The sequence below is a fragment of the Eschrichtius robustus genome, chromosome 3 (assembly GCF_028021215.1).
Source record: "Eschrichtius robustus isolate mEscRob2 chromosome 3, mEscRob2.pri, whole genome shotgun sequence".
NCBI lineage: Eukaryota > Metazoa > Chordata > Mammalia > Artiodactyla > Eschrichtiidae > Eschrichtius > Eschrichtius robustus.
The window spans coordinates 101,978,402-102,049,987 of record NC_090826.1 but is presented as its reverse complement, the minus strand read 5'-3'; the positions used below and the strand labels follow the sequence as shown (position 1 = coordinate 102,049,987).

The following is a 71,586-nucleotide window of genomic DNA, read 5'->3' as shown; positions in this document are numbered from 1 at the left end:
CAACAGACCCCAGCTGTTATTAAAGAACAGCATTTAAGTCCCATTACAACAAAGATTTTTCAATAGCAAATGACCCCAAACAATGGCCCATTTCTTGGAATAATTTTACTGAATTCAATTTCTGCCAGGTACTGTGAGTACTCAGATCTGCCAATGGCGCAGAGATGAAAAACACTGAATACCTGATCTCAGAGGGCTCAATATTTGAAATGACAAGATTCTAACACGGCAAAAGAAGTGTGGTTGCCCCTTGAACTTTATTCTGATGGGACCTAATATAGAATTCCACGTGGGAAAGATGGTTTTATCCTGTAGAGATTTTAGGAGGTTTTTTTTTTGCTTTTTTTTTCATTTCTGTAGCTTTTTGGTCCAGGCCCTGATGGCCCCCAGGTTCTATCACGGGGATAAGAGTCCTTCAGCAACTGTCGTTCCTCTGTGACAACGTAGGCTCATTTCCAAGAGGGCTAAGGAGGCCTCCTCATCACCTTAATCACACCAATCAGGTGTGACAGTATGATGTTGGCATTGACACTGCATGACTTAACGAGGATTTAGCTTCACCAAAGCACACATCAGATGCAGAGTTTAAACCAGCTCTTTGCTCCATCCTAAGACCTTGGTAGCAAAGTAGCTCTTTATTTCATCTCAATCCAGAGGGACGACTTCACGCATCAGAGCCTTTCTTCTCGGGCCTCTTGTGCAAGTATTTTTCCCCTTACCACAAAACGCTTTCCTTTTTGAAAAAAAGGAACTTGCTGCTCCAACCCGCTTGGTATCTGGCTCTAGGTCCAGAACTTGAGGGTTAATGGTGAGGTTGAAATGTGTTTCTGGATTCTGTGGTTTCCAAGTGGCTACTCTTTCCAAACCAGGGGGGGGCCCTCTGAAAAACTGTCAAGTTGGCGAAATCTGCGTCTCCCCCCTCTCTCATCCCAGCTTCATCTGAGAAGAAGGAAATGTACCTGTGGAATCAAATAATGGTCGCTTCACCGAGTACTCACTCTGTGCCAAGGAACATCCCAAAGTGCCTTCCCTCCATTGTCTTGTTTAAACCTCCCAGTGTTCCCATGTGCCCTCCTTCTCTTCCTCCTCTGATGAATCTGATGCTGAGAGAGGTTAAGAAACTCACCCAAGGTCACAGAGGTAGTAAGTGGCTGAGGCAGGCTGGACTCCGTCCTAGGATAAAGGAACTTTGAAGGCCACAGGCCCAACCCTTATGCCAATACAGTCTTCTATTAAGTCAATCACATTCTTTATTTTACATAACACAAAGGCAAACTATCCAAAAAAGACAAAGAAGAAAATTTCTTAGAAAAATATCTAACTCAGCTTAAATATCTTACCTTGGTTAGATATTTTTTCTCAGAAAAATATCGAACCAAGATCTTCCCAGTCCTCCCCTGACGTCCTATAAGCCCAGGACTGACTTCCTCCCTGGGGCTGAGACCTGAAGTCCTTGCTGGAGACACTGCATTGCAGGCATACACCTGCTCTGTGGGGTCACAGAAGCCTGTCTGTCAGGAAAATGCCTTCCCCTCATGTACTTCCTTCTTAATTAAAATAACATTTTGAAAGTAAAATTATCAGTGTGTAGAATAAACAGTACAACAATAGCTGTGATTGATCTGTCAGAGATTGTATAATGTGATGCTAATAGGAAGAAATAAACTCCTGCTGAAGATCAAAGTCAGCTCTGCACATGGGGAACTTTTAAAATTAGAATGCCGATAAATGAATCTCCACCCTGGAAAAAACAAAAACAAAAACAAAAAAAAACTTCTGCAGGTTTGCAGAATGATGGAGGAAAGACAGCTTGAGGACATTCCACCACCCAGAGGAGCAAGGAGCCTGGAGAAGAAGAGTTCCGGTCTGCATCCTAGCCCCTCGCTGTCCTGTAGCATCTGGCAGCCCCTTCTTCTCTAACCCTGCGGTGGTCACTCAAACCTCCCTTGGTCTCCCGCATGTACTGCTATGATCCATCCAGCTCAGCCCATGACAGGGCACGTGGAGGGTGCATGCGTGGGACACGTCTGCACGGGGCATGTGTGCATGCAGGCGCGGTGGAGGGGGCGATGCACCCAAGTCTGTGTTGAGCACCTGCTAAACAGAGCCCCTCTTATGCCTTATAGGCGGGCCTCATTTTAATTTACATGTGTGGGTCTTGATAAGTGAAGGAACTGGAATTGTGAACCCAGATCTTTTGGGTTCTAAAGCCTAGGCTTTTTTTGCTTCTCTTGGGGAAAGGTATAAGCTAAGAAAGAAACTGTGGTTACGCGTGTTTCACTTACATCCACAGAAAGGCAAATGAAGAATTGAGAAGCATGTGTGTAAACATGCAGTTAAGTAACAATGAAGAATGGGGCGTCTACTGTGTGCAGGCACTGTGGTAGGTGCTGGGGATGGCACGGCCCCTGCCACCGCCAAGAGAAGCTTGTTGAGGGAGAGAGAAGGGAGACCAACAGGCAGGCAGGCCTTTGTAATCCAGTGCAGACGCTGCAGAGGCACAATCAGAGGGGGTGATGGGGCCACAGGGGAGGACCCTACCCCACACTTGGGGAGTCAGGCTGCCTCCAAAGTCACATCTGCGCTGAGGCCTCAGAGACAAGGCAGGGTCAGCCTAGTGGAGGGGACACAGAGCAGGGAAAATGTCCCAGGAAGAGGAAAGACCATGTGCAAAGGCCCAAATACCAGAGAAACCATGATCCATGGATGTCAATACATCTGTCCATGAACAAATGAGAAATTATTTCAGTGCCCCACGCCCCCCAGATCCTGTGTTCCTTCAAATGTCCCCTTCACCCAATTTACAAGTTAGCTCTGCCATGTCTTGAGCCAGCTCTGTTGCCCACTGAAATGCAGATACCCCTGAGAGAACCAATGGATTTCAGTCCCTTTCAACTCAGGGCCAGTGACTATCCCAGGTCATTTCCTGAGAGCAGAATGGAAACCTAAGGGTGATCACTGGTCCCTCAGATGGAGGCAAGTTTTGCCAGGCTCACAGTCTGGCAGAAGTGAAGTCCTGCTGGCACAAAGACCCTTGTCAAAAAGGTGCTACCTGGACTTCCCTGGTGGCACAGTGGTTAAGAATCAGCCTGCCAATGCATAGACATGGGTTCGAGCCCTGGTCCAGGAAGATCCCACATGCTGCGGAGCAACTAAGCCCGTGCGCCACAACTACTGAGCCTGCGCGTCTGGAGCTTGTGCTCCACAACAAGAGAGGCCACGATAGTGAAAGGCCCGCGCACAGCAATGAAGAGTGGCCCCCGCTTGCCGCAACTAGAGAAAGCCCTCACACAGAAACGAAGACCCAACACAGCCAAAAATAAATAAATAAATAAATAAATAATAAAGATAAAGGAATTCCTTTAAAAAAAATAAAATAAAATAAATAAAGGTGCTACCTGCAAGGGTGATGCGTGTCCCCCATCTGCTGCATCTCGGCATCTCAGCAGGCACACCATCAGTACCGGAAACGGATCCCAGGAATTCCCTGCTGCTCCCAAACTGCTGCTTACTTAACAGGAATGCAGCCCGGGACTGAGTGGGGCTAAGGGAGCATGGCCAGGGTCATGGTGGGATTAAACTGTTAAGTGAGCCAGCACACCTGAATGGTCTACAGTCTTCTTAGCTTCTACCATGCTGACAAAACATGATTTTAAATACCTAAGTCTTAGTTCTTTAAGAATTTTTCCAAATACTAGTCAGTAAGGTGCAATGCTGAGGGCATGGGTCTTGGAGCCCACAGACTAGGTTAGTTACTTGCTAGCTGTGTGACCTCTGTCTGGTTATTCAAACTCTGAGTTTCAATGGATTCATTCAATAATATGCATTTGTTGAGGACCTACTATACTCCAGGTGTTATGATGGGTACTAGGAATTGACAGTTCCTAGGATTTTATAGTTTAGTGGGGATGGTAGACTCTTGCCTATTGTATGAATGTAACAAGGATGTGTGTATATACTCTCTTTTGCATTCCCAGTATTCAACCTCCCCCTATTCTTCCAGAGGCATGTGGTTTTCATAGGAAACTTTTGGGATTGTTGCAGCTGGGATGCAAAGAGAAAGAAAGAGTCAATGTTCAGCTTTCCACATCCAGAATAGGATTTTTGAGTTCATAGCAAGAAAATGGTTTTGAAAGCCAAGCATTCTCAGAGTCAAAAAAGCAGGGTGCGGGGTGGTCTCTGAATTCCTTAAGCTCCCATTAAAATATCAAGAGCCAGACTTGGAGCTCTTGATCACAGAGTTTCACTATAGGCCTAAGTAGGGGAGAGTCCAGAGCGTAACCTAAGAGGAGGTCTGGCTGAGGAAAGGAGGAGGAAAAAGCACTTCCCTTCAGCCCAGCAGAGGAGGATGGGCAGGAGAAAGACAGGCCAGGCCAGGGGATCATTGGCCAGGGTCCTCATTTTCCCTCACTCTTGGGCCTGCTCCTAAAGGTGGCGGTGAGAAACGGGTAGGAAAGAACCAGAGAATATTGGAGCAAGTGGCCTATTTCCCTGGGCTCAGGCCTCTGAGAGATGCCCCAGAGTTGGTTTGGTGCCAATATGGTAGAGGAATGAGAGTATGGCATTGAGGGAGAGAGTCCTCAGTAGACACTTTGGAATAATGCCTCTGGCTCCGTTCAGCCTGCATGCAATGGGCAGAGACTGCTAGCCCTGATATCTTTTCTGACTTCCAGACTTTCATGTTGCACAGATGCCCCTCAATGTTCCACAGGTCCCCCCAGATCCTAAACTGAAGATCTCTGCTTCCCAGCCACCCACAGGCTCCATCATTGACACCATCTCCATAGTTGGCACAAACATTTACCTGGTCAGGCAAATAAGGAAGCCAGGGGACATCCAGGACACCCCTTTCTCTCCCTCATCCCCTCATCCAACCATTCCCACGTCCTGACAAACTTACCCCTGCATTTATTTTGAACGTGTCTCCTCTCCATGCTTAGCTCCCAGTGCCCCGCTCAGGCGTCATCGTTGTTGTTCACTTGGATATGAACTTTATGTTTCAATCCAAGTAGAGCAGACTGGGAGGAGAGAAATGGAAGACTTTGGAGCATCAGGCTAAGAATGTGTAGCATAAGGTACTGGTGCCATCAGTGCCTCAGATCTCACTATCGAGGTGCATGCTTATGGTCTTTTTCTACAAGTACGTGGGGGCTTTCTCTGGCTGCAAGAGTGTGTTCAAATGAGTAAAGGAGGCAAACTGCTAGTGGTGGGGGACTATTCTCCCCTCCCCCAAAATAGCCTTCAACCAATTTTGAATGGACGTTGGAGGGTAAATACCCCAGCTCCCTCCCTCTTCATGACAGATGACACTGAGGAATGACCATTTTGCCTGGGAATGACTACAGACCCCGGGGGGGCCTCCCTGCACTTAGTCTTACTCTCCATAATCCACAATCTCCTTGACCTGACCTGTGACTCCTCCGGCTTAATCTCCTGCCACTTCGTGCCCCATTAATTCTGAACCGACTGCAGCTTCCTGCACGCACCATGCTGTTTCACACTCGCACACCTTAGTTCAAGTTTTCCCTCTGTCTGAAATGATGTGCTTCCCAACATTCTTTCCTGGCTCTGACTCATGCCTCAAAGCTTAGCTCATTTACATATATTTAAGCATTTGCTCTGTGCAATACAGAATGCCTCAGAAGTACCTAGAAAGGGCCCCCGGTCTTGACTTGGGGGATCAAGGAAAGCACCCCATTAGAAATGTCATCTAAGATTCTGAGAGATGAGTCTCACAGGAAGCGAAATGGGCAAGATGGAGCTTGGGAGGTGATAGTTTTTGAAGAACTGAAAAAGGAATATGGGGTCCAGAGGTGCCAGCACAGCTTATTAAATGAACTGAAAAAAAGTCACTAAGGCTGGAGCTATAGAAAAGTAAAGGAAGTTGCAAGAGGGGAAGATGAAGAGGCACAAGGGGCCAGATGACACAGGGCTTTAAGGAATATGGAATTTATGCTACTGCAATGGACAACAGTGAAGAGTCTCTGAAGCTCCAAGTTAGTCAAATGCTCCATCCCCTGAGCTTCCATATCTTCCCTGGGATGTATCTTATCAGTTTACATTCTGCTTCCCCACTGGATGGCAAGTTTCTATATGGCAGGAAACACTTCTTCTTGATCTTTGTTTCCTTGTACCTAACACAGATCCTGCCCAGGACTGTAATAAATGCATTGAGTTGGACGACTGAGGTGACCTAGAGCCACCCAGCCCAGACTCCTCTATAGGAGCATTACAAAGAGGGCGTGAGGCTCCTGCCTGGGCCTCAGTAGCACAGATCACTAATTGTCAACATGGCACCACGTGACGGGACAGAGCAGCCGTGATGCTCTACAGACAGAATTTGATCTTTAGGGGGCCCTGCCCCAGGGGCATCTCTGCAGTGGCCCCAGTAGGAATGCCTGATGCCAGGGTTGGTGGGGGCTGCGGAATGAGGACCTGGGTGCAGACTCCGGGGCAGCAGCAGTACTGCGGGGGCTCCTGAGTAGCACTGAGGACTCGTCCTAGTGGGAGAGAAGGGGAGAGCCTCAGAGCTGTCTGAACACAGCACCCACGAAGACGAGATCTGGGCTGTCCACGTGGTGGCCATAGGGTCATTGGAGGCCCTTGTGCGGACACAGCTGGACCAGTCTGGGAAGTTGGAGGCTCACAGCTGTTTGCATCAGGAGAGCAGAGGAGAGACTCCGAGCCGCTAGGAGGTTCGCTAGACTCTGCACCTAAGGAGATCAGTGCCTGTTTCATCTGTCTCACCCTTCTTTCCAAGTCAAGCTCAACTAAATCACAATTTTATTTTTACAGGCCTGGTATATATTGTATATTAAATAACTATTTAATGGTGGGTGAAGCAGCTTTCTAGAAATTCAGTTCCATGTGACTAGAGGCTGTTTCGTTCACTTGCTGAATCCCCGGCACCTAGAACAGGACTGGCCCATAGAAGGTGCTCAGAAATTACTTTAATATATTTAATTATATAATTATAAGTAATTATACTTATTATGGCTCAAAGAGGATAGATCTTTCTCCCAAGGTCGCACGACCTTCGAGGAGTTAAATCTTCCCAGTTCCAAGCCGGTAGCTTTCCTGGACTGCGGTGCCCCCGCTGGAGAAGAGCCAAACTGCTCTGAGCCCAGCTAGGTTCTCGGACTGGTTCCAAGGACGAGATCCTCCAGGCTGCTGCAGGTTGAGTTAAGAACAAAGACTTTGGGTGGAGGTGCTGAGGGGTGGAGGGGGAATGGCAACAGGGCCCTTGCTAGTGCCCGTGTATGTGGTCTAAAACAAGAACCCAGGTAGCACTTGGCACATAGCAACACTCAAAATGTCAGTGACTGAGGGGAATGTGTGAGAGGTCAGAGGTGAAGTAGGGGTGGAATCATAAAACGAGGAGGGAACACCTGGAAGAGGATGTATGGGAAAGAATGTAAGTCCAGGACTGAGCCATGGGAGGCATGTGCATTCTGAGGGCAGACGGAGAAATCAGGGAGGTAGATGTTAAGCCAGGACGCAGTCACAGAAGCCTAGAAAGGAAAGTGATGATGCCGGAGGTCATCGGAGAGGAAACCAAGGACTGGCAAAGTCTGCTGAACTTGGCTGAAAGGAGGAAGAGGCATGGGGTCTAACAGCAAGAGCACCACAGGCTTGGGTCAAATCTCTGCTCAGCCATTGACTTATACTGAGCAAGAGACTTACCTCTTAGGTCCTCAGCTTCCTTATTTACAAACATGATACCTACCGATTGGGCCAGAGGAGGCCTTGTCCAGGACCTGAAACTAGGGATGCGCTCAATAAATGCTGCCATTATTATGTTGGTGGCGGTGTTATTATTGCAACTGGTGACCCTGAAGAAGAACATACCAGTTCAGTAGGGGGAAGGGAAGGGAAGGGGAAGAAGATGGGAACCAGATTGCAGGAAGTTAAGGGGAACCAAGGAGACGGTGTGACTTTGCTGAGGAATTTGGTAGTGAATGAAGTCGAGAATCCACTGGTTCGGCAGCAGGAGGGCCAGTGGTTTCTTTAGGAGAGAAAAGGCAAGTGAGTGCTCACAAGCAAAAGGAAAGGGACCTGCAGAGATGGGGCAATTGAAGATATCAGAGAGGGAGAAAGGAGATATCAGAGAGAGGCCCCGTGAGTATGCAGGGTTGGTCCCCCAGAAGAGAAGGGGGACCCCCCCCCCGACTGCAGTGTTCTCTGCACCTGGCCTTCCTTCACTCCTTTACCAGCCTCCCTGCTTAGGCCGGGGATGGGAGGTCTTTCCCTCAGCCGCTTTCAGAAAGTGTGGTGTCAAGAAGACTTGCCTAGAAGTCAAGAGGCCTGAATTCTGGTCCTGACCCTGGCCATTTGTACTTGGCTGTGCCCTTGTCCTTCCTGAACTGCGTCCTCCTGCATAAATGAGTGACCCTCTCTGTGATTTTGTAACCATGTCACCTCACTAAGCATTATAAAACATTTCCTCTTCTGAAGTTTTTCTCCACTCTGATTAGAAGAAAGGGGGACAAAAAAAATCTTTGAACTGAAGCTATCACTTCCTCCAGCAATTGGGACAATATTTCTGCTTCACACGTATTGCGAGCAGATCCGGTGATTCCATCAGTACTGGCAGATCGCTGCTGAGCCTCCTGGTGTTTTAAATAGCATGTGCACTTTGTCCTGGCCTTCTGGAATGAAGCAAGGGAGAGGCAGGAGCTTTGTGCTAGGCTGAGTGTTGCTGTTGATGAGGCACTCAATGGCTGCAGGCTTCTGAATCCTCAGAAATAACAACAATTACTGCGCATGCCAAAATCTGTCCTCCAAGGCAGCAAATGCATCAGCTGCTGGTTATTTTGATACTCTGGATAAAAAGCTTTCGAGAAAATCTAGTACAGAAAACAGTCTTACCCTCTGCTTGTCTGCACCATTCCTTCTGCCCGCTGCCCTCTCAGCTGTTTTCATTCCTATAAATGTAGCTGGTCCAGGCTTTAAAGTCCTTGTCTCAATGACCCAGGAGGAAGACATTTCTGTTTGGGCCCTTTGTGAATGTGGAAGAAGCAAGAGAAGAGACACCTGGCTATGCGTCTCTGTGCCAAGGCCAGTCTGACCTGGAACCTGCTGGAAACCAATCCAGTGTGGATGGGTTGTCTGACAGCCACAAATGGCTCTGACCATTTTTGGATTCAACAAGCATTCACCGAACACCTACTGTGCACCAGGCCTCGTGCTAGGACCAGGAGAGATGGTGATAAACATGGCCAGGATCTAATAATCCAGCTGCCATGAAAACGCAAGCTCTCTGGTCAGGTACCATGGCCATGTTACAGGGCCTGGCACATAGTAGGCGCCCAATAATCAATCTTTGGAGTGTATGTTTGTTATTTACGTGTTATAATTTACTCAAGATCCTAAAAGCTCAGGGACAGAAACAGAGCTATTCAGGGATGGAAAGGAGCACTTATTAAACCAACATGTGCCATCAGAATGTGATCAACAATTTGGGGCGGGGGGGTATCCAGGCTTATATCCTGCTTACATCACTTTTAAATTTCCCTCTTACATACTTCATGAAAAAGAACCACAAGTGCCCCAAATCCTTTTATCCTTCCGGGTGATATCACAAGGACACATATAAAAGCTCTGTATTCAACAACCAAATACTCTGTTATTCTAAAATTTTCAACTTCATCCCTAAATTCTTGGACAGCTATTATGTAAGGCTTAGGGCTGGTGCTTTCAAACAAGTTTATACGTAGCATGATTGATGAATGAATTTGTCCTATGGTCTGGAAATTCCTTTGTTTCACTGACGATGATAAATTTCCTAATTGATCACCCTGACTCTGATGCCTTTCTATATAGAAAGGGCCATTCATGGTGGCTCTGGTCACTTACACTCACCTCCGAAGTGTGTTCCTCTACCAGTTTGTATCTCAACAACTCAAGCAGATGAGGCTTTGCTGGGAAATAACGAGGTCATATCAAAGCTAAAGCTCCCTTCCAAGTTTGGGGCTTTCTTCCCACCTCATCCTTCTCAGAGCATACATAAGGGGGTGAACTTAGGTATGGGAGCAAAGATGAAAACAGAAAGAAGCAGAAACCTCAGCCCAATCTGTGTCTAAGCAGGGCCTCACCTTGCTCAAGTGCCCTCCACTGGGGGACAAGGGCCACCCTTGGACTTAGAGCAGGAACTCCTGTGCTTCACTAAATCCCGGCACCTGAGAGTGACCTTCACCTTAATTGTGCTGGCATGGCTTCACCCATAAAGGGAGACTCTGCCTCTCCCTCTCTCTGTGTCTCTCCCTACATGCCTTCTTCCCTTGTAGACTCAGGCACAGCGTAGGGGTTCAGCAGGCAATTTGCTCAAGGAAGAAGTGAAGAAAAACATCTACAAGCTCAACACCAGAGGGGATGGTGGTATGAATTTTCAAAGACCCACGAATCCCCCAGAACATTATTACAATTAATGAGGCATACTTGGTAGAAATCTGACTTAAGGGGTATTTCTGCCTTGCTAGTATGGGCCATGCGTCAGACAAGTTCCCCCATCAAGGTCTGTATCCATGGAACCCAAGAAATCTTGGAGGGCAATCTAGGCGATCCCACCTCACTGAAAGTATGGATGGTGGAGGAAAAGCAGAATTTAGGTAGGGCTTGGGGTGAAGCAGAAGGCTCTCTGCCTAGGTCACTTTAGAGTCACAGAACTCTTGCAAAATTGATGAAAGCTGCGGACCCTCTACCCAGAAAAGTGCACACGTCACACACAGCCAGACAAATTTGCCTACAATTTCAGGAGGATGGGGGGCCCCAGGATGGAAACTTCCAGAGTCAGGGACTCAAGTTAGTGCTCTGATTCTAGGTGCTGATGCCTAAGTCCTCTGCCCCTCGTCCCTACGCAGGACTTGCCCCTACCCCCAGGGTCTTCCAGCTGGCTCTGGTTCTTGGAGCCACAGTCCTCCCTCGTGTCAGAGAAGCCCCGGCACCGGTATCTCCAGGAGCTCCCCTGGGTGCTCTTTTCTCCCAGGGTGACGGGAGGTGTCCCGGGAGAAAGAGGTCTCTGGGCTTTTCTCTCTTGGCTGCCAGCAGCAGGAGCAGCCGAAGCCTAGGGCACGGAGGGTGACGCCGGGCAGACTCTCCCGCCCCCTGCTCCAGTCGCTGGCTGCAGGCAACGCTGGAGGGAAAGGCGGGGAGGTGCGGGGAGGGCCGGGCGGTTCAGCCCACCCCCAGCTTGTCGGCCCGTTGGCAACCGAGATCAGCACCCACTGCTGGTGCCCCAGAAAATCCCTGGCCAGCCGGGCTTTGCGCGCAGCCCCTCCAACCCCCGTGCGTTTCCTTTTGACCTCTGGAGGTCTGAACCCCTTCTTGGCTGGGTCGAGCCGGCCCTCCCGGGAAAGATCGATCTCTCGTCCCCAGGATCCCCTACTGGCGGGCACCTCCGCCTGGCCAGAGCAGGTGCGGGGCTGGGGCCGGGGAGGGTTGGAGTGGGAGAAAGGATTTGGAGTGGGTGACTCAGGAGTCCGGGAGGAGGGGCTAAGAATTCAAGAAGCCTGTGTTAGAGCAGCTCGGCGCTCCGGCACAGCAGAGAGCGCTGGGAGCCGGAGGGGAGCGCAGCGGTGAGTCAGGCTGCCCCGAGCCCAGCCCGAGAGGGGCGCAGCGCGGGCACGGGCGCGGGCCGGCGTGGCTGGGCGCCTGGGGAGAGTATGCATGGATCCCGCTCTGGCGAGATCTCCGGGCACCCCCCGAGGCTTCCGCGGGCTGAAGTGCGGCCATGAGAGGAGCGTCCCCAGTGGGTGCGGGAGCGCGGGAGCGCGGGAGCCTCGGCGGGCGGGCGAGTCGTGGGGAGCAGCGCTCTCTCAGGTCGTGGAGTTCCCGATCTCCCGATGGCCCGAAGTCCGGGAGGCAACCCTGGCGCCTGCAGTTGCCGCGCCGCGGTACCAGGGACTTGCTAGACGGGGACAGCGCGCAAGTGAGGGAGAGCGAAGGAGCGTGGCGAGAGGGATGCGCGGGCTGCGAGCGCGCTGGGGCCGCAGGAGTGGTGGGCTGCGCCGCGGAGGGCTAGTGCACGGCGCGCGCGGGCTGGGGGGGTGCGCCGAGTCCCGCGCGAGCGCTACGCTGTCCCCAGGTAAGGGGACGAGGGGGGCAGGGGGCTCTGGACCTGCTTCAGGGAATGGAGCAAGGGTCTCTGGGCTCCTCCGCGGGTCGCTGGAGGGCTGGGAGTCTCGAGTGAGGGCCCCAGGGGTTGATAGGGGAAGCCTGCTCGCCAAGGGACCTCCATGGAAGGTCCTGCTACGTGGGTCTCACGCCTCACCTCCAGCTGTCTGCCGCCAGGTGTGGGAGAAGCTGGCATGGAGGGGTGGGGCGGGCAGCGCCTCGGGTCCAAGCGGCAAAGACCCAGGGGAGGGAGAGGACTTGGGGTCAAGGAGCGGCATCTTTGAGCCACCGGAAACAAGCAGCTTCATTCTGATTTCAACTCTCCTTTCTCTTTCGAAAAAATAAGACAAAAACCAAAAAACCTCTGAGATTCTCATGGAAGGTGTATTCTGCTTGAACTTTCTCTTCTCTTGTGACTTGAGAGATTAAAAAAGAGCCTGCTTGCTAGGCTGGTTTTTCCAAGTTGTTCCAGGTTGGAAGTTGTAACAGTTTGTAGGATAATTTATGGGTGTTTCATGCATTAAAGTGTATTACTGCAAAGCCTTTGGGTGCTATGGGTATTAAGGAAAACTCAGTGCACGTTCCCAGCTGGAAACCAAAATAGGGCTCTCCTGGGTATCTCTGCCCCCTCTGTCTTCTGAGGCCAGTGGAAGTCCTGGAGAAAAGGCACTTGATTAATTGTCCTGGAGAAAGGGCACTTGATTAATAGTCTTGGCTCCATCCTCTGGGCGCACCCATTGCCAGCCAGCCCCCTCCTCCCCCAACACATGCACGGCCAGCTGCATTCTTAAATTCAGAAATGGAAGTGGAGGGCCCACCAGTATCTCCTCTCCAGGGCCTTCAAACTCTTGAAGCTGTCAGTTAAGTCTGCTGGAGGGGACTATTTCTCCCTCTCAGAGCATACAGAAAGGCAGCAGCGGTTGGGCCCTGCCAGCTCTTCTTGTGCAGTGTTTACAATTTCCTATCGAATGTCTGAAACTTTCCCCTTCTGAAGAGCTACTTAAGAAAGACTACATTAGATGTGGAAGGGTCTCTTCTGTGGAAGAAGTTGTATGTCAGCCTGGGCAACCCAAATGTCAATCCACTATGGGCCATGTTCCCAGAGGTTCAGAGGCAACTGAGGACTGGGGGTGCGGGGTGAGTGAGAGTGGTCTGGGGGCTGAGACTGGCCCTGCTGGTGTTGACTCACAGAGGAACTCTCCTCATACTTGGGTCGTTGAAGGGGTTTGGGGTTAACATCACATGCTGTCAACTCCTCCCCCATACGCTTTTCCCAGTGTTTTTGCGCAGGTGGGAAAAAGGGCAGTCTTGAAGGGAAAAATGTTAGGAGGCACCACGAATGGGAAACCAAGGTCTCTGGGGCCCAGGGAGACATGTTTTGACACAACTGTAGGAGTACCTCAGAGGATTTTACAGCCAGCTGCTGGTGCCATGCCATCCCTGGACAGCCATCTTACCCCAAAGCAGCCCAGACCCACTAGAGAATTGGAAAATTGGCTCTACTCAGGGCAGCCTGGTGACTCTTTCCATACCCTTAACCTTTGTCAAGGAGTGAGGTTCCCACCTTCTCCTATCACCCACCACACGTCTCCCCTACCCGGAGGGCCAGAGGGAGCAAGGGATGAGGCTTCACACTCTCCTCTTCCATGGAAAAATCTGCGCGGTGGCCAGGAAGGGGGCCCCAGCTGCCGACATCAGCAGGGAGGGTAGGGCATGGCAGGGCAAGGCTGGAGCCCGAGGGAAGTTTCTCATCATTACTGAGATTAAACTGATGAGAAAATCACACACTTTACTTTTAAATGAGTGCTGAACACTACTGCTTCACATTCGTGGAGTGCCTTATTTCAGTGGCAACTGCATTGGAGCCGCAGGAAAACTACTCTCTGCTCTCAGCAGGCAGTGGAAAGCTTGCTGAGGACTCATATATAGTCTCTATATCTCTGAGCAAATAACCCATGTCCTCAGAAGGCTTCTCTTTCTTTGACTGGCACCTCTGATCTTGCAAACCATCAGCTAAACTGACAGCTCCCAGGCTCAGCCAGTCTGGAGAAATCAACTCTGTGATGGACCAGTTTCACAGAACAGCATATGGTGGTCTCTAGTAAGTAAATGGAGATGAAAGACCCTTCCCCAACCCTTTACTAGGGATCTTGCTTCCTGGCAGTGGGGAGACCATTAACATCCTAACTCCAAATAGCAGTGAAATCGGGGTGGCCCTGAGGCAGAAATGCAGCTGGAGAAGCTGAGGCTTTGAGGTCATTGACCTTTTGGTTGGTTGTGCACAAGGATGGAATTGTCACCATTTAAGCTGAGATGACAGACCTTGAGCCACAAAATTTGGCCAAGATGAGAATAATGAAAACATACAATAAAAAAGCGTTGTAGATTTTTTCATTATTCTTCTATGGGTTACTTTCCATGTTTTGGAGGAGTTTCTATAGGTTATTGGCCTCAATAGGAATCACACTGAAATGATCTCTTGATATTTTTCTCCTGTATTTTGGGGAAACTTCCTGTGGTAGTTTCCTGAATTGTAAGACAGGAGGGAAGTAGCTTTGTGACCTTGAGCTAGTCACTAAACTTCCCAGCCTTCACTCTCCCAATCTACAGGACAAGGGTAGTGGGTTACCAGTGTTTCTCAATGGGGCTATTGGCATTTGGGGATGATTCTTGGTTGAGGATGACCTATTTATGTAATGCAGGAAGTTTAGTATCCCTACCTCACCTACTAAAATGACAGAAATGGTGGCAACCCCAAATCCCCTCCCCCCATATATGGCTAAATGCTTATTAAAAGGATAATACTGCTCCCGGTTGAGAACTCCCTTGGCAATTACCAATAAGGGCTTTTCTTTCAGGCCCTATGTTCGGGTCATCTATTATTTCATCATTGAGTTGGGGCTTCAGAGGTCCAGCTCTGGGCTCTATCCTCCAGGAGCCAGCATATCAGGCTCCAGGAAGCCACTGGCAGGGCTGTGGTCCCGCTGGGCATAATCCTTTGCTTTTGTCAGTAGAGTGTGACAACAAACGACCCACATGAAAAGAAAACCAGAAAGAGTGGGGAGAAGGGATGGGTGGTATTAGAGCATGGCGGCAGCTTCCTTTTCTGCCATATGCTATTAAAAACACAGGCAGACTGCCTGCCCCGGGTGTCCACAGCACTGGGAGGAAATCCTTCTCTCCTTTACTAAATGGATCACACTCTGGCACCAGGAGGTCCCTGCTCTGAATGAGAGAACAAGGAAGCAGAACCTTCCCCAGCCCTGACATCACTTCATACAACATGGGCACATGTTGATAGCAAATTAATACAACAGTGCCCAAGCTGTGAGAATAAATGGGAATCAATAATGTGACATTTGATTGAAAAAGTAGGCTAGCAATGCTACGCTGGAGGGACGGTGCTTGTAGCACTGGGTTTATTCTCACTTATCCTTTCCTCTGCCCCAAGGTCTCACTGGAGGACAAAAAATAGGACCATTTGGTTATTCATAGTGCACACGGCTAAAACGAACAATGACTTTGGAGGATATAATTGCTTGCTACTCACCCCCAAGCAGTAGAAGAGAGAAAACTACCAAAGCAGTAGAACTGGCAGAGTTTGAATTTGATTCCTAATGAGGCCCCCAAAAATGGACACTGGAGACTTAAGGAGATTCCCAAATGAGGTTGAGACCGGTCTGATGATGCAATCTGTCAAGTGGGACTAGCAATAGTGCTTTTTGAATTGCCAGGTTTGGCCAGCCTCTTTCACACACGGAGCGTCTTTTTATTAGTGGTAGTATTAGTCAGTCAGACAGTCAGGGTTTCCCTGAAAATTCCCCTCTGGGGTAAGCAGAGGGAGATGTTCTGGCATTGCCCGTGGGGGCCTCTGCAGGTGGAGAGCTCTGCAAGTGGAACGATCTAGCTCCGAAGTCGGTGGGAATGAACGGCCCAAGCTTCCCACAGAAGCTATTCCACATCGAGGGCAGTTACAATCCACTACTACTGGAATCGTCTCCCAATAGCCACAAAGTATTTGTTGTTTGGTACAGATGGGCTGATTTTCCCATTTCCTTTGGCTGTTCCTTCAGTAGCCAGGGTTGGTGGAATATGTCATCTGTCTGCAGGCGGCACGCTGTTCCCGAGTGAGCCCAGGGAGGGCCGTTTGCTGGAAGCCATGAGAGCTCAGCCCAGGTTGGGGGAGGGAGGTCCTGTCTCTGCCCCCCATCACTGTGGATCTGATGTGCGGTTAAAGTGACTTGCATTTCTCACTTGTCCGGTCTGGAGAAGTGCCGTCCCATGTTTGGACCTGACCAGGCCTGGCTTGGAGGTCAGCCACCTCATCCTTGTCAATAACCATACGACGAACTCCCACATTGTATGAGAGACGCCAAGAGAGGCGGGCTCCCTTTGGATTGTGATTTCGAAGGAAGGAGCAGTCATGCTGGGCTCTAACGGCCGGAAGGCAGCTGGACTAAGTGAGCAGGGAGGCAGGAGGTGAGCACCAGGAGACCAGAGATGCAGGAGGGCGTCCCTTGTACCCAGTGTTCCTCTTCTGTGAAACAGAGAGAACAGTAGGACCTGCTCTGTTGGGCTGTTGTGCACATCAAGTGGGATGATACTGATGGGACACCAGCACAGGCCTGGCCCACAGTTGAGCAGGCACTCAACAAACACGAGTTCCCTTCCCCCGTGTTCTCCCTCCGTGGTACTGATCTGAGGGAGTCCTCCTTTTGTGCTTTTCACTTCAGATCGGACAACGTCATCTTTGCATTTTTTATGCCTCTGTATGTGTAAAGCTTTGCTGCACTAGGAGAAGAAATCTTTCTGGAAGCACTGAAGCTTCTCTAGGAATCTACCCACCTATATTTTGACCTTCTGTCATTAACATTCTCATTTTGATAGAATTTTAACCAAACATTTCACCTTCTGAACTACCTTGGCCTCATGATATCTGAGTAAAAGGAAACTCATGGATATTCTCCTGCAATTTTCTTTCAGAGGCAAACTTCTCCTCAGACTTGTATCTCAGAGATGTTATGTAATGCTCTCTAAATAAGGCATTTCTTGCGAATGGCCATTTGTACTGGCAGCTTTAAGAGTGTTTCAGTTCCTTACCCCGCATAACCAACTCCTCCTCCTCCAACAACTTGTTTCCTTAGGATTTTATGTATCTTATCAAGTTTACAAGAGAAGGAAGAGGAGGAGGTGAATTTTTCTTTGGCAGCCAGGCGGGCATTTGTGCTCTCCCACCCCAAGGGTCAGTGTCTGGGCAGCTGTTGCTGAATAGCGTATAACCTGTGGTTAAAGGGGGAACAGTCCTCACCCCCGGGGAGGCAGGCTCACTGGACATCAGGCCACTGGACTGATTTTCCTTCTCTCAATTAGCATCTTGATTAATATGCTAACCAGGGGCCTGGGCACTGTGGAGAATCATAATAAATATAAATCATGATCCTGCCCAAGGAGCTGGCTCTAGAGTGAACATTTAAATGGCTTCAGAGAGGCTCATCAGATAATGTAAATGAGGTAAGGCCATGAGCCGATGGGGACTGCAGTAAACTAGAGATGTTATGCCCATCAGAAGGGGACAGGCCGTCAGTTGCTTTGCAGGTTTGTAGGTCCAGTGTGGCCAGATCTTCCAACTTTTCCAAAAGAGTCAAAACTTTGAGTTTGAATATACAGTGTCTTCACTTTTCAAAACACCTGTGCAGACCAAACAAAATCTGTCTGCAGCTTCTTTTGTCTTGTCATCTAGATGAACACACTTGGAGCAATTGAGACCAGTATCAAAATGGAAACTACTTGAAGAAGTGCGAGCTGTGTGGCTCTCAGAGAGGCCTGAATGGCGCGGTGCTTTCTCGAGAGGCTTCCTGAGGGAGGGGATGTCCTGCAGGCGGGTAGGATTGTATAAAAGCAGCCCTGGCACAAGATAGAACTAGCTTCAGAGGCAAGCTCTGCCTCTCGTTGGCTCTATAACCACATTACTTAATCCCTCTAAGCTTCAGTTTCCTCATCTGTAAAAGGGACTCATAATGCTGATCTCGGGGGACGGTTGCGAGGATGAGAGGAGGGAGGGCAGGAAAGCCCTTACTTAGCCCAGAGCCTGGAACACTGGCAGTGCCCAGCGAGCCTGAGTCCTGTCTTAATGCTGGGTGGGTGGGGTTTAGCCAGTCCAGAGGGCATTAAAGGGCCAGAGGCACGAAGAAGGGCCCCTCACTGAGCTTTGTGAACAGTTGCTTTTTGAGGACTTGAGCCTCAACTGCTTTTCCTGCCCCAAGAGAAGGACAGAAGGTGTAGGCTATTCTTCTCCCCTCCTGACCTCTTCCTGCTTCTCCCCACTGCCTCAGACCATGTGCCCGCTTGCTCTGTCAGAATCCCACCCTTTAAAAACCTGACCTGGGCCAACAGCAGAAAAACACAACTCGACTCCATAAGAAGGAAAAGTACTCCGGGAGGCTGTATAGACACGCACGGCAAATATTCAAGGAATTCTTAGGAATAAAAAAAAAAATTCATAAATCTGGATTTTTGCATGAGGCCATCACAGGAACATGTTTTCTCAATTAGCATACACATTGCTTGGAGTGAAGTCACTGAGTCCGCGGCTCCTCAGGGCTGACTTGTGCTGAAGCCACCTGATCTGGACCTCACTTTCCATGATCTAAATCTGATTCAGCCAACCCTGTCCCTGCGCCTAGCTGCCGAAACAAAATCACCCCCAAATCCTAAACCAGGGTGGAGACGTACAAACTGCACTGCAAAGCGGTCTAATTTCAGATCCTGGGTGTACTCACCAAAAACTGAGAAAGACAACGTTATTCTTGATGGTGGAGTGATAGAGTCTCAGCAACCCCTTGCATTGTTCTTTTCCTTGGGCATTTATTGTTAGACGGTGACTGCACTGCCCCGTCAGAGCAGATGTGTCCTTTAGGTTCTGAAGGCAGAGAAAATAGTTTCTTTTGCGAAAGCATGCATCAACTGCTTAAAATATTACTAGTCGGTGCCTGAGATCAGCGATTATGTTTTCTGGATGGTTTCCTGGACTGACTCTTTTCCAAGTGAACGGCTTTGTCAGATATTTGTAATTTCTGAAATATTTGATTAATGATGTCCCCTCATCAGAGGGATGGTCCAGGGTGCATAATTAGCAGCCTGCCTCCAAAGCAAAGATGCTCCCCAGCATGCAACAAGATCAAGCAGGAAGTTGAAAAGCATTTCAAATGTTACTCTGCCATAGAGTAAAGGAAAGGAAAATGGTTTTCAAACTACAGACCCATTAGGGGGATGCGAAATCAAGTAGTACAACTCTCTCTCTCTCTCTTTTTTTTTAAAGAAAGTAGAGTAAATTTTTAAAAAATCAATATGCGTTGCATGGAGAAAGGGAAAGTATTCATGAAACTTTTATTTTAGTTGTATATACATTTGCACAATATGTGTGCATACCGGATCATGATGGAAAATGTATTTTTTCACTGTGAGTCATGGTTAAAAAAGTTTAAAAGCTACTGGCACAGACAGCAGCGTTGTACGGAAAAGGGCATCGCTCTGAAGCCAGGCAAACTTGGGGTTAAATCCCAGCTCTGTGATTCCTAGTTGTGTGATCTTGGGTAACTTAATACTCTAAGGATCAGTGTCCTCATCTGTAAGGTCAGACTAATTGCTTCCTCATAGGGCTGTTGTGTAGATTAAGTGACAAAGATGTATAAAGTGCCTGGTACTGTGCCTGGCACCAAGGAGGCCTCAGTAAGCAAGAGCCACTGGCATCATCTGTCTTCTCCTTCCCCCACCCCCTCCTCCTCCTCTTCCTTCTTTATCTTCTTCTTTGAGACTAATCAACCTCATCAGAACCATGACTTCCCTAGATGTTTCTATCCCTGAGGTTGGCTGTTTCTCTGGCCAACCCAGCGAAGAAACAACGGCAATCATATCTCATCGTTGTCCCTACCTTCCTTCCTCTACCGTCTTTCTCCTATTTCATGTTTGCATAGCCATCTTTCTGTGATTCTGTTCCCCAGACATGATCATGACAGTAATTGTCCAAGGGGCCCAAGACATCCTCCTCCCTGTCACTAAGAACCATCAGAGGGGTATCCCAGCCTTCCCTGGCCTTGTGACCAGGATGAATGCTTTGGTCCTAATGTGGTGGTATAGTGACTCTGTATGGAGCTTGTGTTCCCACAAATCACATCCTTCCTTCTCAGTGTATTTTTGTAAGGGCAACAGGGCTAAGATACCATTAAAATGTTGACATTGTCAAATTCTTAAGAAGTTCCTGCCCAGAGCAGAGAGCCTAACATTTTCTCGTGAGCGAGGCTCCAGGCAGCCCCAACGTGGAGGGTTTCAGTTTCGCTCCTGGTATAAACAGCCTAAAGGCTCCTGGCGTGGGCCCTGGAGCTGACAGCTTCAGGTAAACCAAACCCTAATCCTGACTCCGGTCCTCAACCTGGCCCTAATGTGTCACTGACCCCAGACCACCCCTTTCCAGCTGGAAGTGTGGAAGAGTGACCCACACCAGGGGCCACAAAGATGACATGCCCCAGTTTTCCTGAGAGCCTGGCTAACGCAGCCCCTGAAGACAGATCAAGGATGACAAACTGCTGCCTCTTTGTTCAGAGGGAAGCTTCACCTTTCTCCCTCCTCTGTTTCCCGTGCTCGCCTGGGGCTCATTCCAACTCTTTTCTTGTAAAATGCCCTCCCCCTGGGCCCCATTTTCACCACTCAGATTCAAAGAGGATTATTAGTGACATCTCCTCAAATGCTGAATTCCTATCCAGACCAAAGGTTTAACGCTCCTTTCTAGGCAGTTAAGACATCTCTATTTGAGGTTGCAGGGCAGGGGGCCTAAGGGGAGAAGGCAGACGTGGTTCTGGTATAATTTTCATCTCTGTAAGAGTCTCCGTGCTTTTCCACCACTCATCCCACTATTCCCTGTAAAACTAATGTCACCAGGCCAGTTGCACATTTTAAATAACATTTATAGCAGAAGAGAGACATTTGTGACATCATACCCAGCTCCTTTCTCCTTAAGCAGGTGGGTTATATTGAGCCAAGCACTGGGAGCTTGACTGGACCATAAGTAAAGCAGCTAAGAGGCTGTTTAAATCCATCACTCTTGCACCTGGGTTTTTTGTTTTGTTTTGTTTTGTTTTTAAGAAAAAGTGAATGCTGACTTAACATTTTCTGTGCCCAAAAAGGGCGGGGGGGACAAAAAGCATATTTCTACCCTTTCTGAAACTTGCAATGACAAATGGAATCAATTGTCCCAGAACATGACATACTACCAAGAATATTTCTTATGCAGGAAACGAATTACCTTTCTTTTCATCTGGGTTCAAGGGTATTGTGTCTGTCCTCTCACAGGGAAAGTGTGAACACTTAGAAATGTTTTCATTTTCTTTTTCAGAAGGTCAGACACCAAAGCCTGACTCCAGATTTCATGCCCATGTGTCAGTATCTCTGTATCTTGGAAATGAAAGAAAATATTTAGGGAGTGGGGCTTTTAAGTATTGTTTTGATTTTTTCTAAAAATGAGTGGGACATGTCAGAAAGTAGAAGGCTTAATAAAGCAACAAATATGTTTCAAAGATTATTTTTAAAGCACCTTTATGATTAAGGGGAAAAAAAGGAATTTTAAGTTGGCACAGTGTACAGAATGTCCTCCTTCTACTCATTTCCACTTCTTAAATGATTATGGACCTATTGCAGGATTCTGACTGGCAACACTTGTGCTTGGGAACATTTCACAAACCCGTCTGAAGCTTATTTCTTTTATGGATTGGGAAAGTTGTTATGTAAGAAAGAAAAATGGTTAAGTCAGATATAGGTTATTTATTTCAACTCAGTAATACTGAGAGCTAGGAGACTGGGGATTTATTTCTGGCTCAGCTTCTTCCTAGCTGTGTAACTTGGGCAAATCACAGAACCCCTCTGAGCCTGTTTCTTAATCAGTAAAATGAGAATGATAATACTGCCCCTGCATTACCAGATGGGGCTGCTGCCTTGAATATGGTTGCCAGCTGGGAAGATACCTTGACTGTAGGTATAAGAGGTAAGATGTGAGAGCCCTGGACAAGCACCGTGAGACTCCCGGCGTCAGTGCTGGCTCTGCCCGTAGTTGGGTGAGGGACCTTGACAGTCACCTACCCTGCATGAGCCATCCCAGCTCCCACCTGCCCGTCTCAAGTGCAGCAGCAGAAGTGAAAGCACTTCATGTAAGCCTAGGCAGAAACAAGCCGTTCCTGCCATGGTGGGAATGGAGGCCTGTGCCAGGCATTGTGTGGGCCCCTGCGAGACTGAGGCCAAGGGTACCACGGAAAAAGTGTGAACGTGGAATCAGACTCTCCAGGGCTCCAGGCCCAGGAGTGGGGTTGAAAAACACATGTGATCGAGGGCAAATTACTGCAGCTCTCTGATTTCCAGTTTCCTCAGCTGTGATATGGAACTAGTAGCACTTACTCCTTAGTGCAAAGATTAAACAAGGTGACCCCTGCCAGGTTCTTGGGTTGTCCAAAACCCAGTTTTATAGTGGTCCTTGGTGTTGATCACAAATGAGCACCCAAGGGGCTCCCTGCTTAGGCAGTGACCTGGCTGAGGACAGTCCAAGGCGGATGAGGTTGCCAGGCCTGGATGCCTCGGGGATGCGAAGCTCTCCTAATGCCCCCTGTCTCTCACTGGCCCTCTTCTCTGTCTCCTTTGCTGGCTTTTCCTTCTTCTGACCTCTAAATATTGGAGTGCCTGGGGCTCAGTCCAGGGTCCTTTCTTTCCGCCAGGCATGAAAGATGAGCTACAACTTCTGGATGTCTATCTCCAATCTGGACTCTCCCCTGGGCTCCAGGCTCTTCTGTTCTACTGTCATGGCCACTTGGAGATCTAATGGACATCTCAAGTTGAGAATTTTTGACCCCTGAACTACTTTTCTCCAAGTCTTATTTTAGTCTTCCCCATTTTAGACAATGACATCATTATGCCCAGTTGCTCAGACCCCAAATCTAGAAATCATCCTTGACTGGACCTTCCTCATCACCTTTTATATTCAATCCACCAGCAAGTCTTGCTGGTTTCCAAATAATTTCTGAACCCAGTCCCTTCTCAGCATCCCACTACTGCCTCTTAGTCCCAACCACTGTCACCTCTCGGCCAGACGACACGGGGACCTCCTCCTGGATTCCCTGCCTCCACTCTTGTTTCCCACAGCCTTTTAAGCCAACAGCAGTCACAATGCCCTTTTAAAGATGTAAATCATGTCACGTTATTTCTTAGCTCTCAACCCTCCCATTACACAGAGAATAAAATCCATACCCTGGCCATGGCCTCATTTCAACGGTTCTTAACCCAGTGGACATTTGGCATCATACATTTTTTTTTTTTCATCATACATTTCTGATTGTCACACGTGGAGGGGGCCGGGGGTGGGGTGATATACCAGCATCCAGCTGGTGGAGTCCGGGATGCAGCTAAACATCCTGCAGTGCACAGGACAGCCCTCGACAACAAAGAATTATCTGGCTCAAGATGTCAGCAGGGCGAGGCGGAGAATGCCTTTATGTGATCTGGACCCTGACCCTCCTTCCCGTGTCCTGTATCACTCCTCCAATCGCCTGCTATGCGGCAGCCTCTCTGACATTCCTGCTATATCTTCAACATATCACTCTTGCTACTATCTTAGGCCTTTGTACTTGCTATTTCCTCTGTTGGGGACACTTCTACCCACAGGTCTTCTTCACATGCTTAGCTTTTGCTCATCGTTTAGGTCTGCTCAGGTGTCACCTCTTGAACACCATAATTTAATGTCTATCCCCACTCGACCAAACCCTGCCATGGTAGGTTCTGTTCCCTTACCCTACTTTCTTTATTTCACAGTACTTAGTTCTATTATTTGTTTTCTTGTTTATTATCCTTCTCCTCCACAGGAATGTAAGAATGGGGACAGGGACTTCTTGTTGTGTTCATCAAGGGCTGCATCACGTATAGGAGCTCAAGAAGTATTTGTTGAATGAATAAATGGTTGGTAAATATGGCACAGACAGGGATTACTACAGAAGGTTAGGAAAGGAGACCATCAGTGGGATCCAGCATGTAGGGGAAGGCTTCCTGGAGGAGGTGTGACATGGGCTGCTTTGCAAGTTTGTGCAGCCCTCACCCCTTCCGCTAAGGTGGCCCCAAATGGAGCAGGGCTGTGGCCTCCTCTGAAGCCTGAATGTACCTGGGGGCACCTCTTGTAGATTAGAGCCAGCTGTGGACTTTAATATTCAATAGGGTGGAGAGCAGAGCTGGAGAGCTCAGGGGTCTAAGAAGACGTGTGATTGAAGAGAGGAGCCAGGAAAGAGAGGCGAGTGGGAGAAAAGCAGGAGCAGGAAGGAGAAATCTAGGCTCCAGTTGGTTCAGATCAGGAGCAGAGCTCAGTATGGAGGGAGGGAGGGGTCTGGGACGGAAGAGAAGCCATCTCCAGGGAAAATCTCTGGGTAGCTCATCCTGAAGGGCTGATAGTAGTTCCTGGAGAAGGAACTGGGAGTTCTTCTAAGTTTTCCAGGAGCCAAGTGAGATGACTGTGAGTTGGACTTGGGCCACTAGAAAGGCCAGCAAAGGGTAGAATCAGACCTTTCACGTAGCCAGGCAGAGACTGTGTCCTGAATAGACATACTGACCCATATCTAGTTGGTATTACATGAGATAATTATGAAAATGTGGTTCCAGGATAGTCTTGATTTCAAACACTCTGAGCCATTGCCAAACATTGGTCCTGTGCTTCAGTTTAAAAAAGCAATTCCCATAATGCCACATGTGACAATGTGTAGTCCACGTGCAGCACATGCCAGCTGATGAGTGGGTGCCCCGCCCTCCCCAGGTCAGCCCCCCATGCCACCTCACAATAGGATGTAAATGTCCAGTTCTTGAGGAGGGTTGGGTTCACATCATGGATTATTTTTCCAAGGTCTCAGGATTCCGGAGTTTGTAGATCATGGAGCCCCCCATGGGAGGGGAAAGCCTCGTCCCAGGGACATAGCTCCACTCATCCCAACATCTGCTCCAAGTGACACGTGTGGTCAGGGTCTGTGCCCTCACAGCCACCTCAGAACACCTACTCACAACTCTGGTTCATTTTGCTGCCTGGATACTTCTGAGGATATGACTATAGGGGATTAGCTGACCAACACCCTATTTTATTAGTCTGTTAATGTAGGTTTAAAGTAATACACCTCAGATGTAGACAGCTTGCTCCAACCTACCAAAAATATCATCATGAACATTTACAAGGTCTAAAGAATGATATAATGGTCGTGAAATTCAGATGCGTTACATCACCCCAATGTCTAATTTAGTCCTGACTCAGTCCATAGAAATATGGATTTCCCCGCAGACATAGTCTCATAGCTGCCTGGGCCCCGTGTGCCTCGTAGAGCTAAGGTGATGAATCCGTCTGTCACACATCCTCGAAAGCCATAAGACACCCCTGAGCTAACCATCTCTTTGCTGCTTCCTCAGAGAGCCGCTGACACTCACTTTGACTTTTTGGTCACAAAACCTGTCTGCCACTTGTCACTGGATCCCCCTTCCATCATTAGGTCTCCTTGGTATACAGAGATTTGATGCTCTCAAACTTCTACTCCATCAAAGGCTGATCTTTGACCCTTCGTTCATACTAAGAAATACGTGGCTGACAAAGGCTCAGACAGATGCTTATCGCAGGGGCAAATGCTCTCAGCAGCCATCAAATTCCCTCGGTCAGAAGGCAATGAACCGCTCAGAGGCAACAGAGCAAGCAAAAGGCTGGCCCTGGTCCTTCCTTCCTACTGATTGTGTGACTTTACATATATTATAAAAACTCCCTTTGATTCTCAGTTTCCTGAACTGTAAAATTGGAATAATAATAATAATACCTCCTTTATAAAGCAGTGGTTAAATGAGAGCATATATGTCACAGTACTTGGCACATAAAAAGCTGTAACGACAGCTATTTGCTATTCGTTATTAAAATCTTGGAAAGTAAAATTTCAGACATCAGTCAATGACTCATGGAAATATTTTGGAGCTTAAGGTCTTTGTGAAGTGAGAGGGAAAGGGAATGGAGTTTAAAACACTGGGAGGAAATCCCTAGCTGTGGAAGGCAGAAGTTCAACGTCACGGTGTCCCTGTGATTACCGTTCAATTGTGGGGTAAGCCTCAGTTAAGCCATCTGTCAAATGGCAGTAATAATAAGGTTGCTATGATGATTAAATATAATAATGCCTATGGATGGTTAACGTAGCACCACGCACGGAAGCCTGGAAAAGTTTAGGGTTCTTTTTTGTCATGGTTGTCATCACAACCTGTCTTCCCCATGCCAGGTCCTCTTGCAACTCTTTACTCAGGTCAAGCTTCCATGTAGAAAGTGCAACCTAGCTTCCTAAGCACTATTCCAGGATTTAGGCTGGAGCACCTCTCCCCCACCTGCAAGGGTCTGTCCATGTCGCAGAGCACTTACAGCCAGCTAAGAATTACTCCCACAGATTTCTGGGATCTACTCCTTGCTGCCTCCATGTGGCTTTGTCATGTGGAAAGGCAATGTCATGCTACGCACAGACAGGGGACAGTTCCTTTCCTTTCTTACAAGGGGTTTGGTGGTGGTCTCACTTGGCTCTCACCTCTCCTTCCTGGGATGGTCACAAAAGCAAGGGAACCATGGCCCTTGAAATGAATTTATGCAGCAATAGGTAAAAGGAAAAGGGGCCCAGAACTTAGCTTTTGCCATTGGTCTTGCCAGAAAGTGCTGGACTGGGACAGAAAAGCAATCCCAGAGAGAAGGGTCCTCTAGCTTCCTTGGACTCAAGGAGAAGTAAATTGTAGGTTGCCTGATTTGTGATCAAAGCTACCAAAATTTATAAAATGTTCTGAGGATGTTTCTGCCCATGTGTTCCTAAGTAAACCTATAAAAATGGAGGAATATTTTGGTTCCAACAAAACTGGTGATTAGGACTAACTCCTACTGCCAAGGTGAGGTCTGTCTTAAAGCTAACTATTCAGCAGGTGTCACTGGCTTCTCACTGCACTGTTCTGGGCTTTAGCAGGATATAAGGACATTTAAGACTTGGACCTGCCCACAAGGGACTTAGGAGCTGACTGGCAGTTCTTACTTCATTTTAATTCCAATGAAGCCTTTAGCCTTTTGGGAAAAAGAATCACTGGGATGAATCTAATACCACAGGGCTGGCTGTCAGATGGATTCTTCTATGACGCAGTGGCCTTGGACATGAAAAGGAAATGAAAACATTTCATTATGAGATTTTCTTCCCCCCTTCCTCATGTTTCCGCCGTCTGCCCTGTCTACCCTCCACACCACACATACACATGCACATACGCACACACACGCACAGGCACTTATAACCACACGCACATATACAGACATACATACACCCACACACCCCACACGAAAAAGTGAAGACATTGCTGAAGCAGCTGCAAGCAGTCAAAAATTGCATTACCTTCCTGACTCAAATATCCATAGAATCTTAGCATTGAAAGAATCATGCGAAATCATTCAGTCTTTATATAGAGATATAGATATAAATTTTGAAAAAGAAGGACAAAAATCCAAAAGGGTAGCCGGTGAAGTGCCTTGTCTAAAATCAGGGTTATCAACGAAGCCCAGCTCAGGTCTCAGGTCGTTTCTTTTTTTCACTCTTTCATCAGCTATTTCACAAGCACCAATTTTGTGCCAGGAGCCGTGCCAGGCGCCCTTGATACAAGGTGGACAAAAACGTACAAAGTTCCTCCCTCACAGGGATAAAGGACTAGTTGGGAAGACAGTGGCAAGAATCACACAAAGGCATGGGCGGTTTCCACTCTGAGAAGTGCTCCATGTGAGAGATCCACATGCCGTTGGAGAGGGGGTCCTAGGGGGGCAGGGATGGTTCCTGGAGGAAGGCATGATTCATTTGAGAGCGGAAAGGTAGGCAGGAGGAGAAGGAGAGATGCTCCCCAGATAAAGGGAAGCCTCCCTTCCTCACCCAGGAAGATATTTCCGACAGTGGTGTGCTGGAGCGGGCTCGGACAGGCTCTCATCTGCTCCACCGCGAGCTTCTCTTCCCAGCTCCGCACTCAGTGAGGTCACGCTGGTAGCTTGAAATTGGCCACGGTGGGAGTATTTACACCCCAGAAAGCAGCAGATGCTACAGATCAAGGTCCCTCCCACTTTGGAGAACCGTCTTTACCAACACACCATGGGCTCCAACTACGTTCCACCTGCTTCCTGCTGTGGACAGCACAGACGCTGCCCTTTAAGCCAAATGCCTGTCCCCTTCCTGCAGAGACTCTTCCAAGAGTCTATTCCCAGAAAGGCACTGTCACCTTGGGCCTGTTTATGTCACACCCTGGGCCATCTGGCTTCTAAGAAAGAGCCCGTTCTTGTGGTCTTCGTCACCCCCTGGCCATCTAATGATATTTATCAACCACCTCTATGAGACATTTGGTCAGGCAGATCTCCAGTCAGGCTTTGACCCCTCAGGAATTCGGGGCCTGGCTGAGGCTGCTAGGCTGACATTGTTCTTCCTTAATATAACTAGGGCTGCTCGGGGCACAAGAACCAGGGGCTGAAAGCCCAGCCGAGGGCACGAGATTAGGAGATGGCACCACTACTGTTTTTGCCAGTCTGTTTCTAGGCACGGGAAACACCAGGTGAGCACAGGTCAGAGTTCACAATATATATGATTTGGTCAAGTTTTAAAAACAACTGATTCTACTATCCTTGCACCCTCCCTGTCCTCCCAGTTTTCTAAAGGGATTTGCCAAAAGAAAGAGTGAGTTTTGAGTTCTTACAAAGACTGACAGGAAGCAAAGCAGGTGGACATAGCAGAGGTGGTGCTTCACAGTGGAAGTACCTTTGTTTCCAGGGCGTGTGTGCACCTGTGTGTGTGTGTGTGTGTGTGTGTGTGTGTGTGTTTCTGTGTGTCTGTGTGGTGTCTGCTGTGCACACAGAATATGGGCTCTGGATGATGGTGCAGGCGCAGATGAGGCAGTCAGCAGGGCTGTGAGATGGAGAATCTTGGAGGAAAAGACCAGCCATGGGGTCTGGTTGGGAAGAGAAGCTGGACACTCTAGATGATTCCCTCTGATCACCTCCCAGCTCCCGGATGGGAGCCCGTGATACTCACACTTGGCTCACCCTGGGGAAGGCACCCGCTGTGCTATGGAAACTCAACCATTTACTAGCTTAACCTCTAATCAGATTTAAAAGCTGGGTGACACCAACCAGCAAGCCTCCCAGCCAGGATTTTCAGTTAGAGCCAGGCATGGGTATGCAGGGAATAATTTAGGGGGTCCTGTGAAGCCACCCAACGTTATCTGCCCATAGCGCACTCTGGGCACCACCCCTTAGGTGGACTGTTGAGTCTCCAGATGGCTTCCCTTAAAAGCAAAACCCAAAGTGATCAGGGCAGCATTACTAACACCTACTCTTGAATTAGATTCTCGGATTATCAAACTGCACACGCAGGGTGGCAGTGGATGCGCTGAGGGACAGAGGCTGCCCAAAGGGGATGTGGTGGGGAGACCAGCAGGTGGGCCGCCAGGGTGGTTGGACATGGTGATGCCGCAGCGGTTGCTGTGTGTAGGTGCTCTGTATTTAGAGCACAGAGGAGATGACGAAAGAGAGAGGGTGGCTGGAGGTCACAGAAGATGTGCCAAAGGAGGTTGGCACAGGTGAGCTGCCCACAGTAATGCAGACGAGAGGCGGGTGGATGTGGAGACAGCCCCCGGCTGCTGTGCGGAGAAGCTACATCCCCTCCCTGTTCCTCTGCTGACAGTGCCTTGGAGTCCAAGGGTACCTACTGACCCTTCTGGCAATGCGCCGTAATTCCAGGGTCCTGGCCCAGATCCCGTGAGTCAGTGAGGCAGTCCAGAGGACAGCCCTGTCCAGCCATCCGTAGAGGGACTGTGGGCGGTCCCCATTCTCCACGGCAGTTGTGCAGGTTGTGCCCTGTATCGGGTATCCGGCCGAGGGGGTGAGTGGGAGCTCTGCTGATGGAAGGGCACCTTCCACTGATTCACACAAAGGCTCCACAGGATCTGGCTGCAGCCTGCCCCTGGGAAGCCCCCCTGGGTCCTGGAAGAGAGGCCACGAGAGAGGATGGGAAGCCCAGAGAAGGGGGAAGTCGTGTACCGTGGGGCCAGGGGAGGGGCAGCCTTTGTGGTAGGGAAAGGTGAAGACTGATGCTGCCTGCTTACCATCTCCTAGAGCAGCACAGGGTTATCTGTTTACTCCACCGAAAGCCACACGGTCTGAAGATCAAGGGATATTTTCTTTATTAACATTGAAATAACTAACGAGTTTATGTTATCATGTGCATTGTCTAAATATTGTTAAATAAAACATCTTATTGCCAATAATTACCCAAACATTTCAGTGACACGGGACTCCTGCCAGAGGCAGGGATGGGATTCCAGTTCGACAGTGAGAGCCAAACGTTTACTTTGCTGCACATAGTCACTTGACTGGGGTCTCCTGACTGCAGCTCTGCTCAGTGGAATCTCTTTATCAGTCCCAGGTGAAGAGAGCTCGGATAAAGTGCAAATTATTCTCTGTGGTCAGATCCCAAAGTATGTGGGTGACAAACACAGTGGCATTGTTTCCTTGAGTGAGTCTTGTTTTCCATATGTGGGAGGAATTCCAGACTTGAGAAGTCTGCATCCAGACTTCATAGATTTTTTTGTTTCTAATTGAGACAACACGACTAACGATAAAGAACAATACCAGCCTGGCTTCTAAGCTCTGAAAGGCTCTGGGTCAAAACTTGACCTCCACAGGGATTGGACAGGCTCCAACAGCAACTACTCTCTTCGGTTGTCAAGCTGGACCACAGGCTCCACAAGAGCAACTTTCTGTTGGCTTGCGGAGTGTGGAGACAGAGCAGATGTGTCTGCCTGTTAATGCACTGTGGGATGAAGTTGCTCTCCGGGCTTATTGAAATCAGATGCCCAGCCCTCAGAGCTGCCCTGCAAACACATGATGGCTCCACGCAAGCGCCATCACATTGGAAAATTACAAGAGCCATGACTCCACCTCCTCACCCCTGTGCAAGACTCCATTTTTACCAACTGGGCAAGAGAAAGGCCTTCCCTCCTCCATTACACACTCCGAGGGGCCAGGCCCATGTCAAACTAAAGTACTTCTAGATAGCTAAAGTGGTATGAAAATTTGAGTACCAAAGACAATGCTGCAGGATGTGACCAAAATGTTAACATTGGTTATCTCTGAGTAGTGGGACTGGAATAAAAAGCATGATGGCATATCGGGAATTGTGCATACTTGTTCGAGAAAATTACACTCAATCCCCAAATAATATTCCACTTGTTACAAACAAATCCTGAGGTTATGGGGAAATCTTTTCTCTTAATATGCAATGTCATTTGAGAAAAATACATCTTAAAATGCTAGTTAGTTAATAAACTATTTCAGTTGCTCTAAGATTTAAAAGTTTAATCAAAATTGTATTGGCTCTCTTTGAGATTTTCTAGGTTAAAATTACGTAATCTGAGTAAAACATTGTTAGAGTGAGTTTGTTGTTTGGTTGTTTGATTTTTGAGATTTACCTAAGCAAATATATATACTCTGGTTTCCTCCTCTGTACAAAAACAAACAACTCTACTCATAGAGCTATTATGAGCATTAAGTGAGATAATCCATTTAAAGTATTTACCACAATAGCTGGCACATGTAAGATATTTGATAAATTTTAGCTATCATTAGCCATATATATATATATATATATGTAATTTTCTTTTAAAGATGACACCAAGATTTGCAAAAAAAAAAAAAATATGTAGGCAATGAGGAGATATCAACTGTTTTCTTTTATGAATTTATCTGAGATACATGAGTGTGAAACAAATATCTAGGGCCCAACTCAAGTCTTCCAGCCTCCATCAGGTCTTAGATCTTGTCCCAGTTACTCCTACAAATAATGCATAATTTGGTGAGGCAGAAATTTAGGACTGAAAGGAGTCTTAGAGATAATTGGTCCAGACCATTTTACAGATGAGGAGACTGAGCCCAGATGTGTGATGACTTACCGGATGTCACTGAGTAACAAAGACCAGACCAGACCCTAGGCCCCTGACTGTTTGTGCATCTATTTTCACTCTGACAGATGGCTTCTTGGTTTCTCTAGTGGTTGATGTGTAAGGATACTGACTCCCTACTGGTGCCCTATACTACTCATAATATCACCCAGCACGTAGCATAGCCCTGGATGTATAGCAGGTATTTGATAAATGGTTTGCTCAATGCAACTCAACAGCAAGTTTGCAGCCTCTGATATGCCAGGTGTATGCTGGACAGTATAAAGGATAGGAAGCTAAATAAGACAGAGTGACTGCTTTTGAGAAGCTTCCAGAGACTGACGAGGGAAGGCAAAGAAGGGGACAAGGGGGAGGGGGTCTCAGAGCAGGAAGACTTGTTTAATTTCATCTACAGAAAAATGAAGGTCAGAAATTGAATCACGTAATAAACCTCAGTGAGTTAGTTCTCTGGGCTCCTTATCCCAGACAAACTCCAAATCTCAGGATTTCCAAAATTTACATTTACAGCTCTTGACCTCTCTCCTTTAACTCCAGATTTCCATATTAGCCGCTTACTTGCACTCTTGTCCAATAGGGATCTCAGATTTACCATGTCCATACCAAACTCTTGATTCTGCCCTTGAAATCTGCTCCTTCCCCGGTGTTCTCTATCACAGGAAATCACAGCTCCATCCTGCTGGATGCTAAAACCTTGGAGGCATTCTTGAGTCTCCTCTTCCTCACTCCTCCATACCACCATCCATTCGGGAATCCCGTTCACTCTGTTCCTTCAATAGATCCCACTCACAGCGTCTTCCCACTGCCATGCTAGCCCTGACCATTACCACCTCTTGCCGGATTATTACAGGAACCGCCTCACTGATTTTCCTGCTTCTACTCTTGGTCCCCACTGTGCAAGCTCAGCCAGAGTGCTCCTTTTAGAATATATCAGATCAGGTCACTTTCCTGCCCAAAGCCTTCTAATGGCTTCCTCTCTCCTTCAGAATAAAGTCCGAAGCCCTCACCAAGGTCCATAATGCCCTAAAAGAGCTGTCCCAGCCGCCTCTCAGATCTCATCTTCTGCCACTCTCCCCAGGGATCACTCTGCCCCAGCCGCGAGGGAATGTTTGCTCTCTTCAGCTGAACACGTTCCTGCCTCAGGACCTTTACACTGGCCATTCTCTCTGCCTAGAATGTTTCTCCCACATTTCTGCATAGCTCTCTGCCACACTTTATTCAGATCTCTGTAAACGTCACCTCATCGGAAAGACCTTCCTGTCACAAACTAGCACGTCCCCAATTTGTAATTCCCAAACCCTTATCATGCTTTGTTTTTTCTAGCAGTTATCACCAACTGACATTTTGTTGGTTATTTGTCCTTTATTTTCTGTCCATATCCACTAGAATTTAAGGTCCCTTAAAGCAGGGAACTTTTTCACCTTGTCCACTACTGTATCCCCATATCTAAAATAGGGCCTTGGCAGGTAGTAGGGTCTCTGTGTATTTGCTAAACAAGTGAATTAACAATATGCTGTCATTCTGTGTTTCAGTTTAGCCGTTTGTGTACTTATCTCGTTACTCCAACTAGACCAGTCCTATTCCCCTCTGTAATTCCTGCAATCCCCAGCATGGTGTACCTGCATGGAACAGGAGCTTATCACATGTGTGTTGACTTAAACTGAACAACTGCTAAGCACTAGCCACAAATTATGTGACTTAAATCCAGTTCATGTCATCTATAAGGGGCACTGTGCCCAAAGGGTTTGTTAATTTTTCTGAGAGATGGTCCCAGTGTTTCTTTAGAACTTAGGCAGCAACTCTGGGGCGAAGGAGCGGCACAAATGGAGCTTTGTGTGCTGGAGAAAACAGAGGTGCAGTCACAGCAGAGCGAGCAGCCCAAGCCGAGCTCTGGGAAAAGCAACAGAAGCAAATGTGACCAGAGGACTGACTGGCCCAGAGCCACCAGGGTCAAGGGTCTGTCTTAGAGGGGAAGGGTATACCATATATCCTCCACAGAACCATGTACACAAACCTTGGTGCGTCAGACACACCAGGATTTTTGCTCCTGTCTGATCCTGCTACACTTCGACAGGACTTGACAACTTTGCTCCTCAACTTGGGAATTGCATCCATTTGTTTGTGGCATGACCCAGGGTCTTTCTGCAGTGGCATCCTCTGGACCCATGCTCCCAAGCCCTGATACAGATGAGGATGTACTATAATGAGGCCCATTCCCAACAACCCTCTCCTTTGGAGGAATCCAGGTACAAAATTCAAGGCTATACGCTGGGCTAGAACATGACACAATGTACTAGGAATCATTTTACAAATTTATCTTAAAAGCAAAGCTACTTGCAGAAATGGATTTAACTCTGCCTTCAACTGTAACCTCAGGCTCAGATGTTTAAACAGAAATAATTCACAAAATGTGTCACTGTCTGCTTGTATTTTCTCCCAATGGCAATAGAATATTACTCAACTCCCCAGTTCACCATCAATTATTTTTAAACTGCTTTGTCTTTTAATAAAAACCCTTTGGGATCTGGAAGACTTGTTTCAAAAGTTGATTAGAAAAGGAAAAACAACTGTACATTTGAAAGATATATTAAAGTTAAAAAAAAAGAAACTTTTAATAAGGTAAAGAAACAACATATTAGGCATTTTTGCTTTTACCTTTTTAGTGGATTGGTGCCCATAAGTGATCCTTATAATTGGAAACTATGTAAGGAAACCCACCAAAATCAAAGCAAGTGCAGATTTACAAAAAACAAACAGCAGCTGTCCCAGATCATCTAGGGCTCTGGGGCCAGCAGTCTGCTGAGAATTTATCAAGCCCAGTTGAGCAGTTCAGGGCAAAAGACATTAAAAAAAAGAAAAGTACAAGCCCACTGGGAATATTAAGAGAAGACTCATCCAAAATTTTTAAAAATGTCCATCCAAGGCTTAAGCCATTACATCAAGCCAAAGCAGGACATTCTAAACCAGAGAGGCAAAGAGGCCACTTATGAGAACTGCTCAAGGACAGCATAAAATGTATTCTGGTCTTTCCTTCACACAGCTTGGCTTAGAGGGACAGGACTTCTTTTTTCCTCTCTCTTGAAAATCCCCAAATCACAATTTTATGGGCTCCATTATACTGTGTTCGAAGCACTGATCAATCCAAGAAACGATTTTCTTTGGATAATTTAAACTAACTAGTCTCAAAGTGAATTTCTTAATGTATTGATTCAAATTGACGTCAACAAATCTTCAGTAAAAAATGTTTCCATGATCAAATAAGTTTGACCTCAGATAAGTGAATCCTTCTAGAGATTCCCAATGCATACTAGCATATGGAAAGCTCTGATTAAAGAAAGCTGTTTCTAACACAACAATTCCCAAATGCATTTGACCATGGAACCCTTGTTTTATCAAATCTCTTTTGACATCCCAGGGGTGGGAAACACTGATTTAGACATTCCTGTGATTTCAAGGCCAAGATCAAGGTCCACTTCCTATTGAGATCATTCATTCACTTATTAAATGCACATTAATTTGTTGGCTTCTACAGACCAGGCTCTGTCTAGACACCAAGACAGACACAAAGAAGAAAGTGTCAAGGTCCCTGCACTCTTGGTAGCTGTCAGTGTAATGGGAGAGGTAAACACGTGAACAAATATCAACAATTCCATGTGATTGAGGCTTCTCTGAACCCCGTCGTTGTTAACAGTCCGTACAACACAATTTAGAACCCAAGTTATTCACTAAATATTTCCTGTGCTCTTGTCTCATCTCCTCCCCTGTACTGTTTATTACTTGAGGGCTAAGCTCGTGCTTTATGCTTGTCTAGTATTCTCTCTGATACTGAGCATGGAATTGGACACATAGTAGGTCATCCAGGGAATACTACTTGATTGATTAAAGACTAAACTAGATGATCCCTGAGTCCTTTTTAGTTTTGCAGAGTTTCTAAGAGTCTTTCTCAAATATCGGTACAATCCTATGCCTGCAAAATTATGGTGAACCACAAAAGTATTGAATAATTCATTAGCTCTAGTTATCCAGGGGCTGTCTTGATGCCATAGAAGTAACAAAATTAATGTGTGCTGGCCCTCCAAATAGGCAAGGCACAGCAAACCAAAGCAATTTACTCTGCTTATAGACATAGCTTAAGTGTTAAATCTTAGTGATTGACCTTGTTATCAGAGAACAGCCAAGTTTCTGACTTTACATGTGGGAATCCTGAGACTCAGAAGAATGTTTAGCTATTCATTGTAGAATTTAATACAGATTAGGGTTAGCCACAATTGGTAACACTAGGGGAGTTGTTAATTTCTTGCTGGCAATTTCACCGTAAACTCCCTTCATAAATTTCAGATTTGAAATTGGCACTGTCATCTAGATGCATATTTATTTGATTTACGTATGCTGAGTGGTTCCTCATCACAGGATCAGTAAGAAGACAGCACCTCAGATGCTTTATATATTTGAGAATTGTTCAGAAGCACAGTAACTTAATTTCATAAGTGAATAAGGAAGTGAATGTAGTGGGGATAAGTTACATTGGGTTCTATTATGATAGAGCAAGTTTTCTCAACCTCAACACTATTAACGTGTCAGCCCAGATGATTCTTCATTGTGGTAGGTGGTCCCAAACACTATGGGATGTTTAGCAACATCCATGGCCTTTACCTGTGAGATGCCAGTAGCAATTTCCCACTCCATTGTGACGCCAAAAATGTCTCCAGATGTTGCCAAATATCTCCTGGGGTGGGGTTGGGGGGGTCACAATCACCCTTGCTTGAGAACCGCTGACTACAAAAGAACCCCTGGTGATTAAATTCAGTTCCAGACTTTTTTTTTTTTTTTCATTTTGTGGATATCTGTTAGTATGTGCCCAGAGCATGGAAATCAATGCTTACTGTGCTTTAGAACTAGATAATTCCGTTTTTCTAGACTGTGTGGCCTGGGACAAATTACCCAACCTCTCAGAGTCTCAGTTCCCTTGTCTGTCTGGGACGTGCAAGTGAGCCACACACTAATACGCCTCTAGTGTTATTCCTGGAGAGGGGCAGGCATGTGTTCAATGTTAGTGCTACCCCCCTCCTTCTCCTCCCCCCAATCCTCCTACCCCTCTTCCCCCCAACCCCCTTCCCCAAAGCCTGGGGTGAACACAACCAAATGATATGCCCTACAAATAGCTTGGTGGTTTGTTTCCAATTTTTTCCTTCCATAGAACAGGTAATCAGGAGCTGCCATTATATCCAAACCTTATGTGAGCTTTGGGGGAACAGAACCGCCTAAGTCAACAATAGATGAAGGAGAATCCGAGTTCCCAACCATTTGCATACGTGTCCAAGAACTTCCAAGCATAGAGAGTGTGTCCACAGACATAGAAACCATTCATCAGTTTATTATTCTGTGTTCAATGCAATAAAACTGTAGCTTGAGTAAACAAGGAGGCTGCTCACAGACTGGGCATGTCTCCCACCTGCAGCCACCCAAAGTCAAAAAAGAAACCTGGTGGCTTAGTCAGGAACACCGACTGCTCCACTGCAGAATGCAGAAGCCCAGGCTCGGCACCTTGAGGGGAACACGAACACAGAAACAAATCTGGTATCACCTGAAACCAGAAGGGTTTACAGAAAGAACATATGGAAAGGTTTATGGACCTTATTTTCATTATAAAGGCATTATAATGACATTATGAACCATTTGGAAAATGGGGGAGAAGGGAAGGAGATACCCAAAGTTCTAACACGCAATACAACTGTTTTCATTTTAGATATTTACTTCCAGGCCTGGTTCCTGTGCATGTGTGATTTCCCTTGGCTGCAATGATCTCGTACACGGTCTTCCCTAACCCGTCCCCCCGCTGCCATTCCACACTAGATTACAAGCATTTCTCCTTGTTCTTACTGCCTTCACAATTTTCATATTTAATGACTACACAGAAGTTCTAGAAAAAGATTTTCTGCCAGGTAACTAATGAACTATCCCACTATTGAAGAACCTTGGCTTCTGATTTTGCAATTATAAATAATTTAGGGGAAAAAAGTCATGAGTATAGCTTTTTCCTTCTTAGGATTATTTTTGTGGGATAAAGTCTCAAAAGTGGGATTAATAGGTGAAATCTATGGACATTTCTACAGTTTTAAATATACAACTGTCAAATTGTTTTAAAATATGTTATTCTGATTGTAAAAGCTCTTTGTGGCTCATTGCAAAATATTTAGAAAATACAGAAAAGTATAAAGAATAAAACATGGGACTTCCCTGGCGGTCCAGTGGTTAAAACACCACGCTTCCATTGCAGGGGGGCCTGGGTTCGATCCCTGCTCCGGGAACTAAGATCCCCCATGCCACAAAAAAGAATAAAACTCACTCACCCATAATCCTTTAACTTGACTACTGCTAACATTTGCTGTGTTTCCCTTCAGTCTTTTTTCCCTGTGTCCATCTTTAATATCTGCATCTATCTAAAACTTGTTTTATTTTAATATTACCAAGATTAGGCTTACTAAATGAGCAGCTATATATGGTACTAGCCTCAACTAAGACAGTCTAGTCAGCATAGCAAGGGGTCTTGTGAAAGTGCAAAGAAATGGCTGGGGGCTACCATGGTCTCTTCAGGACTCCTGTGGACTCCTCCACCTCACCCACCTTCTGCTAAAGACTATCTACCTGCCCTCCAGCAGGGCTGTGTTCTAAAGTCAGTGTATAAGAGAGCAGTGAAGTATAGCCAAATTTACCTTCAAAAACCCCTTAGGAAGTCTCCATGCTGAAGTATAACAATGCCTCTCAATAAGTTTAACCAGCTGGTTTTTCCTCCAGTATGGGAACAGACAGCTCTTTCTTCAGTGGGGCCCCGGATGTCGCTGGCTTGCAAAGAGGCCATATTGTTTAAAACAGACGAATCTTTGAGACCAAATCTGCCTAGGCTTACAGAAGGAGAGGTGGATGGGAACTGACACTGATGGAAGAATTGTATCTCCACCTCCTGTGCCGGTTTGGTGGGATTACAGAAAGACTCACTCTCACTATTTACATTGTTATTCATTTTCTCTCTCTCCTTTCCTTCCTTCCTTCTTCCCTCCTTTTCTCCCTCCCTCCTTTTATTTGTTCTAATTGCTGATAATTTACACAAGTTTAATACTCTTATAATGAGAGGCTATTATATTTATTCAGCCTGAATTGAACATGGCTCGTGACAGGGAATTCTACCTCAGCAGGCAGCCGTTTCCCTTTGCTGGATATCGTTGGCAACCTAGTGTTGAGGTAGGACCCGCTTCTCTTCCGTTTCTGTGCTTTTGTCCCAGTTGCGTCTCCTGGAACGATGGAGGGCAGCTCTTCTCCCCTCCCTGTGGAAGCTTTCCTGAATTTGTGACATCCCTACTTCATCCATTTTTATTATGGGGTGGTTTCCAGATGCCCCACCCTCCTGGTTTGCCTTTAACGTTTGCCTCACTGAGAAGAGAAGGATCGTGGGTCTTGGGCAGAGCCCGTGGTTTCCCTCAGCTCCTTCACTGACTGGCTGAGCAGCAGTAACAAGGGAATGGCAGTGCCACGAACGGAGTGACGGAAGCACACCTCCAAGACAGCCTCTCTGCAGCTCCAGCCCCAGCAGCTTGCATCCCAGATTTATGGATGGCACCTGGTGAAGCAGCGATGCGAGCCCAATGTGAAATCCAAGTACATCATCATTTATCTGTGTTTGGATTGGGTTAGGGGTTTTATTAATGACAGAGGATTTGATTAAACAAAGTTTACACTATAACCAAGTCCAGCTGGATCTATGCATCAGTGGGAAGCCCCAATTCCCCTGATGTTGTCCTTTAGTCCTTTTCACTCACAGTTTCTCTTCCAAGGCATTTTCTCTAACTCTGATAGTTGTGAGGTCACTCAATCACATTTATTTTAAGGGCCGGTCTGGCACACCCAGCATGGCGGCTCTGTGATGAAGGACTTCTGTGTTGAAGTCGCTGTGTACCCTAGGATATGGCCTTACCCTAACCTACGGAACAAGATCTCTGTGTCGTTCTGCCAAGGCAATGCTACCATTGGGTTTGGGCTCAAATTTGGAATTTTTCCAGCAAAAATCATATTCTCATTGACTGTTAATTGAAACATCATCAGAATTATCTTGTACGGTCACCAGAGGACAGTTCAGTGAAATCTGGGTTCTTTGGGGGAAGTTGCTAATTATAAACGGCTCTGATTGCCTTTTGCTTGGGCTATTTCTCCAGGGAAATCTAGGGATCACATCTCACCAGCACAGGCTGAAGCGTGCGTCTGTTTGTGATTTGTGTGGGGATTTCTTCCCCCTCACTGGAGCTGAGGCCAAGGCCATCTTCAAAGTCTTCTCTCAATCTGTGTGCCTTTCTTCCATTTCCTTCTCCCTCTGGTTCCCCTCTCCTTGCTTTGCCCTTTGGGTCCTCCTCTTCACCTTCTTTCACTTTGCCCACTGCCCTCCGTCATTTTCTTGCCCTCTCTCTCCTCTCTTTTACTGCCCTTGTACTTCCCCTCCCCCCACTCTCCTCCTCTCTCAAGTGCTTCTTACTATAGTTCCATCTTTCTCATTCCCTGTCTTCAGTTTCCCTCTATGATGACATCAGATTTCCTAAGGGCAGGGCGAACCCCAGCTCACTGAGTTTGTCCCAGTGCCTGCAGGCATTGGGCTGGTCTGATTCCATCTGTTCAGAACTCATTCATTCATGCCACAAACACTCTTCAAGCTCCAAGCTGATGGGAAATGAGAAAGGCGTTTCTCCCTGTCCCTGACCTGGACCCAGCCCCAGGCTGGCCCCTAACTGAAAGCTGCAGATCCTGCACCAGAGCCAGGGCCATCCTCAGTGCCAGCATTACACAGATCCCCCATGGTGCCCAGTGCGGACGGGGCCAAGCCGCATAACTCATGGCCAATGTCTGCCCTTCTGGTGCGTCTGCCAAAGTGTCACTGTCAGCCTGTAGGTGACAGCTATTGCTCGCTGGTGAAGAGCCTTCTTATGATTTGCACTCTTCCTGCTCACACGATTCTTGAGACGTTAGAAGACAGCAATCATGTCTCTTTCAAAGAGAGTTTCTGAAGGCTGTAGGCTGGTGGGCTAAAGAAGCTGCCAGATTTTCACCCCAGAGCTTAAAATAAAAACCATTAATCTGCTGCACACAGAGCAGCATGATTCCTAATATTAAACCATTTACTCAGTTCAATGTAATTCAATGTGGCAAATCAGAAGGAAGTGCTTCTCTTCTGCCTAGGTGTCCTATCTGTTTTTCATAGCATGAGATTCTCAGTCTTCTTGGAAAAGACCATTTCATTTACTAACAGTGAAAACAACCATGTCTTCCTTAAAAAAAAAAAAAAACCAACACACACACATACATGCACACACAAACCACTGGTGGTAACTCACTCAACCTCTTCTTTGCCTTTGATTCACTCCTATTATACATATATGAAGTACTCACTGCTGAGAGCCTGAAGCCTGGACGGACAGTTGAACACTGAGTAAGTCACACAGTTCTGGGAAATAAAGTCAACAATCCACAAACTGAATCCACTTCTGGATGCTCATCCACCAAGGACCCTTGTCTTTCGATCTCCCTTTATTTCTGTTCAGTATTTACTGCTTTCCCCCATCCCTCAAACCAAAGTCATAGCTTGGTAATTTCTTGTTTTAGAAAGTGACAAACAGAGCAGGCAGAGAAAACACTGTATATTTTGGACTAAAAATGAAATCATTAGGGTAAGTTTCTATTCTTGGTGACTGGAATTTTACTCTGGTTCTGATTAAGCACAACAAAGATATTATATGTGATGTTTTCCTGTAAATGTATGAGATGGTTTTCTATTGCATGTCCATGAATGGAAATATTTAACAGACTCCGCTTGGCTCCATCAGTCTCTGGCTTGGTCTTCACACCCAAAAAGCCAACCAACAGAGAATCACAACCCAGCCCAGAGTGAGGAGTGCCTGTCTTGCTGTGTTTTTTTGTTTTTCGTTTTTTTCAGTCTCACACTTAAGAGTAAATCTTATCCAGAAAATGTATGAGAGTACATGGAATAGACACATTCCCATGTCTAAATTGCTCAGTAAGAAACAACTGCACATTCTAAGCATCTGTCTTCTGTACCTACATTACTGTCAGAATAGTGGGTCCATCCAGAATCTGTTCCTTGGTGGTTAGAGTATTTCAGCGAGGAGGGCATTTCAGTGTCTGTGGGCTCCCTCAAGGTTGTAAACAAGGAAATTCTCATGACAGAGAAGTGGAGAAGTCAAGGTATTCTATAAATAGGAGATCACCATTCGATTTTTAAAAGCAATTAGGTAAATTCAAGAATAGAAAATATGCAGGATCCCACCTATGCATTATCCATATCACAGAAGCAGAAATCAGCCCTCAATACAAAGCCCAGAGGACAGAGCTGTTGCTCCTTTGAACAGTCAGATTTGTGAGCAGTCTGGAGAACAGCGACAAGGAGTGACCACAGAGCAGGAGCCCTGTGCTCTTGTCCTTCACATACCCACTAAGCACTTGCACTTCTCCACTTCACGCCGAATGGAAGTTTCCTTACCTGCAAACTGGGGATAATACTGATCTCAGAATAAGTACTTTAAAAGATAATAAGTACTTAAATAATGAACTAAGTACTATGGGCCTGGCTTTAATAAGTACTCTTAATAAGTACTTAAAAAGATAATCTCTAGAAAGCCCTTAGTAGAGTATCTGGCACATAATACACAATACTTATTATTTATTATTAGTGGTAGTAATTGTATTCACTTTTAACCCATGGTTTATGCTAGTGAAGTACTTATCATATTTTAATGCATCATATCATACCACATTTAATTTTATACCTAAAATATAGGTAATTCCATCCTTTTTGACGCCTCTCAGGCAGCCTAAGGGAGGGGCTTAAGGGGGCTCTTTGGGGGACTTCTATCCCAGCCCCGCCCTTTTGCCCCACAAGCCTAAACTCAAACTTCCAGTGTCTGAACAAGTGGGTAAGGAAGAAGCACGCCAGGGAGCTAACCTTCTCCTGGGACACTGGCGGCCCTTCTCTGGCTGGCACAGAGGGGCCAGTAGAGAGCCATGCTCGGGCTGGCCTTTAACTCCCAGGGAACTCCCCTCTTTCAAGTGGGAGCCAGTCACTGCATGAAGTCCCACTAGTCTGAGGAGTACCTCCTGGAAGCTGAGGGGAGGGCTCTGGGGGAGCTTTCCCTCCTGCAGGGGCCTAAACACAAAGTCAGATTGTCTTCAGATTATGAACAAATAGAAAAGCTCAAAGATGGCCGGCAACAATGGTGCAGTGATCCTCAAACATTGCACGGGCAAATGGAAGAACCGGCCTCATTTTGGAGGACGAGGTACCTAATTCCTTCTTTACCTTTTGAAGTATATGTGTGTTTATATATAATGTCCTTGAATAGTCATAGATACTCCTCTTTGGAGATCATTTTATCAAATCTAAACTAGATAATGTCATCTACATTACTGGAAATACAAAGTTAACAACAATAACAAAACTCAGGAAAAAGAAAGAAAAAAATACAACTTCCAGAATGGGTGCTGGAAAATAGTATGATGGAATACACAGATGGAAAGCAGGAATATTGCATTTCTAGACCCAGCTCTGTTCACCACTCAGTTGAGTTACATGGAATGTAAACAATTCACTTAACTACTTGGAAGAGACTAAATGACCCCCAGTCTTGACCGTCTTCTGGCTCAGCCTAAGAGGAGGCCTTGAGGAACACTGGTCAGACTTCCCTGCCTGACTCCAAAAAGTTCTTTAATCCTTTAGTGGTGGTGGTAGTGGTGATGCTGGTGATGGTAGTAATGGCGATGGTGGTACTGATAGTGGGGGTGTGGTAATGGTGATGGTAAAATGGTGGAAGTGGTGATGCCGGTGGTGGTGATGGGTGATGATAGGATGGAGGAGGCAGTGGTGGTCATGGCAATGCAGGCAGCCAAGGTGGTGGAAATGACAGGCATGGTGGTGGAGATAGTGGTGGTGGTGGTGATGGTTGACGATAATGCTGCCATGCTCTATGGATCTGAATAAGAGACTTGTATAAATGCTGTGATAGATTCGAGAAGTAGGCAGAGAGCAGTGGGGCACTTAGGTACTAGGACTTCATGAGCACAAGTGCACAGAGCATGTGGTGCTGGTCTCTGCCTGTAACTACAACATGTGCATTTCGAGGTGCTTCCTCTCTTGGGGACAATGCAAGCAAAACAGAGATGCTTAGGCAGACATATACTGTTCTACTGGCTGTAAATTTGGGGGCGGGGGGGTTTGTTGAAAGGTTTTTGCTTGTTTTATGTTTTATTTTTTAATTTTTATTTATTTTTGGTTTTTATCCTTAAAAATGTTTCAGTCTGTATTTTGGGAATAGAGAAATCAGGTCTGCTGAAAGAAAGAAAAGTAGAAATAGTTAAAAAAATAAGCTGGGGCTGCAAGTCCTGGACACAGACGGGTGGACACAATGCAGGCAAAGAGGAGAGCCCTGCATACACAAAGTGCACCAAATCTGGTTCAGGCAGGGCTTAAAGGTCACCGAGGCCGGGCACATTCACACAGGATGGGTAGGTGCCCTGGGACAGAAGGTGAGGGCCAGAGCCAGGCCCAGAGGGAGCTGGGGCAGCCAGTCAAGCACCCGCCTTCCTGGGGACAAAGGGTGACACTCTAGACCAGATATGGCGGGATGAGCCCCTGGAAGGCCTTGGAAGGGCAGCTCTGTTTCACAGACAGAGGCCTGGTGCCAGGAACTCGGCTGATTCACAAAGAAAGGAGTGAAATGCTAACAAATGGTTTTCATTATCATCGTGCAGCCTCCACCCTCATTCCCTATGTGTGTGCTCTGCTTTTTTCTTTCTTTGCTTCATCTTTTCATGGGTTGTAACTAAACAATGAGGTGATTGCCATCCCAGTGGATTGCACAACATAACCAGTGGCTGGATTGGAGCATAGCTTTCTCCGAAGAAATTCTGAACAAGAAAAATAAGCAAGCTGGAAATAAGGAGTTTGTTTTGCCCAACACCTGTGTGTTTTTTAGTGCTTGTAATGAAGTCGGAATGAGGGGCTGCTGAGAGCTAAGACACTCGGTTCCTCAGCAGTGCACCTGTCAGCCCAGCAATGGGGCATTCTCCTTCTTAAATAAAACACCACATCACCAAAGTAAAAGGGGGGCTTACCCAGTTATCCAGGAATATAACTTGGGACCACTTGTTATTTACCACTATAGTATGAAAAAATGATTTACTTTGAATAAACTGGTGCAGCTGTGGGAAGAGTTTTCCATTTTGTTCAATAAACATTCATTAAGGGCCTAACCTCTTCGACTGCCCCATGGAGAGAAAAACACCCAAGACCTCAAAAAGTTAACGATCCAGCAGATACCTAAATCTGTCCCAAATCCCTGGATAACTGAGCATAAACTTGACCATGAAGATACCTCCGTGTTTTATTCTTCTTGTGATCCACTTTCCCTGTTAGGCAGCAATTACCCTAAGCAAAGATGCTATTAACTGTACAGGGCCTGGCAAGTTTTAGTCATAGCTAGAGTAGCTTCCTGCCCCTGACTACGACAAGGCTGAAGAAAATGCATCATTTCAAAAACAAATGTCTCAGTTCGTTACTCAGCATCTTTGTCAGCACATGATTGCAGATAATCATCCTGCAGCTGCCGACTGACTGTGTTCCACACTTGCTCAGACGGGGCCTCTGAGCATGTGCCTGGCCAGCCATTCCAAAATGACTGGGATACAGACAACAACTGTAACACAAAGAGGATTTCTTCCTGCCAGAGACAGCCAGACCAGGGCATGGGATGGACAGGAGGCATTGCCTTCTGTTCTGCACCAAGCCTGCCAGTAACCCACTGCCTGATTATAGCTGAGTGTCTTTAACGGGATTAATAAGAATAGCTAACATTTATGTAGCACCAGGTAGATGCCAGCCACTGGGCTAAATGCTTATTCTATTTAAGCCTCTCAACAACTCAAGGTAGAAGGTATAATTATTCTGACCTTTGAGAGGAGACACTGAGGCACAGAGAGGTTAAGTCACTTGCTAAAGGTCACACAGCTGATAAGTGGTGGGGCTAAAACGCAACCAGCCCCAGGCCTCAGGGCCTTGTTTGATGTGGCCATCAAGGGAAGTGCAGAGTCACTAGTGGCCTTTTCTTTACAGCTCTAGCAGCCTATAATTCTGTAAAATAACAACTGAGATACTAAAATAAATAGTTTTTATTTCTTTGAATCTTAAACGTCTAAACTTACCTCTTGAGTGGCTGAGTGCCTGGTTTCTTTCTCTGTGTGTGTCAGGGGGGCGGGGGGTGATGGAGCAGGGCAAACTGTCTGTTTTCATCTTTGGAATTTCTAATTACCCACAATGTTCTGGGTCCCTGGAGACGATGCACTCTGTGGGTCCCTTGTTAGCTCTGGAGTAAATTTTCCCAGTGTAGGGTTTTGCTTTTGTTCATGATGTCACGGTCAAATAAAGCCTAAAAGAAGAAACGCTAGAAGTTTGAGAATGTTCTGAAATATGATTGTATGAGAATCAAGTGACTTTAGGAGGACAGCAGGTTTTCATCTCCTCTGACCTTTCCTCCTGAGGTAATGAAGGAGCTAGATGAAACTCTTTAAAGTGAGCTTTAAAATGCCCATCAAATAGCCCCTCATTACAGTTAACCAGCCCGCTGACATTCCGACATTCCCCATCAGGCGTATATGATCTGTGTAGTAGGCGCCCACTTGGGGCTGGGGTAGTTAAAGCCATACACAGGAAGTAGCTAAAACAGCCCAAAGCCCCCTGACAAACACACACAGGGAAATAAATTCTTCATTTCCAGCTCTTATCTAGGTAATCCTCCGGTTACCTAGGATTCACATGTGCTGCATGCCCGGGCAAAGCTGGGCCAAGTTATCTCTTTCATACCTTGAGTCATTTTCTGGGTGTGAAGTCAGCAGACAAGCCAGAAAATGTCAGCACGGAAGAGTGAGGGAGTTGTCACTCCAGGGGGGGGTGTGGAGTAGGATGGCATCTGACGTGCCCTTGGGACTCAGTGTCCCCAGGATGTTTTTGGTGCTGGCTACCTGTGATCCATGTTTCCTTTGATGCAGGGTGGTTGGGTTGCAGCAGTTTTTGCAGTAAAATTGAAGTCCAGCTGCTCAAACAGAAATGGCCTCATCTCATGGACACTTTGAGTAAGGGTGGCCTTTTGCCGGGATCTTTACATTCAAGTCCCACAGCTTGTCCCTTATCCCTCTTTAATGGAAGGATGAACTGCCTGCCTTTTAAAAGCCCTAGAACACTGTGTGTCTGTTTAGCCAGGATTTTTCCCGGGTCTTTTTCAGGGCTATGGATCTTTAGCTTGTCTTAATTTCTGAAGTTACATCTGAATTGCATTATAGACTTACGTGTTGTAATACTGCTTGACCTGTTGCTTGGAAAACATAACATACACTGAGAGGAAATGGCTAGCTCAAGAAGAGCTGAGGACATTTAATCCTATAAAGCAAATGGAATAAAGAGCTTGGATCTGAGTTAGCATTCACTGGCAATGTTTTGTTTCCATTCATGTATTCTGTCCCAGGTGGTCATCTTGGTCTTCAGTGGGCTGGGGGCCTCGGTAGGCGCTGGTATCGTTGGATGTAAACTTTGATTCCAACCAACCTGAGAGTCCCCCTTTCCCCCAATACCTCTTAGTCCCAAGTATTGGAACAACAGCCAGGAAAGGCCCAATGCAGAACTGAAATGGATCTTTATCTTGTGGTTTAAGGATCAGCCAGTTGGAACTGAGGAGATGTTTTCTTAGGGTTGCAGAAAAGTTTGAAACTATTGGATTGTTTTTGGCACTCAAATGTAGATTATAGATATATCATTAGTATTACCAAGCTGATGGGCTACACTACAAGGACTGTTATTTACTAGCATATTCTTGCAAAAATGTACTGCCCTCAACTCTATAATGGAAGGCCACTGTGTGTTTAGATGCCTTACCTTCTACCACATTCGTGTCGTTGTAATTACCCACATTACAAAAACCTCTCCGTGGCGTTGGCATTGCACAGCTCATGAATCCACAGCTCATGAATCCAGTCGGGTAAATACCATGCAAATTGTGGCCCGCTACACACCCCAGAAGGCCACGCACGTTCGTAGCAAATGCTCTTTGATTCTGAAGCTCAAGGTCAACACCATGATGATTCCTTCCTTGAGCTGCCTCTCTGGGAAATGCTAGGAAGAGTTTGTAATTTATCTGAGAATCTCCAAAAGAGCCACAGGACCATTTCTCTTTTAGAGAAAAGTGGCAAGGTACTTTAGAATTGTCAGCATTGAAACTTTCAAAAAGAATAGCGGTTTTGCTGAACCTTAATGTCTTCCTAAGTCCTTATTGCCAGATGCACTATTTTCCTATTGGATGTGCCAAAACCACTAAACAGTTAAAACACATCAAATGATCTCAAAATGGCCAAAACTGAATTTTTCCCCCCCAAAAAAGCTCCTAGTCAGCAAACCCCACGGTCATATTCCATACTAGAAAACGTCTGGTTAGGCTAAAAATTAGGAAAACAGACTTCCAACGTAAAAGATTTCAAATTTTCTTTGTGTATAGGCTTAGAGAAAGAACTAACAGAGAGAGCGGAGAATTAAGGGGAACAGTTACAGCAGTGAAAACCACAGCGACAGCACCAACAGTTATTATTATGCCCTCAGCAACACGTTCTTAATGCCCAGCCTTTCTAGTGAGTTTTTCCCAGCCCACAGAATTCCAGCAGGTGGAACCTAGGAGGAAGGAGGCTGCAGTTCACGCCAGCTTCTCTAGCATCTTTGATGTGGTGTAAACTGCTCTTGGGACTAGCCGTTGTGTCCCGGCACCTGCGAGGAATGAGTGGTCCAAGAAGTCTTTTTGGTCAAGCATCCCCCAGTTTTTGGTACTAAAAATGTCAGCAAATAATCATTGGACTTAATAATAAGCTAACCATAGCTCCAACACCAAAGAACATTTTAAGTGGCATGCCAGGAGTAAAAAGAAAACCTTCCAACTCACAAATGTCAATTATACCTAGACAATTGCCAGGGGTGGGGAGGTAGGAAGGGGAGACAGGGGCAATATCCCCCCGAGAGTCTTCAAGCTATATTCTCACACCTTCTTGTTGCCTATGATGTGATCATACCTGCACTTTATATTTTCTGAGATATATTAATTTCTTGATAATTTTTCTTAATTGCTAGCTCATCAAAGCCAGTGTCAAGTTTCCCATTCCTCCTGTACAGCTGTGATTCTCAGCCCTGGCTTTTCACTGGGGTCACCTTGGGAGCTTTACAAAACACAGTTTGTATTCTGAAATTGACCAAAAGATCATTGAGACCATATGCAAGTGAAGGGGAGGCTGAGACAAGTGTCAACAGAGAGGGCCATACAAACACACTTAACCTCAGGGGGTCTTCAGAAGACGCTTTAGCTCTAGCTGACTCAAGTCTGGTTGGTCAGGGGTGCTGGGGCGTGCTCTAGACATAATGTTGATCGTGATATGGAAAGTTATAGTCAAGCAGGCACCCCACAGCAGTAGGCTGACCCAGGGTTATCACTCTCTCTCAGCCGTGGATCCCTCACCCAAGGGAGAGGTTGCAGTTGGAAGGGGACCAGAATGGGACCCTCCAAAACAGTGATTCTCAAATCTGGATGTGCATAAGAATCACCTGCAGGGATTAAAACTCAGATTGCTGGGTTTCACTCAGCATTGCTAGGCCTATGGTAGAGCCTAAGAATTTGCATTTCTAACAAGTTCCAAGATATTGCCAGTACTATGGTAGACCTCACTTTGAGAAATACTGCTTTAAAGCCTGAGACCCAGGACAGGCCAGCATTGTCCTGGTCTAGAAGGGGTACACCAGATTTCAATAGCATTCTTTCGTGCCCTGTAAGAAGGAATAGAACACTGTCCTGAGATGAGCCGGGATTTATTTCCATGCTTTTATAAAAGTGTGAAAACTGTCTAAGTGATTACCGCCTGAGTTTAAGAATAGATACGCATTTGGGTTGCTTGTTCCTAATATCTTTGCATTAGAAATTGGTAATATTTAAATCGGATTTAATTTCAGAGCCCCAACCTTCACTAGCATAAGACTAAAAACAACAACAACACTATCTATGAAAATCACTTAGTGTTTCAGGATTCTGGACCGGAAATTGCTCTCTCCAGTAGTAAACTACCTGTACCTACATTGAACAAGAGAAGGCCAAAGACACAGGATCTCAAGTATAGCAATCAGGCATCTAGATGTGGTTGGCAGGGGACCCTGGCATGCAAAGGTGGCTTGGCCCAGAGGTTGCAGATATACGGCCAGGGAACCCTTTGTGGTTGGTCTAGAGCTGATCCTCCAAGAAGGCAGGTCTGCCTAGGAGTTGTGGAATCTTTGATTTAGATCGACCTTCTCTCTCCTTCTAATCAGCTGGATTGGAGGCCATCCTGGCTTACAGTGGAATATGTAGAATATTTTCAAAGAGAGTCACTCTTACTTCCCTGATTGTCCCAAAGATTAAAGTGTAGGCTTTTTGTGTCACATAGGAAGGTACAGTCAGCAGATAGGTCACAGCAGTGAGCTCTGCAAGCTCATAAGTACCTGCTGCTGTATAAGGCCCATCACATACCTTTCTCACCCTCCCCCAAGACTCCCTCTTAAGCCATGTTGGACTTCTGGGGCTCTGTGATGCCTTTCCCTTTTTCCCTGATGCTCTCCTATTCATCCTTAAGAACCCTGCTCAAATGTTCCTTCCTCTATGCACATATGTCTCTGGCTAATCTGGCCAAATAAAACAAACTCCTCCCTCCACTATGTTTTCCATATCATGTCAGATATCTATCATACTTAACATATTGTGCTTTAAATGCTGTCCATGTGTTTGCTTTCCTTACCTCTAGCTTACTTGCTCTTGGAAGTTGAGCTATGTCTCATTCTTCTTCGCTTCCCCAGCACCTAGCACAGTGGCTGGTGCAGCGCCTCCAAGTTTAGTGTTTAATTAATGAAATAAATAAATTCCAGTGTTTGGACAGGCAGGAAAGCATTCCTTAAGCACTCAGTAAGGATGCAGGCTGGAAACACTAATGCCCGTAGAATCACAGGCGATCAGAGCTGGAGGAGACCTTAGCTATCATCCCTGCTGGTTCCTCATTCTATGGAGAAGCCTCAGAGATGCTTAAAGATACTTGGCAACTTACCCACAAATGAGAGTAAAATGGGCCAGGACACAGCTCTGTAGATTCCAATCTGGTGATCAGTCGGGTTTGGCCAAACACCCAGCTGAAGGGTTTGTGGACCAGATCCTCTTCCCATGAGTGATGCAACAAGACCCTAGAATACTAACCTCCTGCTGTGGGGAACCTGCTATCCTCCCTCTCCTGTGCTCAATCCAACCCTGAGGGAGCCTGAAAATGGTCTTTGCTACGGAATCTAACTTTTTTTAGGGTGTTTGAGTAAGTGTTCATCTCTAGGCCTAAACCCCAGTTGAGTACCTGAAGGTTTTTCTGGTACTTCTAGAGGAAAAATGATATTCTGAGTAAAGTGGGTCAGAAAGAGGAATAGTAACATCTCATTAATAGTCCTTAATTTCATGACTTCTAACAGCAGGAAAACCACTCAAGGCCCTTTCTACTTCCTTGTCCTCCAGCTCCTCTGTGTGATCAGGGACCTGGGGGCCATGGTGGCTTCACTGACATTTGCTTCCATAGCACAAGATGAGAGGGGGTGTTGCAGGAAGATGGGGGGTGGAGGTAGCCCCCCACTGGGAAGAGTCATGATGGGAAAAGGAGCTTGGGAGTTGAAAAGACAATCTAGACAGGAAGAATAAAGATGTCATTCTACAACATTTTTGGTGGGAGAGCTACCCCACCCTATGACAAGTTCTGCAATAGACATAACCATTCATTCATTCATTCACAAAAAATGTCACGTAACCCTCCAGCTTAAAGCCTGCCACTCCCTTCCCACGGCCCATAGGGTAAAACCATAGTTCCTCCCTACATCCTTCTACCTCTCCAACTCATTTCTTAGGTCTCTTCCCTACATGCTCAGCATCTTTGACTTGTTTCTACCCCAGAGCCTTTGCACTTGCTGTTCCTTCTGCCTGGGATGCTCTCTCCCCCATTCCTTCTCATCCTTCAGATATCAACTTGAAGGCCACTTCCTTGGAGAACTCTCCACTGAGCACCCTGTCTACGATGGCCCCTCACTACACCCTGCTATCACCCTCTATCATCATACCCTGCTTACCTGCAGGGCATGTGAAGAATCTGAAGATGTTTATTTACACAAGACTATAAACTCCACAAGAGCAGAGACCTTGTTGATCTTATTCACTGCTGTGTCCCTAGCACCTAGGATAGTACTTGGCACATAGTAGAAATACGTGCTCAGGAAATGTTGAATGAATGAATGAAACACCTACATATACAAGGTTTATAGAAGTAAAAGAATAGACACCTACCATTGCTTCTAGGAACTACAACCTAAAACTGAATAGAATTTTTTTCCTCATTGCATCAGCTCCCTAGCTCCTGATTCGTAAAACGTGACTTTCCTAAAATTTGAACTCTGAGATTGGCGTCCTAGTTCTGTAACAGCTCTCTGTTATCTATCAAGTGGTCAGGTTGCCTTCTTTGCCACCATGACTTGTTCTAGATTCTCATCAAAACACCAACGTGTTCTCAATTGTCAGGACTTTTTCTTCTGAGTAATTTACCTTAGTTATGCTGGTCCAGAGTTGGGTCTACTGTATCTGTGGGTATAATGTACAGAATAATTCCATTTCAATCCTGGATTAGGGGCCTGCTAGAGCCGGACTCTGATGTGGGACTAGAAGCACCGACACTGCATGTAAGATCAGCCATAGACTGTGTCCAGGCAGAAACCAAGAGCTCTGGCACAAGAGTGAGAGGCAGGTGCCGCCGCAGGTCTGTGCAAGTTCAGGCCCCTGGCAATTTTGGTAGCCGAGCTCTGTCTTCTCCTTTGGTCCTGATGCTGGCAAAGTCCCAACACTCAAGAAAACAGGGTTTGGGACTTCCCTGGTGGCACAGTAGTTAAGAATCCGCCTGCCAATGCAGGGGACATGGATTCGAGCCCTGGCCCGGGAAGATCCCACGTGCCGCGGAGCAACTAAGCCCGTGCGCCACGACTACTGAGCCTGCGCTCTAGAGCCCGCGAGCCACAACTACTGAGCCCGCGTGCCTAGAGCCTGTGCTCCGCAACAAGAGAAGCCACCGCAGTAAGAAGCCTGCGCACTGCAACGAAGAGTAGCCCCCGCTCGCCAAAACTAGAGAAAGCCCGCGCGCAGCAACAAAGACCCAATGCAGCCAAAATAAATAAATAAGTAAATTAATTAATTTAAAAAATAAGAAAGAAAGAAAGAAAACAGGGTTTGTTGTGTTGGCACCTCCCTCCCCTCCTGCTTGGGACACAGCTACCCGTCTACTAGAGAACGTGGTGAAGAGCCGATCTAATGCCAGCTCTCTCCTCCCACAGAGTCCTGGCCTGGGGTCGTGCAGTCCAAGGGGCTGGATGGCATGCTGGACCCAAGCTCAGCTCAGCGTCTGGGCCCAATAACAGCTTTTCCGAGGGAGCAGCTTTCTGTCCTGGCCACACTGAGGTAAGCACCCGAGAGGCATCTGTCTCACCAAGGTTCCTAGTTCTAGAGCTGCCAGGACAACTGGAAATGAGCCCCAGGCTGAGGATGGGGCATCGGTGCCAGCTGTCAATCAGCAGGGACCCGGGTGGCTCCTAGTGACCCAGCACATGTGGCCCTCCTAGCTCACCTGGAGAGGACGTCGCCCATGCTCTCAGGCTGGCCCCATGGCTTCCAAGGACACGGTAAGAGTCTGAGCCATGCACCTCTAAAGGAACAGAACACAGGGTCTCAAATAGACAGTGCCCGTCAGACCCTCCACACAGCTCCTGGTCTGTCTGAGCAGGTGATCTTATGAGATCAAAGGTCCCTGATCACTCTTCATGCCCGTGGCCGTGGAGTGGAGGGTGGGGAGAGCTCCAGGTCTGAAGACAGGGGTGAGTTCCACTTCCACCAGGCTCCTGCCTGTGGTCAAGTTATTTACTCTTACTGTGTCTCTGTTTCCTCTTCCGTAAAATGGGAAGAATAAGACCCACCTGCTAGGTTTGTTGTGCTGGGTAATGAGACAATTAAATTGATCGTGATGTAATTATGATCTCTCCTCATTCATTTTAAGATGTGTCTCTAAGAATTCAGACCAGTAGATTCTGTTTCCATTCCATCCTGGAGTAGACAATAAATCCACAGGTGCCTGCACCTGCTAGTGCTTTCTGGCTGCATATTTCTATAGTGGGCATTTTAAGTGCTTTTGGATCAAGTCTGCATGATGTCTAGAAACCTGATAAACAAGATATAAAACAATTAAGTGTCCAACTATTCCCTGGAATCTGGATTTATGGCTTCAGGATGGTAAAACTTACAACCTGTTGAACAGAATTTTCATTTTGATGTTGGAGGTTCAGTAAACGCAGCCCAGGGCCCATCAATTACAGTCCGTGTGTGGCCTCAGGCCTCTCGCCTCTAGAGCAGCTGAGGCTGAGCAATGCCAAGCGCCCACATGCAGAGCCTGCCACTCACTAGCTGCATAACCCCAGGTCGCTGAGCCTCTCCAAGGCCCATTTGTCTCTTCTCTAAGGTTCAAGGATTGGACTCGATGAGTGGTTCTCAAAATGTGGTCCCCAAACCAGCAGCATCAGTATCACCTGGCAACTTGTGGGAAATGCAGATTTTCGGGCCCCAGCCCAGAACTACTGAATCAGAAACTCTGGGGGTGGGCTCGGCAGTCTGTGGTTTAACAAGCCCTCCAGGTGACTCTAATGCACTGAACCTCTGGACTTGATCAACTCTGACGTCCCTTCCAGTTCATGCTTCCCCTTAATAAATTCAGCCTGGGAGATGCTTGCAGAGGAGCTGGATTTTATTCTGTCAGTGCCTTTCTGTGCTGCAGCCTCAGGGATTTCTCCCTGGGAAGCTCACTCCACGCAGGCCCCAACACCCAACAGAGTCCCAGTCTGAAGACAGCAGCCAGTTTACATCGCAAGTGGAGGCCAAGTGTAAAACAAGAAATGATTCCTGACCCGCACTCGTAATGTGGCGAGTGAGATGGAGGAGGAGGAGGAGGCTGGATTTCCTCAGCCACGAGGATTTCCTCTCTTGTTAACGCTTAGTGACCCTGGTTCACTGATCTAATCTCTAGCCCGAGAATCACTAACAGCTCTCTCTAGACACTCCTCCCGCGAAGGCAGGAATTCTCTCTCTCCCTCTGCAATGCACCTCCAAAGGCACGGTCGCCGGGCCCCCCAGCGCCATCAGCTGTCCTGGCCACAGAGGTAGACCAGTTGCTTAGCTCTGCCCAGCAGCTTCATCAGCTATTCAGGTGAGGCCAGAATCTGTGTGAAATCATTCACCTGGTGCAGGAAATTTCTCTTATTACTGGAGTGTGTGAACCACTGGAAAGCCACAGAACGTACCTTCGGCCTGGGAGAGGGTGAAGAAAGCTGGGTGGACCTTGAGTGGATGGATAAAAGGCCCCTGACAGGTCCCTCAACTTTTAGTCATTTATCTTCCATTCTGGTGGGAGCAGAACAAACACAGAACATTCACACATTAAACAGAACATGTTCCATCATGTGAGCCCCTAACTGCATCTTCCCCAGCTAATCATTCCGCTCATAGGTCTCTGCTTAGTGAAGCCGCAGTGAGGACTGTCATCTCTTCAGGAGAAAGGCTTCAAAGGTTGTTTTTAAAAATAAATAAATAAAGCTCCTCCCCTGGTTCACGTCAAGGAGAGAATGTTCTTTTGTAGACCGTGCTTTGTGCTTTCAATTACTACAATAGAAAACACACTAATATTTTCTTTTCTTTCTTATCCACTCATGATTTTTTAAACGAAAGATTTTTTTTTAAAAGAAAAAAGATTATAGGGGCATTCTGTTATGAGTAAGTCAATTAAAAAAAAAAAACACTTTTACTCTAAGTCCCAAATGAGAGATATATTTGCAACATTTTTAAATCTCAATGAAACAATAAAACAATCTCTCCACGATGCAAATCTCCACTGTGATCAAATACTACCAGGTACCACAGGTTATCTGGACAGTGCAATGAGGAACAGCACATTAGACTTTAAGAACTCTGTAGTCAGTTGAGTAGAACAAGCAGAGCTCTAGGCAGAGCAGAAAATTTTATAATTGCTTAAACCCAAAGAGTGTCAGAGTTGGAAGATACCTTAAACATCACCACTCAGATGGAGAAATTAAGGGACACAGAAGGAGGAGACTTGTTCACACACTCACTGACTCTTAAGAGGTGGAGCTCCCTGCGAGGGCTAGGTCATGTGCACACGACAAAGATGGCCAGGATGCGTTTCTGCCTCCAGGGACTTTACCCTCTAGGTGGGAGGATAAGAGGAGAATACGTTGCCATAAAAGAGCATTAAGGAAATGCTTTTAGAGATGGAGAAGGGAGAGAACTGGTCTCTTTGGAAAAAGGAAAAGCTCCCCAGTGGAGGCGGCTATTAAGGTGGGTGCTCAAGCCAAAAGGAAGGACTCTGACCAGCCGAGGTGGAGAGCAGAAAAGACACAGGGAGGGACAGAGGGAAGAATGCCTGGCACAAAAGACTTTGAACCGAGGGCAACAGGGGGGAAGCACAGAGCTGGCACTGCCTCTGAGGAATTCTGTTTGCCTGGAATGCAAAATATGTGAAGGGAGTACAAGGAGAGCAGGGTCTGTCGGCCAGGCTGAGCAACCTAGTGGCATACTAGACAACCACTCACCACTGGATCCTTTGAGCAGGGTGATGTGATCAGAGCAGTTCTTTAAGAAGTTAAATGGGGCGGCCAGGGATGGTAGGCATTGGAAGAAGACAGATGAGGGTGCAGGACATCAGCTGGGAGACTGTTCCATGACCTGAACCGGGAACATAGAGGTGAGAATAGAAAGTATATTTCAAGAGATGCTACTAAAAAAAAAAAAAAAAAAAAGAGTGGATATATCTATATGTATAACTGATTCACTTTGCTGTACACCTGAAACTAACACAACACTGTAAACCAACTATACTCCAGTAAAAATTTTTTTAAATACAAAAAAAAAAAAAAAGAGATGCTACTGAAGCAGACAAAAAGGGCTGGATGGAGGTCAGAGAGGAAAGAGCAGAGTCCAGTCATGAGCTGAGGCTTGGAGCTGGTGAATGAAGGAATGGTGGTTCCAGTAACAGAAAAAGGAAATGCAGAGAAACATGTTTAGGAGGATGGGGAGAGATGCTCACAAGAGATAGTAGCTGTGGAACTAATTCATAAATCATCAAGTGGCCCCAGTGGGGCAGCTTCTGTTGAGTAGAGAGGAGGAAGGGGAGAATGATGATCCTAGTGAGGATTACGAGAGCAAAGGTTTTTGTTTTGGACGACTTGCATTTAAAATGTCAGCATCCATGGGGAGTTGCCCATCAGGAAGCTGGGGATTCAGAACTGGCTTTCAAAAGAGGAGTTGGGCCAGAGATCCTGGCATGGGCATCAACTGCACAGAAACTTCAGTTGACTCCTTAGAAGAGGATGAGCTCACCAAAGAGGGGACTCCAGAATGAGGTGGGAACCTCTGGTAATGGGAAATAGGGAGCAGTATGTCCCTTACTACCATCAAAACCCTACATTTTAATCTTTTTTTCATTTCCCTATCCAAATTCTAAGAGTTACTAACATGGATATAAAGGGATGAATTTCCATTTCATTTCTTCTCCCTTCATCTACCTGATGAGAGATAATGTGTACTGAGAGGCAGAAAGAAATGAAACAAGGAAAGGAGCAAAAGCAAAGGGCTTGAATTAGCTGCCAGTTGACTAATCAGCTGGACACTTATCTGCAAGACCATTAGCCAGCACAACCAGTGATGGTCGAAAAGTCAGGTGTCTCACTGCTTCCTCTGCATGGCTGGCTGGAGAATTGGAGCAAACACAAACAATTTTCCAAGTAACCAGAGAGAAAAGAATTTGGTGGTTTTATTCTTGGTATCTCACCAAAGAGCTGTCTATTTCCAGCTGAATAGAAGCACATTACAGAGAAGAATGCATCACTTTAAAACAGATTAGGAACGCAGCATGTGGTCACAGGCACAAAGTCCAAAAGAAACCAGGCATCATGTTGGAAAGAAGGCAGAAGGTGAGGTGCTCTGGCCATACCCATTCACCCTCTCATTCATTTTCCTTACAGAGTCTGAGGACCTACTACATGCCAGGCACTGCACATGGCCCCAGTAAATTCAAACTGCACCGCTTCCAAAGTGCTCTCAGGGAGACAGACATGTAAACGATTATCCACAGCATGCGGAGAGGCAGCAGGGCTATGCACAAACCGCCATGGGAGACAAGGGGTGGAGTGACTAGTGCGCAGGTGGATGAGACAGGCTCTGCCCTCCGTGACCTTGTGGCCAGTGGGGAGACAGGCTCAAATACTAGTCTTGAGAAGAAGCCTGACAGAGGTAAACCTATGTGCTAGGAAAAGATGTGTATGGAGTGTGCTTTGAGAGTGAATTAGCAGCAATATAACTGAAGAAAAAAAAGTCCTTGACTGCAGGACATTGGGATGACTGAGAATTAAATAGGTGTGTGAGCACCTATTTAATCCTAACAACAACTCTGTGAAATAGTGTTTATTGCCTGCTTTTTATCAATGAGGAAATGAGGGCTCAGGAGGATTAAGTGACTTTCCTCTGCTAACAAGTATCAGGGCTAGGAATCCAAACAAGGTTTCCTGACCCCAGATCCAGTGCAGAGGTCTTTCCACTACACTGATTTAGTAGGAGAGAACACACACAGACACACACACACACACACGCACACACACACACACACACACACTTCTGAAGTTGAGAACAGGAAGAGACGGCTTTTCGCTGGGGTGATCTGAGCAGACCTCAAGGAGGAAGTGGTACCCATGCCAGGCTGGAAGAGTGGGCAGGGAGCAGAATGACCTGTGGGGAGAGAGATGGAGAGGGATCAAATTGCAAGTTTAACACCCTCTCTAGGGGATGCCTCTTACCCTACCAGGAAGATCTGGGGAAGCTTTCCAGAGGTGATGGCTGGTACACATGTACAGGTGTGCACAGAAGCTCGCCAAAAGTGAGCTCAAGAACAGAGCTAGTCTCACAGCTAGTTGGCCTGCGGGTGGCTGCTGGCGGGGAAGCAGTACAGTGCAGTGCAGAGCCCCATCTGGCACATGCTTAAGAGGGGCTGGCAGTGCCTTCTGGGGACAGATGACTTATGCCATTTGGTCTACTCTCACTTAAGATCAAATAATTTTTAAAAAGAGACACTTAAGAATGAAGGAGAAAGTGGGGGAGGAAGGAAGGATGGAAGGGTAGACTGGCTTAGTAAGGGGTCATGTTTGGATTCTATTTCTGGTCCAGTTTTTGTTTGCAGCTGTAGGCCTGTTAGTTAATTTCTGTGGATCACTTTCCTTGCATATGAAAGAGAGATGATAAATCCTAACCTAACTCACAGACTAATAAGAAACTAGAACTGAATGCATTTGAAAAGCTGAAAAACATCACTCACGCCAAGAGAAACCCTTTACCAGTATCACGTTTATAGACGCGAATAGATGGCTGGTGGCTAAATAGACGGACTGGCTAAGATAGTCCCAGAGCTATGTTCACTCTTTTTGCCAAACATGGTGCTTCGTGGGTTTTCAGTCACCTGATCTCAGAGCTGACCCGGTGCTACTGTCTGAAGAGGGTGTGTTCAGTGTTGAGGCTTCAAGACAAGTCCCCAGCAGCCCTGCCCACTGCCTTTCCAGGGGAGTCAAGCCGTTGGGCAGGAGACAGCACTGGGAGAGGTGTCAGACTCACCCCCAGCCATCCTGTTGCACACAGGTGCACACATACCGCCTGCCCATGGCTGTCTCGCTGGCAGGCAGAGAACTCAAAGAATTCCGTAACCAGCACTGCCGAGTTCATACCACACCACAGGGCAGAATTTCAGGGGCTCCGTCCCTTCCTGGGAAAGCGCACCCCGCAGATGGGGTGCCCAGACACCCAGGTTGTCGGAGCCAGCCCTGTTTAAGCCTGTCATCCCAGTGTAACTGTTGTAGCACCGCCCTTCACTCTCAGAAGCGTCTCAGTTTGAATGGTCAATTCCAGGGTCTCCTTGCTTTCAGCCACCAGGAGAAACCTCCTTGTCATCCTCTTGGGAGGTCAACTCCGAGGGACCCAGAAACTGCCCTTGCCCCACACCCAGTGCTCCGTGGAGTAATCCCCATTTGTGTTTCATTCCAGGTGCACAGCGTAATGTCCATGTTGTTCTACACTCTGATCACAGCTCTTTGGATCGGCGTCCAGGCAGAAGCGCACACCCAGAGCAATGTCCCAGCAGGACACGCCATCCCCCAAGCCCACTGGACTAACCTTCAGCACTCCCTTGACACAGCCCTCCGCAGAGCCCACAGCGGCCCGGCAGCCGCGATAGCTGCCAGGGTGGCAGGGCAGACCCGCAAGATCACCGTGGACCCCAAACTTTTTAAAAAGCGGCGCCTGCGTTCACCCCGCGTGCTGTTTAGCACCCAGCCCCCACCTGTGGCCGCGGACGCTCAGGATCTGGACTTGGAGGCCGGCGGGGCCGCCCCCTTCAACAGGACTCACAGGAGCAAGCGGTCGTCGTCCCACCCTGTCTTCCACCGGGGGGAGTTCTCGGTGTGCGACAGCGTCAGCGTGTGGGTGGGGGACAAGGCCACCGCCACGGACATCAAGGGCAAGGAGGTGATGGTGTTGGGAGAGGTGAACATCAACAACAGTGTATTCAAACAGTACTTTTTTGAGACCAAGTGCCGGGACCCCAATCCCGTCGACAGCGGATGCCGGGGCATCGACTCGAAGCACTGGAACTCATATTGTACCACGACCCACACCTTCGTCAAGGCGCTGACCATGGATGGCAAGCAGGCTGCCTGGCGGTTCATCCGGATCGACACGGCCTGCGTGTGTGTGCTCAGCAGGAAAGCTGGGAGGAGAGCCTGACCGGCCGACGGCCCTCAGCCTCTCCCCGCTCCCCCTCCACACTCTCCGGCGCCCCTCCCTACCTCAACCTGTAAATTATTTTAAATTATAAGGACTGCATGGTAATTTATAGTTTATACAGTTTTAAAGAACCATTATTTATTAAATTTTTGGAAGCAGCCTGTGTGCCGGCCCTCCAGTCATTTTGCCCAGGGTGACCATCTGCAAACCTTGGGATGGAAGCTGCAGGGAGAAAGTTACACAGCACCCCCTGGCTTTCCTTCAGACCCACCTGTAACCCTCACTCTCCCATTGCACCCCCAGCCAACCTTGCCACACTTCAGGGAAGGCTAACCGGGTTCAGATTAAATTAGCCTAAGCCGGGCGTAATTAGGAAGGGAAGTCTGCTGGATTGCAACTTTGTTCTGCATTCCAGAGCCAAAGCTACCTAATCCTTGGATTACCCACCCCACAAGCCCAGATTCCCGAGCCTTGATTGCTTCATTCGGGGAAATCTGTGGAGCCTTACCAGAAGGCAGATCCCCGCCGCCCGGGCACAGGGCTGCCTCTGACCTCAGAGGGGCCCAGGCTGGGTCCTGCAGGGACCCACCAGGTAGATAGGAGGAGACTTGCACCAAAGACCCGTAAGGCTGGCTCATTTTTTTAGGGGGAGATCTGCTGTTTGCTGAAAAGCTCCCTGGAAGATTTGTAACGAAATAATCTCAGGAGGCCTGTCACGGTAGATCTGATTTCATGTTAAGATCGCCTTAGTTCTAATGACTGGCCCTCAATTTATCCCCCAGTGGCTTCCTGCAGAAAGACTCCATTACCCAAGAAAACATGAAGGCCTCCAACGCTGTTGTCACCCATTCACGGCCCCACAGCAACTTCCAATGGCCCCAACGTCGGCCTAGAATCAGAGGAACCAGAGGCCGGCCTGAAAAAAACTTTTTAATTCCTAATTGGGTGACTTCCACAAGTGACCAAAGGTGGATGGGGTCATGGGAACTGCAGAGAAGATGGTGTGGGGAGAAAAGACAAAGATGAGTGAGAACCAATACAAGTAAGCGGGAAAGGGGTGGAGGAGAGGTGGGCCAAGCCAGAAGGGAACACGACTCTCTGCTCCTCCCTGACAGAGGACACTAAACAAGAGAGAGAGACAGGGGAGGAGAGGGGTGTGAGGACAGGGAGCACGGGCAGAAAGAGGAGGAAGATGTGTCATCTTCACCAGCATCAGGGTCCCCAGGCTTCCAAGAAATCCAACACCCAGGGTAGTTTCCTCTTTTTGTTTTGTTTTGTTGTTTTTGAAGCCGGGGGATGTGCTCATTGTCACTGACTGCATCAGGAGTGTCTTAGAGATAGCTGGAGATGACAGGGACTCCAGGGTACAGCCTGGAGCAGGGCTCTACCCATTCTCCAGCTGCTACCTTCCCCTGCAACTTTTATTTGTCTGTATTTTGTTTTGTTTTTTGTATTTTCCACAAAGGCAAAAAATTTTCCCCCTTAGAGCACTTAGCTTGAGATGGAAATTTTGCTTTCCTACCCTTCCCCTTCCCCCCCAGGGTAAAATGCCTATCTAGTTTGTGTAAGAACAGGCCCAAATTGTCCCTCTGACAAAAAAAGCAAATGGCGGTATTCATTCATCTGTAACTCTCCCTGTCCCACAGCCTGCCGCCCCAAAATCCAATCCAAATAGGGCAAATTAGAAACATAGAGAGCTTTGGCATGAGAGACATTTGATTAAGGTGAAAGTGTGACGAAATGGGCCCTGTTTTTCCTATCAAAGCTACTGCAATTGGAATAAAGATTTATGTACAAGAAACACCAACCAGAACATTCTGTGCTAAGATACTTGCTCAGATAAAGGCTGCAGGGAGGGAGCCCTCCCACTGACCTGTGTCTGTGGCTTTTTCCTGGACTCCAGTGCCAGTGGCCTTGGCCTTCCTGGCCCCTCCGACAGACAGGTCCTGGGGTCCCTTTCTCCGAGGGCTGGACAAGCCTGCTGGGTCCTAGATGTGGGGAGAGAGGGCTGCTGAGGGAGGCATTCAGGAAGCTTCTGCGGGGAAGGGAGGCTATGTTTGCGAGCAGCTACACCGTCGTGGAGAGTCTGGAGGATCACCACCAGCCCTGCAGGACACTGGGGTGACCTGGACCCCACCGCCTTCCTAAAGGGAAGGCAGCCTCTAGCCGCTGAGGAAACACCGAGGCTGAGGGTGGGGTAAGAGGAGGTCTCCCCCCCCAAGTCCCCCCACTCCCCACCAACACCACAGCCTGCCCCAAAGGCAACATTTGCTCTAGGCCAAGCTCCGGAGTCCCAGCGTGGGAGCCAAAGTTTTCACACAATGTGAGGGAATATCAGTTTGGCTGAACAGAGTCAGAACGAACCAAAAAACAATCCGGAGCTGGTGGCTTCTCTAGCTTGTACCCTGCCCCCAACACAGCGGGGAGCTCTGGCTTCCAGACCCACCCAGGCTGCCCCCCAGAGGCCGGCCAGGTCACCAGGGCCCCAGACACTCGAACACATTGGAAAAACAGCTCAAAACTGCCCGTTATATTCTGCTGAAGAGCAGCAGCTGCAAATCCCGCAAACTCTTCCTCCACTTGCCTCACTGAGGTCTTCTTACCCGGGGTCCCCAAAAGCCCAGCTCCCTCTCCCCTCCAGCACGCCCGCCCAAGAGAGGAGTGCAGACCCTGTCTCGTACACAGCCTGACACAGCCCAGCCCTCCTAGCAAGGCCCGTGCTAGCCTCAGCTTGAGGCAAGACTCCTTGTTCTGGGAGACAAGAGCAATATGGTGCCTGATTCTAGTGTATATTTCAAGTCTGGCTCTGTGACTTCCCCCTCCCTCAACCACAGGACCGGCCTGCCCTACATCTGCCTTCCATCCTACCGGGAAACCTACCGCAGGGATACAGCTGTTCAGCAACAACCAAAGGGCTATTTTCATTCCCATGAAACACAGGAATGCTCCTCCTAAATCTCACCGCTTTCCCCTCAGCGTAATCTGCATGAGGGGCAGAGGGTCCGCCCAGACCTGGAGCGCAGAGGACAGGGAAGGGCCGGGTGTTCTCGTCCCCTTGGAGAAAGGGGACGGTGAGGCTGGGAAGCAGACCTGAGTGGAAGCGTGGCTATCGAGAGCACAGGGGCCCACGCAGCAGTGACCCCGGTCTTCCTCTCACAGGCCTGACTGGAGCAGTGGGAACCCCCCGGGGCCCTGGTGCTGAGGAAGCAGCCCAGTGCGATGGTCGGAACACTGGGCTTGGCGTCAGCTAGCTTTTAGGCTCAGCTCCCCCATTCCTATCTGTGCAACTTTGGCAAGCTCCTCTTTGACCTCAGTTCCTGCAGCTGTGAAATGAAAATAATCATTCCTAGATCCCAGAGTTGTGAGCATGAAGCAAAACCAACTATTTGAAAGTAAACAGTCATGTTCTATACAAAGGTAAGGCAAAGTAATTTACTCTGAACTTAATAATTTCTCTGTTAATTAATGGTAGGAGAGTGACAGTTACGCTAGTACTCACTAAATATGTGTTTGTTGGCAGATATATAGATTGGGTAAAGGAAATCTTCTGACTCGTGGACATCATGGAATACAGGTGTGGCACAGCCAGGCCCCAAAGGGTAAGAGCAAGAACAGCAGCTCTTCAGCCCAGATTCTGCTTGAATCTGGGCTCGGGAAGGCCACCTAGATTCTAGAGGTTCTAGTGTAATGGTTAAGAGCATGGGCTTTGGAATCAGACAAGCAAGGTACTTCTGCTTAGGCTGTGTGACCTCAGGCAAGTTGCTTTGCTTCTCTGAGTTTCAATTTTTCATCTGTCAAATGGGGATAATAATAGTAATATATATGTGTGTAGATATATATATATATATATATATATATATATATATATATATATATATACACCTAAGAAGTGTATAATAAATTTTAGTGTTGAAAAGTAGAGGTGGCTGAGAAACCCTGAAAGTTTGTTAGAATGGGGTGGACAGCTTTCAACAGGGCAAGGAGGTTTCGTGAACAGACAGCTTTTGTTTTTTTTTTGTTTTTTTTGTTTTTAAACATCTTTATTGAAGTATAATTGCTTTACAATGGTGTGTTAGTTTCTGCTTTATAACAAAGTGAATCAGTTATACATATACATATGTTCCCATATCTCTTCCCTCTTGCATCTCCCTCCCTCCCACCCTCCCCATCCCACCCCTCTAGGTGGTCACAAAGCACCGAGCTGATCTCCCTGTGCTATGCGGCTGCTTCCCACTAGTTATCTATTTTACATTTGGTAGTGTATATATGTCCATGCCACTCTCTCACCCTGAACAGACAGCTTTACAGCTGTATCACAGGTTCCTTTTGTGACAAGCAATGCTGATAGCGAGCATCAACATTTACTAAGAGCTTGCTCTCCACAAGCACGGCACTAGGCAGTTCATGTGGATTAGCTCTGAGCAAGCCTCTGGGTTCTAAAACCAAGACCACCTTAAGGAGAAGGAAGGCTGTGCTTTCTGTTTGCACGCATTACTGCCAGAGAACTGCTCCCTGGCTCTCTGGGATGTGTTTACTTCCCCAGCCCTTGGCAAGTTTATAAACCATTGTCTTTTGAGAGTTTCCACGTGTCAAGCACGTGGGCTCTGTTTTGCTCCAATCCACTTGCGTCTGCAACTGGAAAGCTCTGACCTTCTCAAAGTTCACCTGGGTTTGTGGAGATGGCTCAGGGGCCCCCAGGGCCAAGATGAAGCTGGGCAGGCCCTCCCGCAGCAGCGGCCTCAGGAGAATCCCTCCAAGCCAGGCCTAGTCCTTAAAAATCAAGGAAGTGCTCCAGCTGTGTCCCCTCAGCACCTGGCCCGACCTCGCCTGTGGCAGGCATTCAACCAGGGTAATTAAGATGGAAGTTAGCTCCCGTCTGTTTCTCCACCACCACCCCACCCCATCTGTGCCCGCCATGTGTCAGCAGTACATGGGTTAATGGTCTGAGTTGAAGGCAAGGTCTTTCCTGAAGCCACTGCCTGGGAGTCATCCGAGCAGCTTTCCAAGGTTGGTGTCATGATGAAGAGCACAGTCAGACCACCACAGTCGAACCCTGGCCTCACCACTAGCTGGGCTGAGTGATGTCGGACAAGTTACCTTCACCCTCTGCACTTCAGTTTTCTTATACGGAAAATGCGGATGATGACGATAGCACCTACTTTGCTGAGTTGAAAGGCACTTAGTCCAGTGTGTGGCACATAGTAAATTATTGTGTTTAAAACTTAGGTAAATACACATACAGCTATATATACGTCGATGCCCGCATATAGACACAATATACAGATACACGCACAAAGAGAGCCCCCGAGAGCTATGAAGCAGCCAGGACGTGTACGTTCCACACTCACACGCACCCACACACTGACTTAAAAACACAGAGCAACAGACGAATCAGTGCAAATAAACCTTCTGAACGATGGCCACAGTGATAAGAAGCAATCAGTTGGAAAGAGTAAACCGGGGAAGACTCTCCGAAGGAAACAGCTCTGAACTGTTTGGAAAAAGAAGTTGAGTGAAATTATTGTTTGTGCTGGGACTTCTTCCAGATCTACGAACAAGGTAAAACCCAAACACGAGGTTGCCCAGCTCTGGATGGGAGAGAAAGAAGAGCCGCCCCTCTGCTCTCACCTCATTCTGAACTACAAACTGGCAAAGGAACCAGCTTCTCCTGCAAACACAGACCTTGGGAAAACTCAGAGAATAACAGTGTGAAATCCCGTGGGTGGACGTAAGGTCCCCGTATGCTGTCCACACAGTCTTTGTATTCAACCAGATGCCGAAGAGCTGGTCAAACAGCTTGTGAATATGGGGCTTCCTCCAGCCTTATCAGCTGGGTTTCCACAACTCAAAATAAGTAGGAAAAAGAGAGGTCCCCAGAGTGGGCACCATGCACTGCTGGCTCCAGGTACAGACTTGGGTTGGAGGCCAGCTCGACGCCCTGGCTGACATTTGGTGCCATGGCCAAGTGCAGTCTCCATCCGGCCTGGCAGCCTCTTTCCCCTTCATCTCGCCCTCACCGTTCCTTTCACTTTGACATAATGAAAGTGCAACTTGCACACTGTCTAGAGGTTGCATATGATAATTGGAAACACGTGTCCGAGCTGGCATCCCTTCAAAGGACTCTGGAACTCGGACTTGGGCCGTCTTCTGATTGCAACAGCAATCCCCTGAGCTGGCTCTCCAGCCTTCACATTCTTTCAGCTGCACCTAGCGTTAACTCTTGCCAGGAGAAGACTGCTGCAAGCAGAGCTCATTCCTGAGGTTCTGCAGAGGCTGGCAGTAACGATTCCCAGGTACACAGCAAGGCTCTGGACTTGGCATCTAGGCAGGAACTTTTCAGTGATAATAGCAAGAATCAGCAGGCTTATTTTCCTTTTTGCAGAATTGGCACGTTGATGGGTCACCACCCAGGTGGGAGCCTGGGCCTTCTGGGTCACTGCCTGGACTCTCAAGGAATCCGATGCTGGTTCCTCTCTGATCCAGCAGGGTGATTTTTGCTACAGAAGATACCAAAATATCTTTATCTCACCAGGAAACTCCGGAGGGAAATGCAGAATCCGGGGCACCTCTCCACTATAATCACCCAAGCTGTGTGACTGACAGGAGAGACTGAGGGGACTTATTCAGTTGAACAGAGACCAACTGCACATCAATGACATACAGGTGTCTTGCTAGGTAGGCCCTGAGTAGACAGAGGGTAAATGGGGCCCCCTGTCCTCCAGGACTCTATGTCTGAGTTGGAGGCTGGATAGAGGATTTTGGTCTTTCTTTCAGCTTTTAGTCTAGATATATCTATAGCCACACACACACACAGCCCATGATAGCAGGCTCAAATACCCCCTGGTATTGGCAGCAATCACCCTGCCCCCTCACCTTGGCCTCTACTTGCTTATTCCTGACCTCCTCTCACTCCCATCTCATCCTTACTGAGTTCTAAACCCTTGGCCCCACGCCCCTGACCCTGATCCTGCCCTGGGTTCTCCAGGGAAGTGCTTCTCAAATTTTAATGTTCACCTGAGTCACCTGGGGATCTAATTCAATATATAAAGGGTAGGAGGCTGAGATCCTGAATTTCTAACTAGCCCCCAGGTGATGCCCATGATACTGCTCTGGGGACCACACTCTTGAGTATCAAGGTCATCGACCACACATGGCCTCCCCTTGGTCTAGACCTCAGTTCTCCCTTGGGAACTTTGACCAGACTCATCTCTTTGGTTCTTAGAGTCCAAATTGGCCTTGGGTACAACAGTCCTGGCTCTGCTCCAGCCACTGGGAATCCAACCTCTGCCTTACACTCCTGCGTTGCTGTCCCACAAGGTCAGTGCTGCTGTCCTTCTTTGGTAGAGGGAAGTCAGAAGGGGGCAGACCCAACTTATATCATGTTGGGAAGAATGCGATGGGGGCTACAACCAAGTCTCAAGGAGGTGGAAATTCATCCCAAAGAGAAGCCCGGGGCGGAGGCAGGGTCGCAAGAGTCAGGCCTCGCAGGTGTATTTGGCGTTGAGGCAAAAGAGAGAAAGGCACCAGCCACACAGCACCAGGCTCATCCTACTCGTGAAAAAGTTAGTGACAAGCAAAGCAACACAACGGAGGCCTGATGCAGAGTCTTTCCCTCTCAAAATAAATCTGAGCAAGCTTCCTCGCCTCTCTGACCCTCAGTTTCTTCATTTTCATAACAGAGAGATGAAAGTCATTCTCCTCAGCGTCAGACATTGTGGACTGTCCTAAAACTTCTGTTTTTACTGCACCCGGGACAATTTACATAACACTTGATATAACTCTCAGCAATGGCTGTAAAAATGAAAAATGTCACAGTTAAATGTGTAAAACAAGTAGCTCTTACCTGTCTCAGAGTTTGTCTCCCTTCAGCTTTAAGTAGGTGAATTTCATAGCCAAACCATGTCAGGAGTCACTTGAAGCATTTGAAAACCTCAAACCAGATCCCTTGGTGGCCATATGTGGAGTTTCCACCTCTGGCTCTCACCCTTAAAGGGCAATATACAGTTTATTCACAGTTTGTTATATTTGAAGAATGTCATTTAAAAATAACAACCAGTTCGATTCCTTCTCACTTTAGTCGGCTCCTTTCTGGATCTACATCAGTTGCTGCTGCCATTACAATCTCTCTTTTATCCATTAAGCAAAAATATCACGATTTTGAGTAAAATATCATGGACACACACAAAAAAATGAGGCTTTCAATTGCCCTAAGAGAAGCTTTGCTAGAAGCAATTGTGAAGAATTCAAGCTACTTAAAGTTCATCAGAACAGATGGCCACTTAGTTCCCTCTGAATTAATAGTTGCTGGAAGCAATAGAATCAAATGAATGTTGTATGCGTATACCAGAAATTGTATATTTAGATAACTCAGTGAAGTTCATTGGTTGGCATCATTCGGTGTCACAGATTTGCAGCTTTAGGTGGTAAATATAAATTTATCTGGAAAATATTTTGTTTCAGAGATTGAAGTTTGTTTGGTTATTGTTGTTGGTTTTTTGTTTGTTTGTTTTTAAACAACATGATTCTACACAGAACAAGGGCCAGAAGACGAAAATGTGGGCAAAATTCCCTTTAAATCAGTCTTATTCCAGCAGCCTCTGGATTCAGTACAAGCAAGGATTCCAGCTGGGAAAACTATCCGTTTGGTGCTGATTTTCTTTTTCTGGATTTACCTTTCACTTGGGTCATTTTCCTTATTTTTCTCCACATGTTCCAGGAAGCCTTCCCCCTGTGCCTCCTATTAGACAAGACTCCTTTTCCACTGAGAAATCACACAGGCATAAGATTCATGGCTGGGGAAAGTGATGATAGGACAGAGGTCTGTGAGCAAGAGGGCCCAACATACATCAAAGGGTTTGGATGACTTGCGGTAACATATCTCAAAACGCTACTCATTGAGAGATTTATTCTACATAGACTTTAATCATGGCTTTATTGGGTTGTGGTTTGGGTGTATTTGGTGAGTTATAGAGGCTTTTAGGAGGAAAAAGCTTTTCAATTTTGTTATTCATTATAAAAGCCTTTGTCCTAGGTAAAGCAATAAAGATGTGATGAAAGTGGAATACCCAGGTCCCAGTGGAATGAGGGGAGAGTGTCAGAAAAAGAAGGGCAATGTTTAAATCAGAATCCTAACTGTGCCACTAAATAAAGAGGGCTCTCAGTCTGGTGACATGTGCAGACCATCTGGACTACAGGGTGGATCTGAGTACTGTTTTCTTTGAACAAAGACACTGTGCACAGCTCAGGTAGCAAATAGTGATAGATCCTGGAGAACACACTGAGCACCACTGTCCTTGACACACCCACAAAAGCTACATGTTTATCTCTGCCCTACACTTCTGCCCCTTATTCGTCAGAAAAAAAACAACCACCCTGTTCCATTAGTCCACATTGGTCCAGACTCCTAATCCACCTGGTTTCTTTTGTTTATTTTTTTAAGAATTTATATTTAGGTAGGGGAGAGGCAAGCATAGTAGGGTGTGTAGGGGACTAGTCTATGGAAGCAGAATTCCTGAGTTCAAATCCTGGCTTTCCCACTGACTGGCTGTATTAGCCAGTTCAGGCTGCCATAACAAAATACCATAGACTGGCTTTAACAACAGAAGTGTATTTTATCACAGTTCTGGAGGCTGGGAAGTCCAAGATCAATGTGCCAGCCAAGGGCTCCCTTACTGGCTTGTAGATGACTGCCTTCTCACTGTATCCTCACATGGTGGGAAAGACAGAAAGAGAGTGGGGTGAAGAAAAGCTCTCATAAGGACACTAATCCTGTTGGGTCAAGGACCCACCCTTATGACCTCATTTAACTTTAATTGCTTCCTTGAAGGCCCCATTTCTGAATACAGTCACATTGAGGGTTAGGGCTTGAACATATAAATTTTAGGGCACACCATTCAGTCCATAGCATCAGGTTTGTGGCTTTGAGCAAGTTGTCTAAGCTGTTTCTCTGTCTGTAAAACAGACAATTATATAAAATTGATAATTTTATCTACCCCATACCTTTGCAGTAAGCATTCAATATCACCTCTATAAAGTGCTTAGCAGAGTGTCAGTTGTCAAGAGCTAGTTTCACTCACATAGAAGCAAATTCTAGGACTTCATTCCATTAGGGTGACCAAGAAGGATCAGAGATTTGAGATTGTTAGGGAAGAATGGGGAACATGCAAACCAGTTCTGACCCTGACAAGGAGAGGCAGAAAAGGACACAAGAAAGCGAAGTGCTAAGAAAAGAGGATGTACAGTCCACTGCTGGATAGCCTAGATGCTAGAAAGTTTCTCCTCATATTAAGTTAAAAATCTTTCCCCAACATTTCTACCCATTCACCCAAGTACTGTCCCTAGGAAGTGTTCTCTGGAATAACACATGGAACTGGCCCATGCCCTTTTCCATATGACAAAT

General features: G+C 47.1%; 1 protein-coding gene across 3 annotated transcripts; it reads left to right on the top strand.

The window, feature by feature from the left end:
* The first annotated feature begins 11,350 nt into the window (after positions 1-11,350).
* On the top strand, positions 11,351-62,994 carry NGF (nerve growth factor). 3 transcript variants are annotated; one of them, XM_068540568.1, is made up of 3 exons: positions 11,351-11,412; positions 53,642-53,765; positions 60,450-62,994. In XM_068540568.1, the coding sequence occupies exon 3, from the start codon at positions 60,462-60,464 to the stop codon at positions 61,185-61,187; it is 726 nt and encodes a 241-aa protein (XP_068396669.1). In that variant the 5' UTR covers positions 11,351-11,412; positions 53,642-53,765; positions 60,450-60,461; the 3' UTR covers positions 61,188-62,994. The 3 variants fall into 3 exon arrangements, with proteins under 3 accessions (XP_068396669.1, XP_068396670.1, XP_068396668.1); XM_068540569.1 differs by lacking the exon at positions 11,351-11,412 and adding an exon at positions 11,508-11,573; XM_068540567.1 differs by lacking the exon at positions 11,351-11,412 and having other exon boundaries at positions 53,618-53,765.
* The last annotated feature ends 8,592 nt before the right edge of the window (positions 62,995-71,586 follow it).

Excerpts from the sequence above, each read along its gene's own strand:
- NGF (XM_068540567.1), top strand. The coding sequence starts at position 53,619 with ATGCCAGCTCTCTCCTCCCACAGAGTCCTGGCCTGGGGTCGTGCAGTC. Across the intron at positions 53,766-60,449 it reads TCTGTCCTGGCCACACTGAG|GTGCACAGCGTAATGTCCAT; the intron begins GTAAGCACCCGA and ends GTTTCATTCCAG.